This window comes from Pseudophryne corroboree, chromosome 7 (assembly GCF_028390025.1).
Source record: "Pseudophryne corroboree isolate aPseCor3 chromosome 7, aPseCor3.hap2, whole genome shotgun sequence".
NCBI lineage: Eukaryota > Metazoa > Chordata > Amphibia > Anura > Myobatrachidae > Pseudophryne > Pseudophryne corroboree.
The window spans coordinates 403,749,633-403,821,721 of record NC_086450.1 but is presented as its reverse complement, the minus strand read 5'-3'; the positions used below and the strand labels follow the sequence as shown (position 1 = coordinate 403,821,721).

At 47.3% G+C, this 72,089-nt stretch overlaps 1 long non-coding RNA gene across 1 annotated transcript; it reads left to right on the top strand.

The window, feature by feature from the left end:
• Positions 1-62,835: 62,835 nt before the first annotated feature.
• Positions 62,836-71,486, top strand: LOC134943787 (uncharacterized). Its single transcript, XR_010181754.1, has 3 exons — positions 62,836-62,915; positions 63,916-63,996; positions 71,410-71,486. It is a non-coding gene; the product is annotated as an uncharacterized LOC134943787 (long non-coding RNA).
• The last annotated feature ends 603 nt before the right edge of the window (positions 71,487-72,089 follow it).

The window sequence follows — 72,089 nt, the reverse complement described above, 5'->3', positions numbered from 1 at the left end:
CCTTTGTCCTCTGTAGACAAAGGTGTTGGAAAGGGGGAAGGGGACAGCTCGCCACCCCTAAATATTTGAGAGGCACCAGTCAGTGTACTGGGTCACAGGGCACAGTGCAGTTGCCATCTAGACTTACCATGGGAAGTGTCAGTATGGATGGAGATAATCTCCTTTCCGGCTGCTCCACCTTCTCCTTCCCCACAGTCTTTCTCTGCTCACCTTCAGGGCCCTCCTCCACCCTGTACCCAGCTCCATCCTCTATCTCTGTCAGGTAGGTGATGTGACAGGTGCTGCTGCTCCTGAATGGGCGACAATCAGCAATTTAGGGGTGCCAAAATTAAATTATATCATGACATCCCCAACCTAAGAACATTGTGGCACCCCCCCCCCCCCCCCACCCCTCCCCGGGTTGTGTCTGCAAATGTAAGATTCTAACTTCAATACAATTTTGTCACTACAATCAAATTTTGATTTCCATAAACATGTTTACGGTGCAATCGTCAGTTGAATTTCTGGTTCATACTTTGAGGTTTTGTGTTTGCTCTGTGCAGGGTAGGTTGTTTGCACGCACAGGTTATGGTTTCATGAATATTACTTTCTTCAAGTTTTTCAACAACCATATAACAATTACCTTTAATAAGAAAAAGTCTTTGAAATTCAATTTTAAATAAATGTTAAACATAAACACTCCTTTGTTTGAAGCTCACCATTGCAACTTGCAACAGTCTAAGAAAATGATGAAACAGGCTCAGACATGGTGAAACCTGTTTGACTATTTTGAATTTAGTTTACCTTTTCTAGTAGTCTAACAATTCTGACAAACTCTTGGCATGTAGAACCTGTTTTAGCATCTGTACACCAATTTCATGTCATCATCATTATCATCAAGCAGCCTGAAGTCCAGCTGCCTCAGCTAGTCACTGAGTCATGCACAAAGCTAACAACTGCAGGAAAGTGACACTACATAGAGTTGGAAGCGCGAGAGGGTTGGACAAACAGTCCTAAGTGTCTGGTATCTCAAGAAATGAAAACAATCCGCACAGGAAGCAAACTTCTCATTATGTCCTACTAGTATTAGAGACCTGTCATTTGCCAGGTCATGAGCTGTTGCGCTGGTATCTTCTCGGTCTCCACCCCCTTTCCATCTGCCTCCCCCTTTTTCCCTTTGTCTTTCTTTCTCCTGATCTCTCTCTGTTTTTCTCCCTTAACCCAGTTACGGGGGCTGGGGTAATGTTCCAGGTGCTGACAAGTTGTCACAGCCTCCATTTAACTCATTGCTTCATCGTGCTTGTGTCGGTTTCCTCTGGGTGCTCTCGTTTCCTCATACAATCCAAAAATATACTGGTAGGTTAATTGTCTCAAGACAAAAATTAACCTTAGTGTATATGTGTATGTCCATGAGGTATAGAATATAGATTGTAAGCTACACCGGGGCAGGGACTGATATGAATGGCTACATTTTCTCTGTAAAGCGCTGTGGAATATGTGTGCATTATAATAACTGGTAATAAATACAATTATAAATGTCCCTACTTTAACCTATACTAACGTCTAAGTTCCTGTAGGCCCACTCTACTTCCTGTGACTTCTGGTTCTAACTACTGGCTTTTAATTTCAGAGACCTCTGGCACTGACTGCTTGGTTTACTGTAGAGATGATCAGTGAACATTGGTGGGGAAGTCATTGCCGCAACTTGCCTTGTGATGACATGTACCTATTGATAGTTAAACCATTGTTTATTAAATCATTACTGCCTTATATTTCTTGCCTGCATTATTCTAACAGTCAGGTACGGGTTTTCTAAGTTGACCTTTGGTAGTTGGTAAGGGTCTAGATGGTGTCTAGATGGTGTGATGCAGGTGTAAGCTGACCACAATTCCAAACTCAGCCCACACTCGGCAGAGAGGCGAGGGTTCCCCAACGAGGCACAAACTGTGGGAGACAAAACTTATACAAAAGCAATTTAGACTTATTTATAGTAACCCAAAATTACTGGAATGAGTTACTGTTATAGAGTAATAGGTTTGGTTCAATAAACAATAAACACACAATAAATCACATAAAACAACAATAGCTATTACCATTTTTCTAAATAACTTATAAAAGGAAACATATTACTGATAACCCAGGTTACTGTGAATTCTTTATACACACGTTGGGGCCCTTAAAGTATATTTACAACTGAAGGTCAAATAGAAATGTTGCAGCACTGACATATAAAGTAAGAGCAGCATCTCACTATCCCACATAGGGGGTCATTACCACCGGATCGCAGCGTGCTTTCGCTCGCACAGCTGCGACCGGGTCACTACTGCGCATGCAGAAGTCACAGGCAAAAGCAGCTTTGTGCGATCAACTCGTAATCAGGCCCATAATTGTGTGTAATAATGAGTTCCTCTAACCAAATCTGAGGATCTAAATCAGGATGCGACTTCCCCTCCAAAGCGTAGGCACAGCAAACAATTGTACAGGACTCTCAGCTTTACTTTATATGTGGCACTACAAGTCCCAGACACTATTCTATTTTTTCTCTGCCTTTCTATCAGTTGCTTATCACTGTGCAATCTTGTGACCTCAGTTCTCCCCTCTCCTCAGCTAGAAACTGTCACTCCTCCAACTAATCTTTTTTATATAAACTTTGGAGCAGATTTAATAATGAGTGATATTTTTAATATCACTCATTACGAATGATAATTGGTGCTCCGGCCAATCAGTTCCTACAATGTGTTTGAAAAATGACAGTGAGGAGCTGATTGGGTGGAGCGGGTTCACTACGATCTGCCGGCGGCCGGCCTCCCGGCGACCAGCATACCGGCGCCGGGAGGCCGGCCGGCGGCTTACCGACAGTGTGGCGAGCGCAAATGAGCCCCTTGCGGGCTCGCTGCGCTCGCCACGCTACGTGCGCCACACTATTTTATTCTCCCTCCAGGGGGGTCGTGGACCCCCACGAGGGAGAATAAGTGTCGGTATGCCGGCTGTCGGGCTCCCGGCGCCGGTATGCTGGTCGCCGGGAGCCCGACCGCCGGCATACTGAAGACCACCCAGGTGGAGCACCATTTATCATTTGTAACGAGTGATAACAAGAATATTATTCGTTGTTAAATCTGCCCCCCATTATTTAAAATTTTCCCTGGCTTTAGACCGTTTCCAAATGGTCAAGATTTGTAACTGCAAAGACAAAATAAATGGAGAAAGAGGTGATATTACCCTGTGACATTTACCACCACTCTCCCTTTCATGGGATATTAAAGTAACCAGCAAACAGTTTAGTGCACATGTGCAGGTTTCTGGGTAAATGGTGCGGCAGCCATCTTCGCTGAGATTTTCCTACTGTGTATGCACCAAATCATACCTCCCAACATTAGAATCCTATGGAGAGGGACACCTGCGCGTGCGCCCACCCAAAAAGGGGTTGTGGCCTATTGGAAAGGGGCGTGGCTTGGCAGGAAGGCCCTCGATCGCAAGCCATGCCCCCGTTTTCATCACTGAGGGGGCATGGCCAGCGATCTGTGAGCCGCTGGCATGCCCCCTCTCTCTCTCTGTTTCCAGTGATTAGACTGTGCGCCTGCGCACGGTGTCTATTCTCCGTTGCACTCTCAGCAGTGACAGGAGCCTCCCAACTGGGCCCCCCCCCCCAGACACTGCAGCCCGCGGGTGGACAGCGGGACAGTCACACAAAAAAGGGACTGTCCAGCAAAAATCGGGACAGTTGGGAGGTATGACCGTATGCCAAGGAAAGTGGGCACCATGCCATTTTCCTTTTGATTTGTACAGCGCTGTTGCCACCAATGCAGGAATCAGGAGAGGTAAGTATTGAAGAGATTGGTGCAGGATGTGCGGTATGGGCTACTGCTCATAATGGTAATCAAATCACCCCCTAGTCATTTTAAGTATATGATAAAAGCTTCCACATACCAAACCGTGTTACTCCAGTCAAGTACTGGTAACCAGCATGCAGGAAGCTGAACAGCAGCCAGAACACTGTACGCTTGGAATACACTACCCTCACCACTTGATGCTAGCACGCATTCCTCCTCACATTACAGGGCTCTGCAGGAGGTACACTGTACTTGACAATATTTCCTGCACAAAGCTTTTCCCTGCTCTCTGCTTTGTCTTTTGTGTTTTACCGTTTTGCCTACTCTTAGGGGGTCATTCAGAGCCGATCGCACGCTGCCTGTTTTCGCAGCCGTGCAATCGGGTCTGAACAGCGCATGTGCGTGGGCAGCAATGCGCAGGTGCGTCGGTCGCCGGCGACACAGAGCGATGGAACTAATGAAGAAAGCGTTCGCACCGGCGAACGCAAGAAGATTAACAGGAAGAGGCCGTCCAGGGGGGGTCAACTCACCGTTTTCAGGGAGTGTCCAGGAAAACACAGGCGTGCCCAGCCGTTTCCAGGGAGGGTTCCTGACGTCAGCTTCTTCCACGATCATCGCAGCGGCTGAGTAAGTCCTGGGCTGTGCAGAAACTGCACAAACTTTTGGTGGGCAGCTGACTGCACAGCCGATCGCACCCCTGCACAGCCCTTACCCTCTCCCCTGTAGGCGGCGATTACCTGGTCGCAGCAGTGCAAAAAATAGCCTGCGTGCGACCAGGTCTGAATTAGGCCCTTTAAGTAGTGTTTTCACAGCATAAACCAGTGTACATACATTCATCCTATTAGTATGTGCCAGGTGCAATTGGATTTATCAGATGGTCAAAATGTTTAAACCTCTGCAAGATTTCTTAAGGCCCATACACACTGGGCGATATTGAGCTATTTTGAGCTCAAACTTGGTCAGCGTGACGGTGTATGGACAGGCGAGGAGCGCTGAGCACTGATGCGCGCTCCCGCATCATCGCTGGTCGCCGCCATCCGTTGGGCTGTTTGAACAACCGAGTGAAGCACTTTCCACAGTCTCCTACTGTGGAAAGTGCTTCACCCCCACGTGAACACCGCTGGCACAGGGAAAATAGCTCAGTGTGTATGCATATGCACTGAGCTATTTTCCTGCCAGCGATGTTCACGATCATCGCTCTGCATACACGCTGGGCAAAAACCTTTAGTTTATTTTTATTTTATTTTTTTTCTTCAATATTAATTTTTATTATTTTATGGGTAAACAAAGCAAAAGGGAGAGGGGTACAGAAAAGAAAGAGGAGGAGGGTTGAGGGGGGTACACAGACTGTTCAGCAAAAAACAAAATTACATAGAGGATGGTAAGGAGAACATTGTACAGGAAAACAACGTGAGGCTAAATCCAACCAACAGTAGATACATATTAAAATGATAACATATATTCCTAAGTGTCGTGAGGGGGTGTGGGGTCTGGTGAGTGGTTATTCCAATAGGTAGACCACGAATACCAGCAGAGCAGTGGGCAGGATGGGTTAGTGGTATAGGCCACTCCCGCTGTATCAAATTCGCAGTGCGACTGTACGGCCATCTCTGTCGCTAATATATGGGGAACCCCTGTGGAGCGCCATTGGCGAGCCATTAGTAGTTTGGTTGAGATAAGAATATGGCCTAAGATGTAACGATCGCCCGGTGATAAGCCACCATAATATATATGAAGGAAAGCCAGACGCGGGTGGAGGGTTACCGAAAGGCCCAGCACTAATTCTAAGAGGTGGAAGACAGAGGTCCACAACGGGGTAAGTACTGGGCAGTCCCAGAAGATATGCATTAAGGTACCGACCTTACCACAGTTACGCCAGCACATATTGGATGTGGAGGGATGCATCGCATGTAAGCGGGATGGGGTGAAATATAAGCGGTGGAGGAGTTTATATAATAGTTCTACATGTGATATACATTTAGATACTGTGTAGCAGGACCTGAAAACCATCTCCCATTCCTCCTCTGAGACTGAGCACCTAAGGTCCGCCTCCCATTTCACTTGGAAGGGGGCTTTCTGTGGTGGTTAGGAATTGACAATGTAGTTATACCATTTAGTAATGCCTCCCCTGACTTCCCCGGTATCCAGGAACATCTGAATAAGTTTGGGTAAGGAGGATAGGGTGTGGGGGGTTATTGAGACCCCATGGAGCCAATGTCTGAGTTGCAAATATTTATAAAATTCCCAGTGTGGCAACAGGAATTTTTCCTGAATCTGGGCAAAAGAGAGAAGAGTATTATTCACCATTATATCCTGTATAGACAGGATTCCCTTCAATATCCAAGAATCAAATCTCAAGTCTGAGATCAGGGAGGCTATGTCCGTCAGCGATAGAGCTGGGGTGGGGAGAGTTATGACGCTTCCACTTTGCACTACTTCCAACCAAGCCCTTCGTGCAGATTGGACAAAGAGAGATCTATTGGTTAATAGTTTGCCCTCCGACTTCGGGAGTAACAAAACATCAGTCAGAGGTAGCGGGGCAATCAGCCCTTGTTCGAGTCGGACCCACGATTTGTACGGAGGATGTAAATACCATGCCCCTATCTGCGCTAGTCGGCAAGCCAGTTGATAGGAATGCAAATCCGGATACGCTAGACCCCCTTCTCGCTTGGGTCGGATCATTGTTTTCCTGGCTAACCTCGGTTTCTTACCTTTCCAAACATAAGAGTTGAATATAGCATTCAATTTGGACAAAAGGTAGTTGGGTAGGAGGAAAGGGATGGCTCGAAATAGATACATGAGCCTGGGGAGGACCGTCATCTTCAGTGCAGCTATTCGTCCTAACCATGAGACATGATGCATCATCCAGTCCGAGACCAGAGCTGTAAATTTGCGCAGTAGGGGGTAATTAGCGGATATTAGATCGTCCAACTTCTGGGTGATGTGGATCCCCAGATATTTGAGGCTTCTATCCTGCCAGGAGTACGAGTAGGAAGCTTTCAGCGCGGATAAAAGGGGGGCGGAAAGTTAATAGGGAGTGCGTCCGTCTTGGTACTATTGAGTTTATAATAGGATACAGCTGAATATTCAGACAAGAGTGTGTGTAAAGCTCGCAGGGAGGTAGTAGGAGTAGTGAGTGTCAAAAGGACATCGTCCGCGAATAGACATATCTTATGAGAATGTCCCAGATATTCCACTCCTTTAATCAATGACGAAGATCGTATTTTCTCAGCCAGAGGCTCTATTGCCAGAGCAAATACTAGCGGGGATAGGGGGCACCCTTGGCGTGTGCCATTCGTGATCCTAAAAGAAGAGGAGAGGAGTCCATTCACACACACTCTTGCTGAGGGGTGGGAATATAAAGCCAAAATGGAGGAGAGAACCCTACCTGTAAGGTCAAACTTACAAAGAACCACCTGTAAGTACCCCCAGTGAAGGCGATCGAACGCCTTCTCCGCGTCTAGTGAAAGCAACAATAAAGGAGAATCAGATGAAGAAAAGGCGTCCAGCACATTTATTACCCGCCTAGTGTTATCGGGGGACTGCCTGCCGGGGACAAAGCCCACTTGATCACAATGGATGAGCGAGGGGAGCAGGGGGTTGAGCCTGTTGGCCACTAGCTTGGCATAGATTTTCAAATCAGTATTTAATAGAGCTATGGGGCGATAGTTAGGCATCATGGCGGGATTCTTCCCTGGCTTAGGGAAGGCGACTACACGAGCCTCCAACATTTCTACTGGGAAATTCCCGACGGAGGAAGCATGATTATAGACTCCGTCCAGGACAGGGATAAGAGTGTTTTTGAAGCATTTATAGAATTTATTTATAAATCCATCGGGACCTGGAGCTTTGTCCAATGGGAGTGAATCTATAGCTTGAGTAATTTCTATATGGGACCAAGGTTGATTTAAAGTCTGTAGAGTAGGCGGGTCTATGGAGGGGAGGTGAACATCTTTCAAAAAGGCCGCTATATCAGCTGGTGTGGGCTGCGGGACAGCTACGTCGTCTTTCAAATTATATAGGGAGGAGTAGTATGTGGCAAAGGAATTAGCAATATCTGCTGGGTCGGTTATCTTGATATTATTTAAATTGATAATAGATTTCACCCTCTCTTTAGCATTTTTCCTCCTCAGTTTGCGCGCAAGCATTCTACCTGCCCTGTCCCCCTGCGTATAAAACTTTTGCCGCAGTCGGAAAAGGTTTTTGTGGACCTCTGTTAGAGTCAATTTATTCATCTCATCCCTGACCCGAATCAGATCTCGATATATTTTCATATTAGAGGGGTTCAGCTTGAGTAGGGTGTCTAAATCTTTAAGGCGGACTTCGAGTTCTAACTGTTTTTCCCTGGAGGTCCTGCGAATATAAGCAGCCGTCTGGATAGCCGCTCCCCTAACTACCGCCTTAAGGGCACACCAATGCGTAAATATGGACGTGTCTGCTGGAACATTGGTTTCGATGTACAGGGAGAGGGCCTGTGTAATAGACCGGTGAGCATCTGCATTTGAGAGGAGATAGTTTCCAAGGCGCCATAAGGTAGGAGAGCACCGCACGTGGCGGGGATTCCAATGGACAGTGAGGGCAGAGTGATCGGACCATGATACTGGCAGGATAGAAGCCTTTGAAACCTGTTGGAGAGTCCACTTATCCGATAATGCTAAATCGATCCTAGAAAAAGAGCCATGTACCGGGGAGAAGAGCGAATAGTCCCAACAGGTCAGGTTTTTAGCTCTCCAGACATCGTAGAGGTCATACTCATGTAATATATTCCTAAAGGCATAGGAGCTATCTCGCTGCGAGCTCGCACTGGAGGAAGGTCGGGCTAAGGATTTATCTACCGCTGGGTCAGGGACCATGTTAAAATCCCCCAGCAATAACAAACCACCCGATAAGTGCATCTGGAGGAGTTTAAAAAATTTCCTAAAGAAAGGTATTTGTTTGGTATTGGGAGCATACAACGTGGCTATAGTGACCGGCCTGTCTTCCAGTTTACCTGTCAGGATAAGGTAAACTGACAGGTTGTCTGCAATTTGATGATCTAGAGAGAAGTCACATGTACTAGAAAATAATATAGCGACCCCAGACTTTTTCTTCAGGCCGTTGGACATATAACCTGTGGGGAATTTGTTATCTTTCAGGGAGGGAGGTGACAAAGACATGAAGTGGGTCTCCTGTAAGGCCACTATGTGCGCCTTACATTTTGCAAAATGGCGCAAGGCCAGTCGCCGTTTATTTGGTGAATTCAGCCCTTTCACATTTAAGGAGAGAACGTTAACCATTAGGCATAGCAGTGAAAAATGCGAAATTCAATCTACATACATATTCTATGTAACGGAACCCAAGAGGGAATTTGTGTACTAAAACTTGGAAAGGTAGGAAAGACAGGGAAGGTGGAAGAAGAAGTAAGAGAGGAAAACAGAGCGGGCACCACAGGGATGCCAAACAGGGTTGCCTAACTAGGCAACACATGGGGTCGGGGCGAGGTGCGGGGAGACATCCCCCCCCTCCACTCCTAGAACAATCAATATAGGAAAAAAAAAACGTCATCAAGGAGACCTAGGGTCTCCTCCCGGACAACTCCAGAATCCACACATATAACGTTAAAGGGAGCAAAGATATCCCGCTGAGGGAATGCAGGGCGAGCATTGGGCAACGAGGTTATAACAGGAATATTACAATGGAAGCATCCCAAGCTAAACTAATACCATACATATGCATAAATATAGATCTTGCTCCGTGACCATCCGAAGCATTGTCCGGGAGGGTACAATAAAGGCTTACATTAACGTAAAGAGAAACAGGGAGATCAAGACCGACTACAACATACAACCTGGGTGAGGCAATTAATCTCTAGAGTCATTTGCCGGCTATCGACCACTCCTGGGCCAATTTAAGGGTTGCAGGTGCCTTTTCAGATAAGTCCTCCCTCTTCCAGGAATCCAACAGTTTCAAACCAGCCTCCGGCGTGATTATCGCGTACATGACACCGTTACGTCTAACCAGTAATTTAGTCGGGAACCCCCATCGGTAAAGAATATCAGCTCTCTTTAGTGCCGTAGTCACCGGGTAGAACGAGCGTCTCATAGCTAGGGTAGCCGCTGAGAGATCTCCGTACCCTTGGACATCTTCCAAGGTCTTGGCCGGCAGATCCGGGTGCATAGCAGCCCGCAGGATTTGTTCCTTGACATGGAAGTAATGCATCCTCATCAAAGTGTCTCTCGGAGCGTCTTTCGGGGCTTTTCTAGCTTTCGGTAGACGGTGGATGCGGTCGATGAGAAAATCATCAATAGAGCTGGTAGGAAGGAGAGTCATGAAGAGGTCAGTCGTGAATTGTTTGAGCTCTGAGTTGGAGACCGTTTCTGGGATGGCACGAAGTTTTATATTGTTACGGCATGACCTGTTCTCAAGGTCACAGGTCTTCCATCTAAGGTCCGCGACCTTGGCTTGTAGCTCTTCAAGTTGATTAATCACCTCATTATGAGACTTCACCACCTCCTCACACTTATTCTCGAGGTGGTCCGTACGTTGGCCTATAGCGTCGACCGTCTGCTGGCAGCTTTGGAGCGCCGTCTTAACTTCCATCGTAGTATCATCTTTGAAAGAAGCCAGGAGTTGCCGCATAGAGCCGAGTGTGAAGGGTGTGTCATCATCCAGTTGAGAGAGTTTTGTTTGATTCACACGGGGAGTCATGGATACATCATCACAACCCTGGAATTGCTTGGATAGGGGATCCGACACAACAGGATTTTTCTGGCTCTGGGAGGTCAGAGATTGCTTGAAAAAAGCGACCGGGTGGACCGGGGTCGGGTCTTTTTGGCGTTTAGGCGGCATTATTCCAGAGGGTATCCCCCACCGCGGTAGTCATTGACAAGAGAAATCGGAAGTAGGAGGTTAAGTAAACCTATGTCGGCTTGATATATGTGCCCGAAACGGGATCACTGCATCAGGAGTGGGGGAGGGTTCCAGACATCACACCACTGGTTACATTAGTACGGCTCGGGCAGAGACGAATCTCCCCGTGGCACCCAGTTGCCGTGTGCAGCGCAGGGGAAAGCAGCCAATCAGATATGAAGGGTTAAGGGGAGCGCCTGAGGTTTCCCAACAATATGGCCAGGTGGGCTCTCTGTAAGGCTGTATAACATGCACCCGTGAGAGAACTGAGAGAGGTCTCATGTAGAGCTGTGCAGGGATGAAGGAACTGAGAAGCAGGGTAAATGTGCCTCCGTTTTGGCTGTGTGCCAGGAAGCAAGATGGCGCCGCCTGGTTCCTATGACAGGCTTCCGGGGCTACAGAAGTGAGTGCCCTCCGGATTCATTGGTAGTGTCAGCGGTGAGTATATTCAGAGCCCCGGGGTCCCCGTCATCTGCGTGTGGGGATCGGCGCTTGAGGCGGGCAGCGACGTTCACTGCGGGCGGAACGGGCGGCGCGGCCGCGGGCCCGTTCTCCCTCTCCGTCGAGCCTCTCAGTGGTGGTCGAGGTCAGCGGCAGGGGAGCCCGGCAGTGTGGTCGAGGCTGAGCCGGTAAAGGGACCGCTAAGAGGGGAGATAGCGTGAATCCCGTACCTCCGTTACGATTGAGGCCCCGCCGCATCACTTCCGGTCCGGACACGGCTCGGCTCCAGCCCCCGGCTTCTTCCAGGCAGGTAGGCCGCAACCCGCACGGGCACAGGGGGTACCCGCCGGCTCCGCAACCCACCCTACCTTAATCAGAGAGACCTCAAGGACCCAGTGGTGAGGATCCAAGGGCTAAATCAGGGGCCGAAAGGGTTTCAAAACCGTTCGAGTGCAGGAGCCCAGGCTCAGTACGTCCTCTTCTCTCCACATCCAGGCCACGCCCCTTTAGTTTAGTTTTTAAGCAATTCTCAATATATAGTAAGGATAATGAATGGCTACTGAGATAGTCAGTAAATATGCATGTGAAGTGGGCTTCCCAGGCAATACTTGACACGTATAGTCAGGGTCATATACAGGAGTTTGCAAGTGGTGCTGTTGGCCAGGGCACAGAGCCTAGGGGGCATCACCATTGCCACCTCACAGCACCTACATCTGGCTTGTAGGGTCCCTGGAATGACACCCTGCAGTATGTAGTGCTGCTGGAGAGGAGCATGGAGTGTCCACGGGATGCAACTTGTACTAAAGCTGCTCTGGGCAGTGCTGCACTTCCTGGTACCAGCGGCCCAGCCGCCTAGGGGTGATGATGTCACATGTTCAGGTGCGGGACTGGTACAGGGTGTGAAATTGCCCTGCTTCGACATTGCATATAGTAAGACTAAGGGCTATTTCACACCTGCCTGTGTTGACAGGACAGCAAAAAGCGGTCTGTTTTTTTGCCGTGTTTCTTTTTAAATTATGTATTGGAACACATGGGTGCTTTCAGACGGCGCGCCCACGGCACGGTCGCTGTGTTACAGCCGGCAATATCCACTGACAAGGACAGCTGCAGTGCTGTGACCGTGCCGTCACTGCAAGTCAGTGAAGCACATTCCGGGGTGTGAAAATGGCTGGAAGATGATTTTTTTGTCATTACCATTATTTTGTGCCACTTTCAAAAATGTGTTAAACACACCTATAACCTGCAAGCTTTCCAATAAAAACAGTACCACATATACTGTACCTCTCCCACTTTATTTAACCCATTATTCTATATTTTGCAGAAAATAACCTAAAAAATTTAACTATTGGCCAAATTATGTTAATTACTGTATAAAAAAAAAAGTGCCAAATTAATCACAGGGCCAAACACGGGATTTCTGGAGGGGTTTTCCAAATTTTTCAGTGGCATACAAGAAAAATAGGAATATACAATTTTCAACAGTTAACACCACAAAAGATCATCCAATTTGCAAAAGACAAGTTATTAGAATCACAAAGAAGAAGAATTAGAATCAGGATGAGAAACAATGGGAATCACAAAATTAACATAAAATCATTGCAATCAGGAAAGCAAATCAGACACTGTGTATTCCATTCTATTATGTGATCATCAGATGAATAACGACCATACGTTTCAGTAATCCTCAAGTATCTTCACAGGCAATTATCGTTGGAGATCTTGTTAAAGTCTGTTGTGCCAGTGTGTCAATGGGGGAAATCAGCACACATTACTGAGGGAATCCTAGCATTGAAAATGTCAATATAATTCAGGGCCTAATTCAGCATGGAACATTAATCTGAGAAATTGCAGTTGTCTGCGAGTAGAAAGGCGCCGCCCTGACAGAAAAAAAACCAACCCCTGCAAATTTGCTAATGCATCGCAGATCGCATCCATTTGCAGATACAAATGCAAATCCCGCAAATCATTCTGCAAGGCGATCTTGATAAATTCATACTTCATGGGTTGGTGATAATCGCTTGAAAATCAAACATTTGGAAACCCCCTCCAGAAATCCTGTGTTTGCCCCTGTGATTAATTTGGCACTTTTTATGTTTTCAATTAGCATAATTTGCCCAACAATGACATGACATTTTTAGGTTTATTTCTGCAAAATACAGAATAATGGGTTAAATAATGTGGGAGAGGTACAGTATATGGGGTACTGTTTTTATTGGAAGGGTATTTTCAAGCTATTTGACTCCTTTTAAAAGCCCCAAATACTTGTTTATGGCCACGAATAGCCTTTTATACAGTTATCCATTGTTAGGGGCTGATTTATCAATGAGTTTTATCATACACAATGGGGGTAATTCAAATGTTATCGCACCACCGATATTCAAATGCCTCCCAATATTGCGCCGATTACAATTGGGTTTAAGTGCGCAAAGCACCTAAACCCGACTAAAGTAATGGGCGCAAGCATGAAAAGACCCATTTGGGTGCCCAAGCGGATCTCTTTACGCGCATTACAGCTCGCTACCCTTGGGGATAGCGAGCTGAAATGCAAAGGGTAGCGAGCTGTAATGAACTTGTCGTGCCCGTCGGCAGCAACATTAAAATGGCAGCCGGCAGGCGCAATCGCGGGCGGGAGGAGGGGGGGGCATTTAAATCCGGCCCAATGAGTTTTAAAACTAATGTATGATAAATGGTGCTGCAGCCAATCAGCTTCCAACTGTTATTTTTTAAGCACACGTTGCGTATGATAAAACTCATTGAATAATCAGCCCCTTAGTTTGCACTTTTATGGGGTACAGGCTGATATCCCCATACTTATGTGGGTATTACGGTTACTCACCAGAATAACCGTGCAACTGCCGGGATAAGCCTTTTCCAATTGAATTGTGCATTAATCGGGGGTACGCATACCTCTGGTAAGCAAAGTTACCACACAATAAGCACACTAAGAAAACAAATTGAATTTGGCCCTCTTGACCCGTATATTGGGCCTCAGTGGAGTCACATGCCGGGTGCGGGGGGTGCAGCCCGCACCTGGGTGTATCCCTAAGAAGGGGTGACACCAAAGTGCCGGCACTTCTGCAGTGACAGGAGCCGAGTGCTGCAGTGTGATAATCTCCTGCAGCACTTGGTTTCTGTCACAGATAAGGAGCCGGCACAGCACGCTGCCTAGTCTCCGGGGGCAGCCAGCATCACTGCGGAAGCTGGACACGCCCCCGGAGCGAAGGAGAGGAGATTTTGCAAGGTCATTCCCATTTAAATTAGGCCACGTCCCCTTTTCGGACATCTGCGGCTCCGGTGGGGTGAGTTTGTGTGTGTGTGGGGTGTAATAATGCAGAGTGCGCTCCGGGTGTTGCCACACTCGGTGACGCCTTTGCTGGGCCAATTCATGTTTGTATGCAAACGTTATTGCAATTGCGATTCTCTAGGCTACAGAGCTGCTAATATTAGCAAGTGAAGGTGCCGGCCCGGAATGAAAAGAGACACCCACCGGACTCATCGCAAGCTCAATCACAATTGCGTACACATTAGCAGACTATACGCAATTACGGATAACATCGAAGCTAAGGGTTGGTCTATGGCTATGCAGACTGGCCACTGCAGTAGTGACTCAGACATACGTACGATCAGGCAGCCATCGGAAGATATACGCCCTGAAAATGGCCATGACATGTCAGCGTTTTCCCAAGCACTCCCCATAAACTCCCAGTTGACACCTCCAAATGGCCACTTCCTGTCAATCATTTTGCGACAATGTTCTCAGTGTGAGCTGGATTGCACGCCATTGTGTACAAACATGAATTAGGCCCATATATATCTAAACACACGTAGAAGTAAAACCTATGAGGAAAATGGGATTGAGATATGAACTTGTAACACTCCTGGGGTTGGCGGACCTTTTCCCCTGAAATGTAGTTCTCCGTACCTTGGGTGTAATTCCAAGTTGATCGCAGCAGGATTTTTGATAGCAATTGGGCAAAACCATGTGCACTGCAGGGGAGGCAGATATAACATGTGCAGAAAGAGTTAGATTTGGGTGGGTTATTTTATTTCTGTGCAGGGTAAATACTGGCTGCTTTATTTTTACACTGCAAATTAGATTGCAGATTGAACACACCCCACCCAAATCTAACTCTCTCTGCACATGTTATATCTGCCTCCCCTGCAGTGCACATGGTTTTGCCCAATTGCTAACAATAATCCTGCTGCGATCAACTTGGAATTACCCCCCTTGTGTCATAGTACCGTGCTCAGTGAGGTAGGAAAGATTAATACGAATCAGAAGTGAGTCAGCAATATGGCGCTGCTGGCTACGCTTTCTTAAAACAGTGGTTAGTTTGTACACGTGGTAGGATGTCAGTTTCAAACAGTTCTCACTCAGACCCAGGGGACGGAATATCAAACTTGCTGTTCCTGCTGTAATGGCTCCTCTCTCTCTCTCTCTCTCTCTCTCTCTCAAGATGCCATAGCGTCCGTGCCTATCACCAGGCCTGGCGGTGTCCGGTCCTCCGGCTGCGGTGTCTCAAAACCAGCTCTCAAGCAACACTCCGCTGCTCTCCTTAACAGCGCTGCTATCACCGCCCAGCGTCCTTCGGCTCTCTCCAGTTCACAACTCCCGCTCTGCTCCGCGTTCCTCCATCTGCCAGCACACACAACGCTCTCCAACTTCTTACCAGTGTTCTATGATTCTCCCAGCAGCCTCTCACCAATCAGTTTTCTCTCCTGAGGCCACGTGATCAGACTCAGGCCTGCAGTTAACTCCTCCTGCCCCAGCATTACTCCTGCTGCTGCGGAGCTATAACAAAAGTTGTTAAAGGGACACACACACCAAGTTCCGGGGTGCCACACTCTCAAATGAGTATAGAGAAGTGAATATGTTGCCCATAGCAACCAATCAGATTCTACTTATCATTTATCTAGCACCTTCTAGATGATAATAGCTAGAATGTGATTGGTTGCTATGGGCAACATCTCTACTTCTATAAATCCGCACCTTAGTAAATATACCCCAAAGTCTCTGATCATCCATGAATTCCCCATGAAACCTATGCTGGTGCCTTCCGATGTTTAATGGGTTTGACTCAGCTTTACATCAAAGACTTTTAATTTATAAGTTTATTGAATAGCGCTAGCTAAAATACTACAGTGCATCAGTCATTGCAGGATACTTAAACATGAGTAATATTACTTTTAGTAGCAAACCTGAAAGCTATTATCATTATGAGGGTTGCAGTAATTACAGGCTTTCTTAAAAAAATGAATTGCCTTCTATTGCAACCAGGCAATGTTTATTACATTCCCATAGTGCACTGGGGTGAGTGAAATTACAGCCTTCCCTTATGCAGTTCATTACATATAATGAATATGAGGAGAGCTGATGAAAATGTAACAATTGTTGTTACAAGTTCAGCAGCATTTTTCCAGAATACATTCAGGAGGTCCTGTCAGATATTAGAAAAAAGCCATATTAGAAAAATAGTCCCTCTAAGGGGCTAATTCAATTAGCTGTGGAAGCCGCCGGAACAGCTCCTGCAAGGTTCCACGTGTTACCTGCAAAATGCAGATTCTGCTTGCACCCTATGGAGGTGTGAACAGACTCTGCCTACCATAATGTGTGGAAAAATGTGCAACGATAATTGAATTTGCTCTGAGGGGTAAATGTATCAATTGTTTTTATGGGGGAGAAGATACCACTTAAGCACACATTATGTGCGCTAATACTGCTTCTCTCCCATGTATTACAGCGGCGATACAGGCTGAATGACAGGGCCACTATATAGGCGCCGCTATCTAAAGTGACTGTTCCGACACCGGCTGCGGACTGCATGTGAGATCTTGCGAGAGTAGCGAGATCTCGAGCACGCAAGGCTGGAGCGGGCTGGGGGGGAAAGACACAGCGCATCAGCACTAGGCTGATGTGATGTGGGGCACAGGCAGCGATCGCCGAAGGGGGGAGTTTTCACTCCCCTGCTTCATCATCCGAGATATTAATACATCTCAGCGCTGCTGCTTCCTGCTTCAGAAAAGAGGTGAACAGGAAGTGTTATACCATACTTACCGACAATCTGGCTGCCCCCTCCGGGAGGAGGCAGCCAGGTCGGAGCAGCGGGGGGGGTGGGGGGGTGGAGATGCGTCTTGATGACGCTTAGGGGCGGGATTGGGGGCAGTGGCGGATCTAGACTTAACTTTTAGGGGGGGGCGGTTTAAGAATTATAACTCCTCCCCCTAATCATAGCCCCTCCCACTTAGTAATACCCTTCCCGTTCGCTTCTAAAATTTCCTATTGTTGCCATTACTAATAAAATGTTGCCAGTTAGTGGAGAGAACCCTGCGCACTGGTGATACAGACTGGCGAATCGCCATTCCTTCCATCGGAGGTGGTAGAGGCTAAGACACTAGGGCAATTTAAATATGCATGGGATAGACATAAGGATATTCTTACAAAGAAATAAGGATCACATAAGGTTAGAGATAAAAATAATGTAAAAAAAATAAAAAGGGGCAGACTAGATGGGCCAAGTGGTTCTTATCTGCCGACAAATACTGTTTCAACAGCACACAGATTGAGCCGAAATTCACATTATAGCACACTGAATGAGCCGTAATTCACATTATAGCACACTGAATGAGCCGTAATTCACATTATAGCACACTGAATGAGCCGAAATTCACATTATAGCACAGTGAATGAGCCGAAATTCACATCGTAGCACACTGAATGAGCCGAAATTCACATCGTAGCACACTGAATGAGCTGAAATTCACATTGTAGCACACTGAATGAGCCGAAATTCACATTATAGCACACTGAATGAGCCAAAATTCACATTATAGCAAGCAGAATGAGCCAAAATTCACATTATAGCACGCTGAATGAGCCAAAATTCACAATATAGCAAGCAGAATGACCCAAAATTCACATTATAGAACGCTGAATGAGCCAAAATTCACAATATAGCAAGCAGAATGAGCCAAAATTCACATTATAGAACGCTGAATGAGCCAAAATTCACAATATAGCAAGCAGAATGAGCCAAAATTCACATTATAGCACGCTGAATGAGCCGAAATTCACATTATAGCAAGCAGAATGAGCCAAAATTCACATTATAGAACGCTGAATGAGCCAAAATGCACAATATAGCAAGCAGAATGAGCCAAAATTCACATTATAGAACGCTGAATGAGCCAAAATTCACAATATAGCAAGCAGAATGAGCCAAAATTCACATTATAGAACGCTGAATGAGCCAAAATTCACAATATAGCAAGCAGAATGAGCCAAAATTCACAATATAGCACACTGAATTAGGCAAAATAATGCAGGGACATAATGCAGGGAGAAGAGGGGGGAGAATTGGGACACAGGGGACACCCCCCCCCCCCCACCACCACCACCACAGACACACACACACACACACACACACGAGACACCTACTCATAGATGGCACACACTGGAGGCCGGGTCCCGCCGCGTTATTGGGAACTGGTGGAGAGCGGTGCAGCGCGGCGGGGGACGAGGAGAGAGAGAGCGTCCTAACACGCGTACAGGGGGGAGGGGGCGTGGTCAGAACAGAAGCTGCTGTACGCGCGTGAGGACGCTCTCTCTCTCCACGTCTCCCGCCGCGCTGCACCGCTCTCCACCAGTTCCCAATACCGCGGCGGGACCCGGCCTCCATCCCGGTGGCGGTATATCTAGGGGGGGCGTTCGCCCTAATCGCCCCCCGCTAAATCCGCCACTGATTGGGGGCGTGGCTGCACGATCACGTCATTGTGGCCCTGCCCCCTGTATAGCAATGCCGTTAATATTGACATTGCAAGGCAGGGGGCGGGGCCAGGATGACGCGAATCGCGTCATCTGACTCCCGGACCGCGCACTTTGAACTGCGCCGCCGTGGGTTATGTAGGTGATGCGGGTGGGTTGCGGGTGGTGGGCACTCGTCCGGGAGACTTGCCTTTTCTTCCGGGGGGCCGGGAGCGCCAACCGATTTTCGGGAGCCTCCCGGCCATTCCGGGAGAACAGGCAAGTATGTGTTATACCTGCACAATATTTTTTGGAGACACAGAGGGGTGAAAGAGGTCCCAAACCAGTATGTTGCCCAAGAGGTTTTAATAAGGTTTTGGCTGAACGTGGCCTTAAAGTTCTCCACATGCTTAGCTTCACTTACCTCCTGCCCTGCTTCCTTCCCTACATCATAGTTCAAGCTCTGTTTTATTGCTGGGTAATAATGAGTATGACGGATGTGGCTGGGCTACAAACAGAGGCCTAATTCAGACCTGATTGCTAGGGTGCGTTTTTTTGCATCCCTGCGATCAGGTAGTTGCCGCCCACAGGGGGAGGGGGAAATCGCTGTGCAGGTGTGCGATCGCATGTGCAGGAGAGCTGCACAAACAGAAGTTTGTGCAGTCTCTGCACAGCCCAGGACTTACTCTTCCAGTGCGATGATCGGGGCTGGAGCTGACGTCAGAAACCCTCCCTTCAAACGCTTTGTTCCTCCTGCGTTTTTCTGGACACTCCTCTAAAATGGTCAGTTGCTACCCACAAACGCCCTCTTCCTGTCAGTCACCTTGCGATCGAACGTGCGATCGCTTTTCTCGCACAATCCTGTCACTGCCCGGCGATCTCTGCCGCTGTGGACCGACGCGCCTGCACGTTGCGGTGCATACACATGCGCAGTTCAGACCTGATCGCAGGATGTATGAAACGCAGCCTAGCGATCAGGTCTGAATTAGGCCCATAGTCTGAACTAAAGCAAGTACACACTATGCAATTGTTGGGTCAAAATGGCAAACAGGCTGATTTTTCTGTCAGTGGAAGGTGCGGATATCTGCACTACACATTAAGCAATTTTTTTTTAAATTTCAGATTTTCTGCCACACCACATTGAATATATCATATGTCCATCTACAAAGACGTTGAGACAATCAGGATAAACCATTGGTAATAGGGGAAGATTATCGAGACTACTCCCACACTGGAACTTTTGGCTGTTTTGTAATTCATTTATCAGCGTATGGCCAAAGCGCTTATGTCTACAATTCGCCCCATTAATTATATTGTGTGTACCTAGCTTAAGGCTTGTCATTATTGATGTGTTATAAATACGAATGTTCCAATGTTCACCTTACAGCAGCTAGCATTGTTTCCTCGCAGGGCTGGTGCTCCAATTTGATTCTGGCGAACAGAATTTCTGTGCGGAGTTTTTATGTTCTCTACATGTCTGTCTAAGGGGGTCATTCCGACCCAATCTCACGTTGCAGTTTTTCACAGCGGTGCGATCGGGTCTGAACTGCGCATGAGCTGCGACCGCAATGCGCAGGCAAGTTGCTGCCCGGCGATGGGAAACGCCGGGCAGCGTGGGACCTTCCGAAGAAGGCGATCGTAAGGTGATTGACAGCAAGATGGCGTTTCTGGTTGTCAACTGACCGTTTTCTGGGAGTGGCGTGGAAAACGCAGGCCTGTCCAGGTGTTTGCAAGGCGGGTGTCTGACGTCAATTCCGGGACCTGACAGGCTGAAGTGATCGCAGCGGCTGAGTAAGTTCAGAGCTCCTCAGAAACTCCACAAAAACTTTTTGCACAGCTCTCCTGCACAAGCGATCACACACTTGCTTAGCTAAAATACACTCCCCCATAGGCGGCAACTATCTGATCGCACGGCTGCAAAAACTGCTACTGTGCGATCAACTCAGAATGACCCCCTATGTTTCTTCCAAGTGCTCTGGTTTTCTCCTACAGTACAAACACATACTTTACATCTGTAGTTCCCCAAATCTCTTAAATAACAGTACCCAAGAGCATGAGCGTCTTTTTCACACTGCACCACTAGGTCAAAAGTTTCTTGTTAAGAAATTCTGCAAACAATTATTAAAGTAGTAAATTGTGCATACCTGTCATCCTTAGGGTCAGGTATGTGGTGGTTGGCAGAGTAACGCTTCGGTTTGTCCACATATTTATGGGGCTAATTCAGACCTGATCGCTAGACTGCATTTTCGTACAGCGAGCGATCAGGTCTAAACTGCGCATGTGTATGCACCACAATGCGCAGGCACGCCGCACAGCGATGGGTTTGTGCGAAGGATCCGTTCGCACGGGCATTCACAAGGAGATTGACAGGAAGAAGGCATTTGTGGGTGTCAACTGACCAAGCGTTTGCAGCGAGGGTTCCTGACATCAATTCTGGTCCCGGACAGGCTGATGTGATCGCAGCGGCTGAGTAAGTCCTGGGCTGCGCAGAGACTGCACAAGATCTGTTTGTACAGCTCTGCTACACATGCGTGCGCACACTTGCAAAGCAAAAATACACTCCCCTAAGGGCGGCGACTATGCTAACGCAGGACTGCAAAAACACCTAGCAAGCGAACAGGTCTGAATTAGCCCCTATGATTGGCAGACATTAGCAATTGTTTTTCTTATTGCATTGACCGAAAATAATTGAATTTGGCCCTAGACCACCAACACCCATAGAACCTCAGTAAATGAAAAGTTTAGGGTTAAGCTTTAAAATGATTCCGATTTAAGATTTGGGTTAATCTTAAATGTGACAAGAATAAAGCATAGAGTAATTCTTGAACTGTAAATTTGCTATGAGCATGCAGCAGCAGGCCTGGCGACAGGGGGGTGGGAGGGGGGGTTGCAAAGGGTACAACAAAGGATGTCAACGATCCCTATTAACAGTGGACTGGACATAATATGCAATGTTCAGCCCTGTGGGTTGTGGTTGCGGCTGCCACCTCATGCATCATCGATTCCTGAAGATCCACCCCCCCCACCCCCCTTAGCAGTATGCAGTTTTGCCATTGTGGAATGTATTATACCATCTGCTAACCTGCCCACGGTGTGGGTTGTTCAGGGTACGAGTCCTGTAGAATTACTTGATGTTTTTATTTCATTTGTGTTTTTAAATAAAATTTGATCTGCACTATGGTGGTCATTCCGAGTTGTTCGCTCGTTGCCGTTTTTTGCAACGGAGCGATTAGGTGGAAAATGCACATGCGCATGGTACGCAGCGCGCATGCACTTAGTAATTTTACACAAAACTTTGGAGATTTACACAAGCTCGAGCAACGTTTTCTCATCGCTCTAGTGATCGTAGTGTGATTGACAGGAAGTGGGTGTTTCTGGGCGGAAACTGGCCGTTTTCAGGGAGTGTGCTAAAAAACGCAGGCGTGCCAGGTAAAAACGCAGGAGTGGCTGGAGAAACGGTGGACTGGCTGGCCGAACGCAGGGCTTGTTTGTGACGTCAAACCAGGAACTAAACAGACCGAGGTGATCGCAATCTAGTAGTAGGTCTGGAGCTACTCAGAAACTGCAAGGAATTATTTAGTAGCAGTTCTGCTAACCTTTCGTTCGCTATTCTGCTAAGCTAAGATACACTCCCAGAGGGCGGCGGCCTAGCGTTTGTAATGCTGCTAAAAGCAGCTGGCGAGCGAACAACTCGTAATGAGGCCCTATGAGCGCACCCTCTTCACTCTATATATATATATATATATATATATATATATACACACAGTTGTGCTCATAATTTTACATACCCTAGCAGAATTTGTGATTTTCTGGCCATTTGTCAGAGAATATGATTGATAACTCACAAACTTTTCTTTCACTCATGGTTAGTGGTTGGGTGAAGCCATTTATTGTCAAACAACTGTGTTTACTCTTTTTAAATCATAATGACAACAGAAACTACCCAAATGACCCTGATCAAAAGTTTACATACCCCAGTTCTTAATACCGTGTATTGCCCCCTTTAACATCAATGACAGCTTGAAGTCTTTTGTGGTAGTTGTGGATGAGGCTCTTTATTTTCTCAGATGGTAAAGCTGCCCATTCTTCTTGGCAAAAAGCCTCCAGTTCCTGTAAATTCTTGGGCTGTCTTGCATGAACTGCACATTTGAGATCTCCCCAGAGTGGCTCAATGATACTGAGGTCAGGAGACTGATATGGCCACTCCAGAACCTTCACTTTATTCTGCTGTAGCCAATGACAGGTTGACTTGGCCTTGTGTTTTGGATCATTGTCATGTTGGAACGTCCAAGTACGTCCCATGCGCAGCTACCAGGCTGATGAGTGCAAATTTTCCTCCAGTATTTTCTGATAACATGCTGCATTCATCTTGCCATCAATTTTGACCAAGTTTCCAGTGCCTTTGTAGCTCACACATCCCCAAAACATCAGCGATCCACCTCCGTGTTTCACAGTAGGAATGGTGTACCTTTCATCATAGGCCTTGTTGACTCCTCTCCAAATGTAACGTTTATGGTTGTGGCCAAAAAGTTAAATTTTGGTCTCATCACTCCAAATGACTTTGTCATGGCCGTAACTAGGGGGGGCTAGGGGGGCAAGTGGCCTGGGCGCCGGATTGGAGGGGGTGCCGTCATGATCATTTTATTTCCCCAAACACCCCTCATTATCTGCATCATCCCTTACAGCTCGTTATGCAGCCGCAGCAGCTAGTAGAGTCTGGAGCTTGTGCCAGCTGCTGCGTCTGCCTAACAAGCCGGGCACAAAGCATTGCTGTGATTAAACTGAAAATAAACTACAGCTCCCAGCAGCCCTTGCTGCAGGAGCTTTAGTTTAGTTTCACTTTCTTCTATGCAGTCACGCATTGTGCCTGCCCCGGCAGAGCTGGATAAAAAGGGGGCACAGGGAACAAGCTGACTCCCCAGCCTCCCCCCCAGCTGCCTTTAATCGTCACGGCAGTACTGAGCTGGAAAAGAAGAGTTAGCCGAAAGGGGGCGGGGCTACACGGCACTGTACTCAGTGCCAGTCCAGCAAGCAGCATGGGAGACAAAGAGCTCACTATGCAGCAGCAGAAGACTCTAAATAGTGAGTGTGACAAAGGGAAGGGGCACTGTATGTGTGTGTGACTACTATATATGTGTGTCTGTATGAATGTGAGCATGTGTGTGACTGTACATGAATATGTGTGTGTGTACATATATGTGTGCATGTATGTATTTTATATGTGTGCATGTATGTATACATGTGTGACTATGTATACAGGTGTGTGACTATATGTGAGTGAATGTATGCGTGCGTGTATGTGTTTAGGTATGGGACAGCATGTATGTGTACAGGTGTGTGATTTTACGTATATTTATCAATGTACGGGTTATCTCCTCTTTTTTTCTTTATCCGCAGCCCAAAAAAATGTCTAGCCACCCCATCACCCCCCCCCCCCCCTTTCCCATAAGAAGCCCTTTGTCCTTGTGGAGGTTTTTATATATATATATATATATATATATATACTGTATATATATATATATATATATATATATACATATATATATGTATAGATAGATATGTGTGTCACACGCCGGGGGGGGGGGGGGGGGGGGAATCGGGGGCGCCAACTTGCTGTCTTGCCCTGGGTTCCGAAGATCCTGGTTTCAGCCCTGACTTTGTTCCAGAAGTTTTGAGGCTTGTCTCTGTGCTGTTTGGAGTATTGTAAGCGGGATGCTTTGTGGCATTTGCGTAGTAATGGCTTTCTTCTAGCGACTTGACCATGCAGCCCATTTTTCTTCAAATGCCTCCTTATTGTGCATCTTGAAACAACCACACCACTTTTTTTCAGAGAGTCCTGTATTTCAGCTGAAGTTATTTGTGGATTTTTATTTGCATCCCGAACAATTTTCCTGGCAGTTGTGGCTGAAATTTTTGTTGGTCTACCTGACCGTGATTTGGTTTCCACAGAATCCCTCATTTTCCACTTCTTAATTAGAGTTTGAACACTGCTGATTGGCATTCTCAATTGCTTGGATATCTGTTTATATCCCTTTCCTGTTTTATACAGTTCAAATATCTTTCTCTGACGTCCTAGTGGATGCTGGGTACTCCGTAAGGACCATGGGGAATAGACGGGCTCCGCAGGAGACTGGGCACTCTAAAAGAAAGATTAGGTACTACCTGGTGTGCACTGGCTCCTCCCTCTATGCCCCTCCTCCAGACCCCAGTTAGAATCTGTGCCCGGCTCGAGCTGGTTGCACACTAGGTGCTCTCCTGAGCTTCTAGTAAAGAAAGTATTTGTTAGGTTTTTTATTTTCAGTGAGATCTGCTGGCAACAGACTCACTGCTACGAGGGACTTAGGGGAGAGAAGCGAACCTACCTGCTTGCAGCTAGCTTGGGCTTCTAGGCTACTGGACACCATTAGCTCCAGAGGGATCGAACACAGGCCCAGCCTCGGTCGTCCGGTCCCGGAGCCGCGCCACCGTCCCCCTTGCAGAGCCAGAAGCAAGAAGAACATCCTGGAAATTGGCGGCTGAAGACTCCGGTCTTCATTAAGGTAGCGCACAGCACTGCAGCTGTGCGCCATTGCTCCCTATGCACACCACATACTCCGGTCACTGATGGGTGCAGGGCGCTGGGGGGGGGGGGGGGGCGCCCTGGGCTGCAATTAGAGTACCTTACATGGCGAACAGCACATAATATAGTCTAATAAACTATATATGTGCGAAAATCCCCCGCCATATTATAAATAAAAGAGCGGGAGAAGTCCGCCGAGAAGGGGGCGGGGCTATCTCCCTCAGCACACTGGCGCCATTTCTTCTTCACAGCTCCGCTGGAAGACAGCTCCCCAGGCTCTCCCCTGCAGTTTCCAGGCTCAAAGGGTAAAAAAGAGAGGGGGGGCACTAAATTTAGGCGCAAACTGTATATGTAAAGCAGCTATAGGGAAAAATCACTTTGTGTTAGTGTAAATCCCTGATTATATAGCGCTGTGGTGTGTGCTGGCATACTCTCTCTCTGTCTCCCCAAAGGACTTTGTGGGGTCCTGTCCTCAGTCAGAGCATTCCCTGTGTGTGTGCGGTGTGTCGGTATGGCTGTGTCGACATGTTTGATGAGGAGGCTTACGTGGAGGCGGAGCAGGTGCCGATAAGTGTGATGTCACCCCCTGCGGGGTCGACACCAGAGTGGATGGATATGTGGAAGGTATTAACCGACAGTGTCAACTCCTTACATAAAAGGCTGGATAACGTAACAGCCGTGGGACAGCCGGCTTCTCAGCCCGTGCCTGCCCAGGCGTCTCAAAGACCATTAGGGGCTCACAAACGCCCGCTACCTCAGATGGCAGACACAGATGTCGACACGGAGTCTGACTCCAGTGTCGACGAGGATGAGACATATACACAATCCACAAGGGGCATCCGTTGCATGATTACGGCAATGAAAAATGTGTTACACATTTCTGACATTAACCCGGGTACCACTAAAAAGGGTATTATGTTTGGGGAGAAAAAGCAGCCAGTGTTTTTTCCCCCATCAGATGAGTTGAATTAAGTGTTTGAAGAAGCGTGGGGTTCCCCCGATAAGAAACTGGTAATTTCTAAAAAATTACTGATGGCGTACCCTTTCCCGCCAGAGGATAGGTCACGTTGGGAGATATCTCCTAGGGTGGATAAGGCGCTCACACGCTTGTCAAAAAAGGTGGCACTGCCGTCTCAGGATACGGCCGCCTTGAAGGAGCCTGCTGATAGAAAGCAGGAGGCTATCCTGAAGTCTGTATATACACACTCAGGTACTATACTGAGACCTGCAATTGCTTCAGCATGGATGTGTAGTGCTGCTGCAGCGTGGTCTGATACCCTGTCAGATAATATTGATACCCTCGACAGGGATACTATTTTGCTAACCATAGAGTATATTAAAGACGTCGTCTTATATATGAGGGATGCACAGAGGGATATTTGGCGGCTGGCATCTAGAATTAATGCAATGTCCATTTCTGCCAGGAGGGTATTATGGACCCGGCAGTGGACAGGTGATGCTGATTCTAAAAGGCACATGGAGGTTTTGCCTTATAAGGGTGAGGAATTGTTTGGGGATGGTCTCTCGGACCTCGTATCCACAGCAACAGCTGGGAAATCGACATTTTTACCTCAGGCTCCCTCACAACCTAAGAAAGCACCATACTATCAGGTACAGTCCTTTCGGCCTCAGAAAGGCAAGCGGATCAAAGGTGCTTCCTTTCTGCCCAGAGGCAGGGGGAGAGGGAAAAAGCTGCACCAGACAGCCAGTTCCCAGGAACAAAAATCCTCCCCTGCTTCTACTGAGTCCACCGCATGACGCTGGGGCTCCACAGACGGAGCCAGGTGCGGTGGGGGCGCATCTCCGGAACTTCAGCGACCAGTGGGTTCGCTCACAGGTGGATCTCTGGGTTCTACAAGTGGTATTTCAGGGATACAAGCTGGAATTCGAGGCGTCTCCCCCTCGCCGTTTCCTCAAATCAGCCTTGCCAACTACTCCCCAGGACAGGAGGTAGTACTGGCGGCAATTCACAAGCTGTACCTCCAGCAGGTGATAATAAAAGTTCCCCTCCTTCAACAGGGACGGGGTTACTATTCCACAATGTTTGTGGTACCGAAACCACACGGTTCGGTGAGACCCATTCTAAATTTGAAATCCTTAAACACTTATATAAGGAAGTTCGAGTTCAAAATGGAATCGCTCAGGGCGGTTATTGCAAGCCTGGAAGAGGGGGATTACATGGTATCACTGGACATCATGAATGCTTACCTACATGTCCCCATTTACCCACCTCACCAGGAGTACCTCAAGGTTGTGGTACAGAACTGCCATTACCAATTCCAGACGTTGCCGTTTGGTCTCTCCACGGCACCGAGGGTGTGTTCCAAGGTAATGGCCAAAATGATGATACTGCTTCGAAAGAAGGGAGTTATAATTATCCCGTACTTGGACGATCTCCTTATAAAGGCGAGGTCCAAGGAGCAGTCGTTGATCGGAGTAGCACTATCTCAGGAAGTGCTACAACAGTACGGCTGGATTCTGAATATCCCAAAGTCGCAGCTGGTTCCTACGACGCGTCTGCTGATCTTGGGCATGTTTCTGGACACAGAAAAGAAGAAGGTGTTTCTCCCGGAGGAGAAGGCCAAGGAGTTGTCATCTCTGGTCGGAGACCTCCTGAAACCAAAACAGGTGTCGGTGCATCATTGCACGCGAGTCCTGGAAAAGATGGTAGCTTCTTACGAAGCAATTCCCTTCGGCAGGTTCCATGCAAGGAACTTTCAGTGGGACCTGTTAGACAAGTGAGGATCGCATCTTCAGATGCATCGGCTGATCACCCTGTCCCCGAGGGCCAGGGTGTCTCTGCTGTCGTGGCTGCAGAGTGCTCATCTTCTTGAGGGCCGCAGATTCGGCATTCAGGACTGGGTCCTGGTGACCGCGGATGCAAGCCTCCGAGGTTGGGGAGCAGTCACTCAGGGAAGAAATTTCCAAGGACAATGGTCGAGTCAGGAGACTTCCCTACACATAAATATTCTGGACCTAAGGGCCATTTACAATGCCCTAAGGCAAGCAGAACCCTTGCTTCAAAACCAGCCGGTGCTGATTCAGTCAGACAACACCACGGCTGTCGCCCATGTAAACCGCCAAGGCGGCACAAGAAGCCACAAGGATTCTCCGATGGGTGGAGTATCACGTGCTAACACTGTCAGCAGTGTTCATTCCGGGTGTGGAAAACTAGGAAGCAGACTTCCTCACCAGGCACGACCTCCACCCGGGAGAGTGGGGACTTCATCCAGAAGTCTTCACGCAGATTGTGAACCGTTGGGAATGGCCACAGGTGGACATGATGGCGTCCCGCCTCAACAAAAAGCTAAAAAAGTATTGCGCCAGGTCAAGAGACCCTCAGGCGATAGCTGTGGACGCACTAGTGACAACGTGGGTGTACCAGTAGGTTTATGTGTTCCCTCCTCTTCCTCTCATACCCAAGGTACTGAGGATAGTAAGTAAGAGAGGAGTAAGAACTATACTCGTAGTTCCGGATTGGCCAAGAAGAACTTGGTACCCAGAAATACAAGAAATTATCTCGGAGGACCCATGGCCTCTGTCTCTCAGACAGGACCTGTTACTGCAGGGGCCCTGTCTGTTCCAAGACTTACCGCGGCTGCGTTTGAAGGCTTGGCGGTTGAACGCCGGATCCTAACAGAAAAGGGCGTTCCAGATGAAGTGATTCCATTCGCTGTTAAAGGCTGTTAAAGGCTGCCTGAAGTTCAGACGTTGTTAAGGGAGTGCTGCATATTCAGCCCCCTTTTGTGCCTCCAGTGGCACCTTGGGATCTCAACGTAGTGTTGGTTTTCCTAAAATCACATTGTTTTGAGCCACTTCAGAACGTGGAGTTGAAGTATCTCACGTGGAAAGTGGTCATATATATTTGGCCTTGGCTTCGGCTAGGCGTGTGTCAGAATTGGCGGCTTTGTCATGCGAAAGCCCTTATCTGATCTTCCATAGGGACAGGGCAGAATTGAGGATTCGTCCCCAATTTCTCCCTAAGGTGGTATCAGCGTTTCATTTGAACCAACCTTTTGTGGTGCCTGCGGCTACTCGGGACTTGGAGGCCTCCAAGTTGCTGGATGTAGTCCGGGCCCTGAAAATCTATGTTTCCAGGACGGCTAGAGTCAAAAATACTGACTCGCTGTTATCCTGCATGTACCCAACAAGCTGGGTGCTCCTGCTTCTAAGCAGACTATTGCTCGCTGGATCTGTAGCACGTTTCAACTTGCACATTCTGCGGCTGGATTGCCGCATCCTAAATCAGTAAAAGGCCATTCCACGAGGAAGGGGGCTCTTCTTGGGCGGCTGCCCAAGGGGTCTCGGCATTACAACTTTGCCGAGCTGCTACCTGGTCGGGGTCAAACACGTTTGCAAAATTCTACAAGTTTGATACCCTGGCTGAGGAGGACCTTGAGTTTGCTCATGCGGTGCTGCAGAGTCATCCGCACTCTCCCGCCCGTTTGGGAGCTTTGGTATAATCCCCATGGTCCTTACGGAGTACCCAGCATCCACTAGGACGTCAGAGAAAATAAGAATTTACTCACCGGTAATTCTATTTCTCGTAGTCCGTAGTGGATGCTGGGAGCCCGTCCCAAGTGCGGACTCTCTGCAATACGTGTATATAGTTATTGCTTAACTAAAGGGTTTTGTTATGAGCCATCTGTTAATGAGGCTCATTTGTTGTTCATACTGTTAACTGGGTATAGTTATCACAAGTTGTACGGTGTGATTGGTGTGGCTGGTATGAGTCTTACCCTGGATTCCAAATCCTTTCCTTGTAGTGTCAGCTCTTCCGGGCACAGTTTCCCTAACTGGGGTCTGGAGGAGGGGCATAGAGGGAGGAGCCAGTGCACACCAGATAGTACCTAATCTTTCTTTTAGAGTGCCCAGTCTCCTGCGGAGCCCGTCTATTCCCCATGGTCCTTACGGAGTACCCAGCATCCACTACGGACTACGAGAAATAGAATTACCGGTGAGTAAATTCTTATTTTTCCCGCAGATCCTGTGACAATTCTTTTGCTTTCCCCATGACTCAGAATCCAGACACGGCAGTGTAGCACTGGATGAAAGATGCAAGGGTCTTTCAGGAGTCCAGAAACTCACTGACCTTTTATACACACACACTGATTACAAGCAAACAGATCACAGGTGAGGATGGTTACCTTTAGTAGCCATTCAAACCCATTTGTGTCAACTTGTGTGCATGCTATCATATCAGGCCAAAATCTCCACGGTATGTAAACTTTTGATCAGGGTCATTTGGGTAGTTTCTGTTGTCATTATGATTTAAAAAGAGTAAACACAGTTGTTTGACAATAAATGGCTGCACCCAACTACTAACCATGAGTGAAAGAAAAGTTTGTGAGTTATCATTCATTTTCTCTGACAAATGGCCAGAAAATCCCAAATTCTGCTAGGGTATGTAAACTTATAAGCACAACTGCATGTGTTGTATTACTATTATTATGTAAAATATGTATATTTACAGTATATCATTATATGTTCTGCAAGAGAGCTATCCAATCTGAATCATAGCATTTACATTATAGTCAATAGCCATATTATATTGAAGTGTTTTAAAATTGATTGTTAAAGTGTTATTGCTAACGAAAATTCACAAAATATTTGCATTTCATAAGTGAAGCTCTGTTCCTGCCTAAAAGTTTAGGTAGCATGTAGCGGAAGTTGTCCGGCAGGGGACTTCCGGTACTCGAAGGGAACGTGGAAGCATTTATCTAACTGCTACAAGTACAGTGTTTTTATTGTATTACTAGAGTTAGGTAAGAGAGTGTGGCAAGCTGAATGCAAAGGTACGCAGCTATACACATTTTTGTACGCAAGTATACACGTGTCATAGTACAATAGTACGTGGACGCATATACAGCGATGCACGGGTACACGCGTGGACGCACAGAAGGCGGGAAACGTGAGTGCATATTTACGCAAGCAGAAGTTAGCTGCATAATAGAAATTGATTGTTAAGGTGGGATAAAACACATTTTAACAGGTAACTATCCAATTTTAAAGCAGATTACTATAATACTTTGTTTAAAGTGTAATACCTCTGGGGGGATGTTATCAATCACTGGTAAAATTATTATTTTTTTTCTGTACAGAAAATCTGAAAGTGTGGGTTGTTGAAAAGTAAGTGTGAGTGGATTGAACCCCGAAAATTGGGACCTCGTCGGTGAGACACTGAGTTAGCAGAGGCTCGGTGGCGTGGAGGTTAGCTACCTCACGTATTAATTGGTATTGAGGCACGTAGTGTGTATGTTTTTTTTAAAGGTAAAACGTGCGGAGGAGCGTGATATTTGGTGTTACGCTCCGGCTGTGGAGTGCAGCTTGTGAATTCAACTCCCGTGATCGTATCTATAAGCTGTGCGATTGGACCGCACGTGTGTGTGTGTGATACGTGGCGCAACGTGATACCATGTTGTCCCTTTAGTATCTACATGCTTCTGTATTTTATGAAAAGCTGTTCTGTACTTCATTATTTTCTGTAGTATATTATGCTATGTATCTGTTAAGCGCCTTGAGTCCTATTGTCCTTGAGAAAGAGCGCTATATAAATAAAATTATTATTATTATTTGCATAATTTCGCGCAATTGCGTCATCATACGCGCTGTATTAGCATACGCAGACGTGATTTGTGTAAGGAAAGGAATTTTTCGCTGACTGTCTCTCAGGAAATATTCCTGGTGGAACTTCATAGGAAGGCTTGGTGACGTTTCCCAAGCGGAATTCCTGTGGTAAGAAGCCAAAAAGATCAGGCTTTTAGCCTCCACTGAAAAAGGTGGGGTATTAATTTATTGCTGTTAATACTTCATACTTCCAGTGCTGAGGGGTCTGGTAGGGTCCTCACTGGGTACGCGGGGCGGCCACTACTGGAGTGGACCGTGGTACTGTCCAGTGGAGACAGAGCGGGTGAAAAGCGCTCAGAGGAACTTTTCACCGTTGTCTCGCATGGGCCATTTGGTGTTTGTGTTTAAAAAGTCCACAATGGGAGCCAAGTGGGCACGCGAGAGGCGTTCAGGAGCCAGGGTTCAGGCTGAGGATTAGAGGCCGAAAGGGTCCGCTCGTTATATTATGTGTAAGAAGTATGGTCCTTACATGGAGGCTTTTTGTAATGATTGAGTATGTATGAATGGTGGGATATCATTTCCAGTGATTGGTGGTTTTGATCCTGAGGTATTGCAGGTAGTATGTTTAACCAAAGTCATATAAGATAAGAACGAAAACATAATAACTGTTTGAACTCGTAGCATCAATGAGTAAGTAAAAAGAGAAAGCAAGTACACCGCCATATGTGGATGTGGAAGCAGTTACAGCCAGTATACAAACTATAGAAAATAATAAAAATATGAAAAATATGAATGTGGTGACTTCCGGTGGGCGGGGCATCCAGCATGGCCGCTTTTTACCCTTTGTCTGCACAGGGGCTCAAGTAATCTAATTCAATCCTTCTTTCTTTGCCCCCTTGGGAATATTTGCTTGGTGGGAGTGTGTACCCCTAATGCTGAGGAACAGATTGCTACCTTACTCACCCCTGTGGACCTATTTTTCACTGAAGTTAACCCGTTTTATGTAAACGGTGTGGATGGCTGCCTGCTTTTGGCGCGAAACCCGCCAGAGGAACCGTGGCGCTGATTGCCCTGCTCCCTTCCTCCCTTATACTACCTCGTACTGCTGCCCTTTCCATTTGGGTGGCTAGAGCAGGGAGCACCCCTTCCTACACCTTGGGAGGTGGCACCCCCGCTGTGACAGCCCGACTCGTGGCCCGCGGACTCCCGGAGCTGTTTGTTGGTGATCCGGACTGTCGGACGGGGGGCACTGCTGCTGGAGCACCGCCGCGGGGTGTACGGACCCTTATGGAGCTGCGACCCGCCGGGCAGGAGGGCCCTCCTGCACCCTGCCACCTCTCATCATCGGGGACCGGGACGCGGTGTCAGCTCTCCCCCTGCCGCACACCTGATCGGTCGCGACCCGGCTGGGGCTCCGTCTCTGTGCCGCCGGAGGTGCCTGCGGGGACCGCGATGGCTGTTTGCCTGCACCCGCACCCGCCGCTGACACCCGCTACGGCTGCTGCTTTGAGCCGCTGCCCTGACCCGCTGCCCACGTCTTCAAAGGAGGATATTGAAGCCGACGGGATTGTGGAGGTGCGGCGCTGCTGCACTTCCACCTTTACACAGCTTAACAACGTTCGTGGTGTCCCCCACCCCCTTTCTGTACCGGCTGAAGAGGGTCGCTGCTGTGTTTCGCTGCGGCCGACGCCTGAGAGCCTGGACTTTACCTGCTGGACGGACACCGACCTCTACACCGCACCGGGATCTGCTGCTATCAGCTTGTCGGGCGGGAGATATTGTTACAGCGCAGCATCTATCAACTCTCTGCTGACTAGTTCGGGACGCCTGGCTCAACCTGCCTTTGCCTGCTTCTCCTCCACAGCGCCTACCGAGTCAGCTGAGACCATTGAAACCCTTCCCTACATGTGCCGCTGAGGGAGACTGCTGTGACTAGCTCTGTGCCCATCCCTGCTGCTATCTAGAGAACCCTGAGGCTGCTCTTCTGGGACCTTCAGTGGCTGCAGGCTGCTGTGGGGATTGACCTTGTTGGGCGCTCTGCAATTCTATCAACGCTCCAGGTACTAACCCTGTTTGTCCCCCCTCCACTTTTTACTAACAACCCCTTTTTTTTCTCTCTCACTACCCCCTACTTGGTACCGTCCCCCCTCTTGTGTGCCCCTCTTCCCTCTCATACAATACACCCCCCTCCCTCCTGATAGCAGTTACCCTTACTTGATCCCCCTTTCCTCTGTCCTATTATATCAGCAATTGAAGCACTGCATGTGCGTGTGGGTATTCTCTCCTGGTGCATGGGACAGATTGGCCGCTGATCTGGACATTATCGGAACCTTATAGGGGTGTGTCCACGCTCCTTCTGGACTGGACTATTTCAGCTGCGGTGATCCCCCATCTATTCGTTTGCTGGGTCGGTGACTGCACCAGGGGGCGATACATTGCACCGGCGGGTGCTGCTCGTAGCCCACTCTCAGAGGAGGACTTTATATCTCATCTATCTGATAGCTGGGTTTGGACCCGGCTTGTGTTACACTGTTACAAGTCCTGATCATATCCTTCTCCCTGCTGGCCACCGTTTAACCCTACTTGTGCTGTTTGTTATTTTTCTCACACGGAAAAAATTAGATGTGACGTTTGTTATTTTTCTTATATCAAGGATTCTGTGTGACATATTTCATTATTATTCTTCTTGCTAAGAAATTTATGTGCCATTCATTATTTTTCTTGTTCTACGGATTTTGTGGGATATATTCTTCTTTTATTCTTCTCCCGCTGAAAAGTATGTGACGTTTGTTATTTTTACTCGATAACTTTATTCTGAATTGTTTGCTGTGTGGGATACTTTTCCTTTTTTTTTTTTCGCCCGCTGTGGCCTGTATGTGACGTTTGTTATTTTCATTCGATATTCTATTCTGTATTGCTTGACATTTTACATTTCTTTCAGGTATGGGTTTGCGCCCCAGTCGGGGTCTCCCATAGCTTGTTATCAGGGTCACCTCACGGGCTCCTTCACAGGTTATAGACTGTAGTGGATAACTGCAGTTTTCCTATTCCCTTGGTGGGAGGGTTGATCCAGTGTAATATGTTCTGAATAATTTGGTTTGGTTGCGCACGTCCGCTCGAGCTTTATATATATTTACTGCTGTTTTAGTGTTTTTGCCTGAACCTAAGGGATCACTGCCCATAAGTGACGCTGATTGTTCCACATCTCATTACCTGGGGTATGGACAAATACCTCGACAAAGCCATGCCCCCGAAACAATCCAACAATTCTTCTAAAGCGGGGAAGGGGAAGGACGCTTCCCCTAAGTAGGGACCGCCCTCCCCAGCTGAACATGGGTCGGAATCCTCTGGCTCCCCTAGTGATAAAACCTCTCCCCTGACAGCTAAAGAAATTTCAGACTTTCTTATGCCCTTACTTGATAAGCGATTTGATGACTTACAAGCCCGCTTGGAAACGGGCTTAGCTCGCATAGACTCCCATGCGATGCGTATTTCCGCGTTGGAAACGAGACTGAGCGACACTGAGGACTTGATCCAATCTTGTCGGGAGGGGGTATCAACCCAGGATAACTACATTCAACAACTGCAGGATAAAGTTGAGGACCTGGAAAATAGATCTCGTAGAAATAACCTCAGATTTACAGGTATTCCAGAGTCCTTGACGGGCCCGGCCCTTTCCTCCTATCTTAGTGTAGACCTCCCGACCTAACTGGGAATCATAGATGATATTGAAGTCCCATATATCGAAAGAGCCCATAGGCTGGGAGCGATGCAGGACGGGGCGCGGAAGCGTTCTCGACCAGTCATCGCTCGCTACCTGGACTATAGGGCCAAGGAACAAATTCCCAACAGAGATCGCCCTTACTGAGTACAAACAGGCCAGTTGCCTGCTTGAAACCTATTTGGCCACCCAGGCGAAACACTCCTTAGACTTTACAAAAAATAAATTTTATAGATGGGGCAATAAGGCAGATAGATTACTGGCGGTCATTTCTCGACCTCCCAAAAAACGACACATTATAACCGCTATACACCACCCCAGGTCCGGTTGTATTATCACCAAATCTCAGGAAATAGTGGAACAGTTCCAATCCTATTTTCAATCCTTGTTTAGTTCAGCACAAATAGATACTGATATACAATCACAGCTGCTCACAGATGAGGTACTGCCCCCTCTGACTCGTGACCAGAGAGAAGCCCTTGTGGGAAAAATAACGGCGGAGGAAATTAACACTGTTATCTCCAATTTACCTCATGGTAAATCTCCGGGTCCAGATGGCCTGTCGGGAGATTACTACCGCATGTTACAGGCCCACATTGTCCCTACCCTATTGGAATTGTTCCAAGCAATACATGAAAGGAGCTCCCCGTTTCCTTTCTTTAATGAAGCATTTATTACACTTATCCCCAAACCGGGTAGGGACACCAATTTTCTTTCCTCATACAGACCAATTAGTCTATTAAATGTTGACTACAAACTATTGGCCAAGCTAATGGCGATGCGGCTTCAGTCCATTCTCCCTGATATACTCACCACAACACAAATGGGTTTTGTAACTGGTAGACATGCGGTTAAAGCAATTCGCATGGCACTAGCGGCGGTGGCGGCGGCATCCCAATCTCCTTGTACAGACTCGAACATGCTTCTCAGCCTCGATGCCAATAAGGCCTTTGACATGGTCTTGTGGCCACATTTGTTTGCTGTATTAGAGAGACGAGGCTTTGATACAGGCTTTATTAACTATGTACGATACATCTACAACAATCCATCTGCCTCTTTATTAATTAATGGGATCAGGGGCCAACGGTTCCTTTTGGAAAGGGGTACCCGTCAAGGATGCCCTCTATCGCCGCTGCTATTTAATCTAGCCCTCGACCCACTGCTTAGGACACTGCAGGATTGGTCGGTTTTTCGGGGTATAAAAGTAGGTGGACAGGAAATTAAGCTATCTGCTTTCGCTGATTATATCCTTCTGTATATATCTGACCCTGAACACTCCCTTAACTTGATCTTAGACAAGATCCAACTATTTGGCGTAATTTCAGGTTTTAGTATCAATATGGACAAATCCAAAGCACTATTGTTGTATGGCAATATGACGTGTCCGGGATGGACCTCACACTTTCCCTTGCACTGGGTGTCCACCTACATTATATATTTGGGTATTATGGTGCCACACTATATGTCTGAACTATATAAAATCAACATAAGCAAGGCCATACACACTCTAACTGATGATATTAAGAGATGGGAACGCCTTCCACTGTCATATCTAGGCAGGGCTAACCTGCTAAAAATGGTGGCTATTCCGCGCATATTATATCCATTGCAGACACTTCCCATACTGCTGACTAAGCAGGACGTCCAAACGATCAACAAACTTCTCAGAACCTTTATATGGAAGGGAGGCCGGGCACGTATAGCTTTGCGTAAACTTGCTCAACCTAAGTCCAATGGAGGTATTAACTTTCCAGATGTAGTAGTCTATAATCACGCAGCACTTCTGAGACACTTGAGAGATTGGCTGCAAAATAGCTCTATATATACAAACACATCCCTCGAACAGAACTTTCTAGCAAATGTGGGTCTGACATGTTTTCTTCACCAACATGATTGGGAGATACCGGACCATGTTAAGTCTAACCCACTCTTGTGGTCTACCAGGAAAATGTGGCACATACTGTGCCACAATGCGAAATTGAATCAATACTACTCCTTGCATTTGCCCTTAATTAAAAACCCAGAGTTCCTGGACGGCATGGCTGCCCATCCCTTTACAACATGGAGGGAGGCTGGTATAGCATCGATTCGGTCATTGGTGGCTGTGGAGGACCACCGTTTGCTCACCTTCTCAGAGGTTTCAACGAGACATGCTGTAGTCGTTTCGTCTCCCCTTCCATTTTTGCAAACACAATTTTACATTAGGCATGTTCTTACACATTTTGCCGAGGAGGACTGGACTAACCCTCTAGATAGCCTCTTACTGCACCCTGTACCGAGTCACAAGGCCATATCCATACATTATACTTTTTTGAGGACAATATTAGATCACGCTACTGTGACAGGTGGCATATCCAAATGGTTGGCTTACTTTCCTGACCTGACCATACCAACAATGGAAAAAGCACTACTATATTTCCGAAAGGTCCTCCCGGCAAGCATGTACACTGAATTATTTCTCAATGTGTATCACAACACTTATCTATCCCCGTTACGACGCTACCATATGGGAACGTCGGAAACACACTCTTGCCCAAGATGCCACCAAAGTGAGGCTGACACATATCATTGTTTATGGGCATGTCCGATTGTACAATATTTTTGGCATCTCATTAGGAGATATGCGGAGGCTAATCTAATAACTTATGTGCCCTTTACCTCCGAATGGGCAGTCTTGGGTATCATTGATCCCACTCTTCGCATGCCATCGGAATGTAAAAAATTACTGATAGCACTTAGTGCAGCCGGGGGAAAAAACGATTCTACAAGGGTGGATAGATAGTACTCCACCACAGATACCATTATTTTTGAATAAACTACACCATATATTCAGGATGGATTGGGTGGAGGCTATTGTTGATAGAGGTAAACAAGTAGATAGGTTTTTCAGTCTCTGGGAATCTTACATCTCCACTTTACCCCTCACTACACGGCAACACATTCATAACAGCCTCAAGAACACCACGTGGTACTTAACTAGACTGGCTGCGCAGGACCAGCCTCTATCTTTGGTTTAGGAACGGGCGATTGTGGCGGCTCCCCCTTCTGGTTACGTCTATGATGTAAACTACCATCAGTGTACTGAAAGATTACTCAGTTATAATGTAACAGTCTTTATAGTTTGACGTATGTGAATTTGCTGTACAATCCGTAGCAACAATCCTTTTGCGTTATTGTATTTTACAATTTCTGTACATCTTTACTATGTAATGTAATATTAGTGATGTCTCAATAAAAAGTTTATTAAAAAAGAAAAAAGAAAAATATGAATGTAACCTATATATGTACTATTGAATGTCAAAGTTTTATTTAGGAGGAGAAGGTGACCAGGCTCTGGTTTCAGCCATATCTCATGCACTCAGAGGAGTAATATCCATCCGGTAAAAGAGAAGCTATAGCCTGCAGGGGAGGTGGCTGAGACCAGTGGAACTGGTAAATGTGGAGCCATTCAAATACATATATAGTAAGAAAGATCACAGGTAAATACTAATTCGGCAAATGGGAGTAACGAGATAATTACAACATTACTCTTTGACAAAACCTGCTGAAGTTACGATTGGTCCTCTATGATGCTAAACCCTTTTCTTTTCTGCTAGCAGCAGTGGCCCCTGACTAACTTAATTGACAGAGATTTTGTTATGTAAATTGAAATGTGAAATACATATATTGTACTCCCACTCAGGAAGTACAAGGTATGTTAGATACTCCTCAAAGACTAATGTTGCATTCCACTGTTCTAGATTCATGTCCATCACAGGTAGAGGAAATTATATCGCAGATACCGGGTTCCCTATGAACTTAGGATGGACAGGACACTGGATTGATGGCTGAGGTAGTCCCAGTATTGACACAACAAGCACAAGCTTTAAGGGGGGTAGACCAAGTAGTTAATCAATTCCCCGTAGTGCCCAATCCAGCTGTCATTTCAATAAAATCCTCTCCACCTCTACAAACTTTACTGTCACCAACCTCTATTTGTCATGATCTTGACTGTAGTTTTCATATTTGGTGACTTACCTCTGCCATCTCTGTCCTGGATCCTGCATCTTTCTGCTCACTGGGATAAACAGCTTGTCAATACCATGAGTTTCCTGAGTTCTCTGCCTGGAAGGTAATAGTTAACAAGCTCCACCTGTGGTGATCTTCTGTGTGAGTCTGAATTCAGCAATCTGAAGTTTAGGCCTAAAAGGCCAGCATCCTGTGTTTGCAGAAGTTCAGGCTTCAGTGTTCTCTCGGCCTGCTAGGCCTCGCTCCACTTCACAGCCTAGTCTAGAGTACTCACATGACAGTGACTGTTCACCTGACCCAGAGCTGTCCAATCCTGTGCCAGCCTGAGACTCTCTGAATCACCTGACACTGCTCACCAATCACCAAGGACCAGGAAGTATAAGTCTGAAGGCTGGAGTTGCAAACGCTGCCAGTTCCTCGTGTCACACACAGCTCTGTGTGAGCATTGAAGCTGAGCTCCCTAAAGGTAACCCTTGTACTTCAGTTCCTGTAAAAACTCTGTTCCTTTGTTACCCAGTTTGGATTACATTTGTGTTACCATTGATATCCAGTATTTCCACAAGTCTCATCTTAAAGGCACAGTTGTAGTGTTTCATCTTAAAGGCACAGTACAGTATTCCAAGTCTCAACTTAAAGGCACAGTACAGTATTCCAAGTCTCAACTTAAAGGCACAGTTGCAGTGTTTCATCTTAAAGACACAGTCGCAGTATTTCACAGTCTCAACTGAAAACCACAGCTGCAGTATTCTACCGTCATAGCCGCAGGGTTCTTCAGCCTCGTACTAGAGTTACAGCCACAGTCATCGTTCTACTTTCAGTTGTGTTTCCAGTTATATCCGGTACCAGCCCGCATTTCTGTTGCATCCCAGTCTCACCGGTAACTAGCCCGGTTATCAGACTCACCAGTAACCAGTCCGTCTTACTATCTTGCCAGTAACCTTGAGTACATAAGCACCTACTCCTTGACACTATATCCAGTACAGTCTCACCTAAACATTCAACATCCTGCTATCAAAGTCCCTGGTGATCCAGTGGTCAGGATACGGCTTCCTCTGCCGAGGCCCGGGTTCGATCCCCGGTCAGGGATTGCTCCTTCTTCTCACTGATTCCTACAGACCAGCCTAATATTCACATAGTCCTCCAGTTGCCCGCACAGACTTCACTAACACCGGATTCACAAAAACCACAGTGATGACACTATTCTGTTTTCTTCAGTTTCCTCTTCATCTTTGCATTCACAAAGGGGGTACAATACATGGATCCGATTCTCCCAAGGTTTCAAGTAACAGCCTGAGTATTTTCTTCCAAGCCCTACATGACTGTTTACAGTCCTTTCAGCCTGAGAATGGGTCGGTGCTGATACAATATGTTGATGACTTGTTGTTGTGCGCTGGTTCATTTGAGTCGTCCCTGACAGATACTAAATGGTTTCTGTTTCATCTCTTCCAGACAAGGACACAAGGTCTCAAAGGATAAACTGCAGTTGTTTGGGTCAAGGGTCAAATACTTAGCACGTAGTACTGGTACATGATTTGACAGTTCATACACCACATGCCGTATTGGTCCTTCAAATTTCTGCCCGAACTCGGTATGTCTCATCAGCACAAAAGGGAGCTGTCACGGATGACACCAGTATATTACTGCATGTGCCTCGTAATGTACAAAGGGTGGAGGATGAGAATACTGGTGAAGGGAAATTTTGTATAGACACTGATATGCATGATGGTATGGAATATCTGAATCAAACCTTTACCTCTAGACCAGACATAAATGACAGCCCGTTGCTGAACGCAGACCTGATATTTTTTTCTCCTCTAGAGATGTTTTTACTCTACATTGCAAACACACAACAGTTAAATTAAGATGCTAATTTGTGTTCCCTACAGGAAAAGGAGGTCTGGAAGGCGAAGGGGTATGGTCAGGGGTCCTCAGGACTCTGGAGAGATGGACAAGGTGAGCCAGAAGCCCCCAGGGCGTATCTCCCAAGCCTAGCTGAGGCGGCACATGGTCTGACTCACCTGGGGTAAGGAAGGTATGTGCGAATTTTTAAGAGCTTACTGGCGTGCACCATGGTTCTCTTCTCAATCAAGCAGCAAAGCAATGACCTGTCTTACTTGCATGAGGAAGAACATTTGGTAAGGTAGCACTGACAGAGCCATCCCATACTCCTCCTGCAGACGGACCTTTTCAGGTAATACAAATCGACTTCGTACGGTTAACACCCTGTATGAATTTAAAATATGTATTGGTGTGCACTGATGTTTTCTCTTACGTCCTAGAGGATGCTGGGGACTCCGTAAGGACCATGGGGTATAGACGGGCTCCGCAGGAGACATGGGCACTATAAGACTTTAGATGGGTGTGAACTGGCTCCTCCCTCTATGCCCCTCCTCCAGACCTCAGTTAGATCCTGTGCCCAGAGGAGACTGGGTACATTACAGGGGAGCTCTACTGAGTTTCTCTGAAAAGACTTTTGTTAGGTTTTTTATTTTCAGGGAGCACTGCTGGCAACAGGCTCCCTGCATCGTGGGACTGAGGGGAGAGAAGCAGACCTACTTTACTGATAGGCTCTGCTTCTTAGGCTACTGAACACCATTAGCTCCAGAGGGTCGGAACACAGGTGTCGTCCTCGCTGTTCGTCCCGGAGCCGCGCCACCATCCTCGTCACAGAGCCGGAAGATAGAAGCCCGGTGAGTATATGAAGTAAGAAGACTACCAAGGCGGCAGAAGACTTCAGTTCTTCAGAGAGGTACCTCGCAGCAGTCGCGCTGCGCGCCATTGCTCCCACACACACACAGGCACAGCAAGGGTGCAGGGCGCAGGGGGGGGGGCGCCCTGGGCAGCAATAATTACCTCAAATAACACTGGCACCATTGTTAGATACTGCGGAGGCAGTATATTATAAACCCCCCGCCAGTATAAAAAAATGAGCGGGACCGAAGCCCGCCGTCGAGGGGGCAGAGCTTGATCCTCCAGCACTAAACAGCGCCATTTTCTCCACAGCATGCTGCAGAGAAGCTGCTCCCGGACTCTCCCCTGCTGAACCAAGTAACAGGGGACAAAAAACGAGAGGGGGGGCCACATTTATGTGGCGCAAATCATATATACAAAAAAGCGCTGTATAGGCTGGGACTGTGTTTTCAGTGTTTCGTGGCGCTGGGTGTGTGCTGGCATACTCTCTCTCTGTCTCTCCAAAGGGCCTTATTGGGGGGCTGTCCCCATATTCATATATCCCAGTGTGTGTGGGGGTGTCAGTACGTGTGTGTCGATATGTCTGAAGCGGAAGGCTCGTCTAAGGAGGATGCAGAGCAGATGGTGGTGGTGTCTCTGTCGGCACAGCCGACACCTGATTGGTTGGACATGTGGAATGTGTTAAATGCTAATGTTACTTTATTACATAAGAGACTGGACAAAGCAGAGTCCAAGGACAAAGCAATGAGTCAATCCATGGCTTTGGCAGTGTCACAAGACCCTTCAGGGTCCTATAAACGTCCCTTTTCTCAGGTAGCAGACACTGATACCGACACAGATTCTGACTCCAGTGTCGACTATGATGATGCGAGGTTACACCCAAGAGTGGCCAAGAGTATTCAGTATATGATTATTGCAATAATGAGGGTCTGCATGTTTAAGGGGAAGAAACCTGAGGTAACGTTTCCCCCATCTCATGAGCTGAACGCTGTATTTGAAAAGGCTTGGGAAACTCCAGACAAGAGACTGCAGGTTCCCAAGAGAATTATTATGGCGTATCCTTTCCCCTCAAAGGACAGGTTATGGTGGGAATCCTCGCCCACGGTGGACAAGGCCTTGACGCGGTTATCCAAAAAGGTGGCGCTACCATCCCCAGACACGGCGGCCCTAAAGGATCCTGCGGATTGCAGGCAGGAAACTACCTTAAAATCAATTTACGCGCATACGGGAGCCCTACTCAGGCCTGCTGTAGCATCAGCATGGGTTGGTAGCGCAATTGCAGCGTGGGTTGATAACTTATCATCGTACATTGACACCTTAAATAAGGATAGCATTTTGTTGACCTTGGGTCACATTAAGGACGCAGCATTATATATGAGAGAGGCTGCGAGAGATATTGGACTGTTGGGTTCAAGAGCCAATGCCATGGCAGTTTCTGTTAGAAGGTCCATGTGGACCCGCCAATGGACAGGTGATGCTGATTAAAAAAGACATATGGAGGCTTTGCCTTACAAGGGTGAAGTTTTATTTGGGGAGGGCCTCGCGGACCTGGTTTCCACAGCTACAGCGGGTAAGTCTTCTTTTTTGCCTTATGTTCCCCCACAGCAAAAGAAAACACCTCAATACCAGATGCAGTCCTTTCGGTCGCATAAGTTCAGAAAGGGTCGGGGCTCTTCCTTCCTCGTCAGAGGTAAAGGTAGAGGAAAAAGAACACCAGCTACAGCTAGTTCCCAGGAACAAAAATCCTCCACGGCCTCTACAAAATCCACCGCATGACGCTGGGGCTCCGCTGTGGGAGTCCACACCGGTGGGGGCACGTCTTCGTCTCTTCAGCCAGGTCTGGGTTCAGTCGAATTTGGATCCTTGGGTGATCGAAATTGTATCCCAAGGCTACAAACTGGAGTTCAAAGATGTGCCTCCACACCGATTTTTCAAATCGGCCTTGCCAGCTTCTCCCCCAGAGAGGGAAACAGTTTCAGCTGCCATACAAAAACTGTGTCAACAGCAGGTGATTATCAAGGTTCCCCTAGGGCAACAGGGAAAAGGGTTTTATTCAACCCTGTTTGTGGTCCCGAAGCCGGATGGCTCGGTCAGACCAATTCTGAATCTAAAATCCCTAAACCTATATTTGAAGAGGTTCAAATTCAAGATGGAATCTCTCCGGGCAGTGATCTCCAGCCTGGAAGGGGGGGGATTTTATGGTGCCACTAGACATAAAGGATGCATACCTTCATGTCCCCAGTTATCCTCCTTATCAGGCGTACCTGAGATTCGCTGTACAGGATTGTCATTACCAGTTGCAGACGTTGCCGCTTGGGCTTTCCACGGCCCCGAGAATTTTCACAAAGGTGATGACGGAAATGATGGTGCTCCTGCGGAAGCAGGGGGTCACAATTATCCCATACTTGGACGATCTCCTGATAAAGGCAAGATCGATAGATCAGTTACTAAAGTGTCTCTCTCCCTGAGAGTACTACAGCAACACGGCTGGATTCTAAATCTACCGAAATCGCAGTTGGTTCCGACAACTCGGCTGTCATTTTTGGGCATGGTTCTGGACACGGAAAAAAAGAGGGTTTTTCTCCCAATGGAAAAAGCCCAGGAACTCCAGAACATGGTCAAGGACCTGCTGAAACCAAAAAGAGTGACAGTTCATCAATGCACTCGAGTATTGGGAAAGATGGTGGCGGCCTACGAGGCCATTACGTTCGGCAGGTTCCATGCAAGAACTTTTCAGTGGGACCTTCTGGACAAGTGGTCAGGGTCCCATCTACAGATGCATTGGAAGATAAGCCTGTCTCCCAGGGCCAGGGTCTCTCTCCTGTGGTGGCTCCAGAGTGCTCACCTTCTAGAGGGTCGCAGATTCGGCATTCAAGATTGGGTTCTTGTGACCACGGACGCGAGCCTCCGAGGATGGGGAGCAGTCACACAAGGAAATATGGTCAAGCCAGGAGGCTTGTCTACACATCAATGTGCTGGAATTAAGGGCCATATACAATGGCCTGCAATAGGTGGAGAATCTTCTTCGCAACCTACCCGTTCTGATCCAATCGGACAACGTCACAGCCGTAGCTCATGTAAACCGCCAGGGTGGGACAAGGAGCAGAGCAGCAATGGCAGAAGCCCCCAGGATTCTTCATTGGGTGGAAAATCATGTAAGTGCTTTGTCAGCGGTCTTCATTCCGGGAGTAGACAACTGGGAAGCAGACTCCGAAGGTTTATGTTATCTAGGAAGGACACTACCTGAAATAATAATCCTTGTTCAATGATGAAACAGGCCTAGCATACGATCCAGGAATGGAAACAATGTTCAGGGAGTGATAGGAATATATACCATGAAAATTTTATATGTTTCTTTCACGATTTGTTTGTGTTTTCTTCCTCTACCCAGCAAAACCTCTATCGAATCCGAACATCAGTGTGCAAAGATGTAGGTACATGTATGTATGCAGCGTTCGTTCAAGTCAGACATCATAGGCTATAGCACTGTCCCAGAACACTCTATAGGTTGAATGTCGTCCCACACCAAACCAGTGGTCCTGTGACCGCCGAGCGCATATAGAGGATGTCTCGTCCTCTTCCCTGTCTTCCCCAACTATAGTCAATGTCTGATTTCTGAAATGAATACATACGTGTGTCTAGGTCACCAATTATTGTTTGAAATATTTATTTGTAACTATGTTTAGTGTGACAGTTATGACAGTTATTGTCTACTGACAAAGGGTGGACTGTCGAAGTAAAAAATATTATATACACACAACATACAAACTCCAAACAGAGAGGACTCTGTTCGTGCGCATACATGCAGCGTGCACCGGATATATGGTAGCATACACAAATGCACAGAGAAGCGACACAGATATATTCAACACATATTTCATACGACACATAAATTACACATAGACAAAACATGTCAAGCACCAGACATTATAATGTATTTATATAATAGAGTGTAACATCAGATATATATGTATTATTGGAACGGAACTGTCACGATCCGGGTATCTGGACGCCATTACTTACCCTTCAGATGCCTTCTAAGGCTGGCTCAGCGTTCCAGGACCAGATCCCATCTGTCATACTGATGTCCACATTCCTGCCTCCTCTCCTGTCACTCTGAGACGCGGTCACCGCAACGCCTGTAACATCCGGAATGGCGTCTCCCGCGGCCTCCACCGCTGTTCCTGAGTTTCTGCATGCAGAGTGTCAGAGTGGTGATTACGTCAGCCGCGGCCTCCGCTGTGCCCGCGTGGTTAAATGTGCACTTATCAGTCTGGCGTCTCCTGTGGCCGGCGCCGCCATTACTGTTTTAATTCCCACATGGATTACAAACCAATCTTCCCTCCAAGTGTCTGCATGGGCGCAGCCATCTTGGATTCTGTCATCTGTTCATTTCCACCAATCTACTGTTTGCAATGTTAATCTGCATAATTGCCTAGCCAATCCCTTCCTTGCTGCAGGTATAAGTATTCTGTGCCTGAGCAAGGAAGGCGTCAGTGCTTTGGTTGTCAAACCTTGTTCCAGTTTGTCTCTCTCCTGTGGTTGTTTTCCAGGTTCCAGTTCCTATCTCCAAACCTCCACTAAAGAGACCCGCACCAGCATTCCACCTGCGGTGTAGCCTGACTCTCCTATCCATTTGGATTCATCTGCTTCCAGCTACAGATCCACCTGCTTACAGCAATCAGCTTCCAGCAGAGATCAGCTCTTCTTAAAGTGCCGGTACCCTTTTCTACAGATTATCATTTATCACCGGCATTATTATTTCACCGCTCTCAAACTCCAAACATCACTTCATATTTCATCGCTCTCAAGCTACATTTATCATTTAACTGGTTTCAGCCAGTATCCACTCCGTGCCAACATCAGTCTGGTTCCAGCCAGTACCCACAGCAGCCGTTTTATCCACAGCAGCCCAGCTTTTCCTGGAACACCAGCTGGTACGATCCTGGGCTATCTCCATTGCTACAGTCGGGCCTGGTAAGGACTTTCCAACTAGAAGATTATAAGAACTATCTCACACTACCAGAGCCCTGTGGCCCTTGCCATCCTGTAGAACCCAGGAACAGTATTTATCCTCTGCTGATTTTTATGTTTTCTTTTACTGCTGCTGTGTTACGGAGTTTGTCATAAATAAACATCATTGACTTTTACCCTGGTTGTCGTGTTCACGCCTTCGGGCATTTCTTCTACATGTTACTTACATGTCTAGGGGTCTGATACAACCTCCCAGGTTCCGTTACATCTCAGCCCCTACAACTGAGGCTGCCTCCCGTCAGTTCAGGCCCTCAGTTGTGACAGTAAGCACTGACCATATGAATCCAGCCGGAGACCAGGATCAAGCGGCCAGGCCGATGCAAGAACTGGCAGCCCGACTTGAACATCAGGAGGCTGCACAGGGCCACATCATCCGCTGTCTCCAGGATCTCTCTACTCGGCTGGATGGGATTCAGACAACCCTCCGTGGATCAGACGCGTCCGGTGCGTCAACCACAGTGACTCCAGATATGACCCCACCCACCTTACCCATTTCTGCTCCACGTCTTCATCTTCCAACGCCAGCAAAATTTGACGGATCTCCAAGATTCTGCAGGGGATTTCTCAACCAGTGTGAGATTCAGTTTGAGCTACAACCTGGCAATTTTCCCAGTGACCGTACAAAAATTGCCTACATTATCTCTCTTCTCAGTGACTCAGCCCTTGATTGGGCATCACCGTTATGGGAGAGGTCCGACACCCTGCTATCCTCCTACACTGCATTCGTGTCAACATTCAGGCGTATCTTCGACGAGCCAGGCCGGGTAACTTCAGCTTCATCTGAGATTCTCCGTTTACGCCAGGGATCACGTACTGTAGGACAATATCTTATACAGTTCCAGATCCTGGCATCCGAACTGGCATGGAACGACGAGGCCCTGTATGCTGCATTCTGGCATGGCTTATCTGAGCGTATTAAAGATGAGTTAGCTACCAGAGACTTACCTTCCAAGTTAGATGAGCTAATCTCACTCTGCACGAAAGTTGATTTACGTTTCAGAGAGAGAGCAACTGAGCGTGGAAGATCATCTGCTCCAAAATCTTCTGCTCCTCCTCCTCGCCAACTGTCACCATCTAAAGACGAGCCCATGCAAATTGGCCATTCCCGTTTAACTCCTGCTGAGCGCCGAAGACGTCTCTCTGAGTCTCTTTGTCTTTACTGTGCAGCTCCGTCTCACACCATCAATGCCTGTCCCGAACGTCCGGGAAAACTCCAAACCCTAGCTCGCCCAGGAGAGGGCCGGCTAGGAATAATGATCTCCTCTCCATCTCCTCATGATTGTAATCTCCCAGTGTCGCTCCAAATTGCTCAACGTTATCGGAACGTCATTGCCCTCCTTGATTCCGGAGCAGCTGGGAACTTTATTACCGAAGCCTATGTTAAAAGGTGGTCCCTACCCACCGAGAGACTTCCTTCGTCCATCTCCTTAACTGCCGTGGATGGCAGCAAGATTTTTGATGCAGTTATTTCCCTAAGGACTCTACCAGTTCGTCTGAGAGTGGGAGTTCTTCATTCCGAATTTATTTCTTTTTTTGTGATTCCAAGGGCCACACATCCTGTGGTCCTGGGCCTTCCATGGCTCCGTCTTCACAATCCATCTATTGATTGGACGACTACGCAGATTCTGGCATGGGGTCCCTCCTGTGCTGAGACATGTTTGTTTAAAGTATTGCCTGTCTGTTCTTCCTCCCCCAGGTCGTCTGATGTTCCACCTCCTCCATATCAAGATTTCACGGATGTGTTCAGTAAGGCTTCTGCTGATATCCTTCCTCCTCATAGAGAATGGGACTGCCCGATTGATCTCGTTCCAGGGAAGGTTCCACCTCGAGGCCGAACTTACCCGTTGTCTCTGCCTGAGACGCATTCTATGGAGGAATACATTAAAGAGAACCTAGCAAAAGGGTTCATTCGACCTTCCTCTTCTCCAGCCGGCGCAGGCTTCTTTTTCGTAAAGAAAAAAGATGGTGGTCTGCGGCCGTGCATTGACTACAGAGGTCTGAACGACATTACCATCAAGAACCGCTATCCACTACCCCTGATTACTGAGCTCTTTGATAGAGTTAGCGGAGCTACCATCTTCACAAAGCTGGACTTGAGAGGTGCATACAATCTCATCCGGATCCGTGAGGGTGACGAGTGGAAGACCGCCTTTAACACCCGTGACGGACATTATGAGTACCTCGTCATGCCCTTCGGATTGAGCAATGCTCCAGCTGTCTTCCAGCATTTTGTCAATGAGATCTTCAGAGACATTTTATACCGTCATGTCGTGGTCTATCTAGATGATATCCTCATTTTTGCCAACAATTTAGAGGAACATCGTTTTTGGGTAAAAGAGGTTCTGTCCCGTCTCCGTGTCAATCATCTCTATTGCAAATTAGAGAAATGCGTCTTTGAAGTCAAGTCCATTCCGTTTCTAGGTTACATTGTGTCCGGTTCCGGACTAGAGATGGATCCTGAGAAACTACAAGCAATCCAGAATTGGCCGATACCCTTAACCCTCAAAGGGGTCCAGAGGTTCTTAGGGTTCGCCAATTATTACAGAAAGTTTATACGAGACTTTTCCACCATTGTGGCGCCTATTACTGCTTTAACTAAGAAGGGTGCTAACCCGTCCAAGTGGTCTGAAGAAGCTACGCAAGCTTTTCATCTCTTAAAACAACGGTTCATCTCTGCACCAGTTCTGAAACAGCCCGACATCGACTTTCCTTTCATCTTAGAGGTGGATGCCTCCTCCGTTGGAGTAGGAGCGGTGTTATCTCAGAGGGCTAAAGATGGCCATTTACATCCTTGCAGTTTCTTCTCCCGGAAGTTCTCCCCAGCGGAGCGCAACTATGCCATTGGCGACCAGGAGTTGCTAGCCATCAAGCTCGCTCTAGAGGAGTGGAGATATCTGTTGGAGGGAGCTTCTCATTCAATCACCATACTTACAGACCACAAGAACCTTTTATATCTGAAAGGCGCACAATGTCTCAACCCTCGTCAGGCCAGATGGGCACTTTTCTTTTCCAGGTTCGACTTTAAACTCCAGTTCTGTCCGGGCTCTCAGAATCGCAAGGCCGATGCCCTTTCCCGCTCATGGGAGCAAGAAAATGAGTCAGAGTCTTCAGACAAGCATCCTATTATCAATCCGTTGGCATTCTCCACGGTAGGGATGGACTCTACGCCCCCACTAGGGAAAAGTTTTGTGAAGCCGGTACTGAGGAAGAAGCTCATGCATTGGGCCCATGCTTCCCGTTTTGCCGGACATACAGGTATCCAAAAAACCCTGGAGTTTATCTCTAGGTCCTATTGGTGGCCAACTCTGAGAAAGGACGTCATGGAGTTTATTGCATCTTGCCCAAAGTGTGCCCAACATAAAGTATCCCGCCAGTCGCCTGCGGGGCAACTGGTTCCACTATCCGTTCCCCGTCGACCATGGACCCATTTGTCGATGGATTTCATTACAGACTTACCCATGTGCAACAAGTTCAATACCATCTGGATGGTAGTTGACCGGTTCACCAAGATGGCACACTTCATTCCTCTCACCGGTCTTCCGTCAGCTTCCAAGTTGGCTCAAGTGTTCATACAAGAGATCTTCCGACTCCACGGTATGCCTGAAGAAATTATCTCAGATCGAGGAGTTCAATTCACAGCCAAATTCTGGCGAAGTTTATGTCAAGTCCTCCAAGTCAAACTAAAGTTTTCCACGGCTTACCATCCTCAGACCAATGGTCAAACTGAGAGGGTGAATCAGGACTTGGAGGCCTTCCTCCGCATCTATGTGTCTTCCTCTCAAGATGACTGGGTTCAATTACTTCCCTGGGCCGAGTTCTGTCATAACAATCAGTATCATTCCTTATCTTCTTCAACACCATTCTTCACCAACTTTGGATTCCACCCTAAAGTCCCTGAATTCCAACCGCTCCCAGCAACTTCTGTTCCAGCAGTGGATATCACCTTGCATCAGTTTGCAAACAACTGGAAGAGTGTACGAGCAGCTCTGCTCAAGGCATCGTTCAGGTATAAGAAGTTTGCGGACAAGAAGCGTAGAGCGGTTCCTGCTCTCAAGGTGGGTGATCGGGTATGGTTATCCACGAAGAATTTGAGGTTAAGAGTTCCCAGTATGAAGTTTGCACCTCGCTACATTGGTCCTTTCAAAATTGAGCAAGTCATCAATCCTGTTGCTTACAGACTTCAGTTACCTCCCTTCTTAAAAATACCCAGGACATTCCATGTTTCCCTGTTGAAACCACTGATCCTGAATCGGTTTCATTCCTCACTTCCTCCAACTCCGAAAGTCCAAACTCAACGAGGCGTTGAGTATGAAGTGGCCAAGATCCTGGACTCACGTCACCGTTACGGTCAACTACAGTATCTTATTGACTGGAAGGGTTACGGCCCTGAGGAACGCTCATGGACCAATGCTTCTGATGTCCATGCTCCTGCCTTGGTCCGGAGATTCCATTCCAAGTTTCCTCAAAAGCCAAAGAAGTGTCCTGGGGCCACTCCTAAAGGGGGGGGGGGTGCTGTCACGATCCGGGTATCTGGACGCCATTACTTACCCTTCAGATGCCTTCTAAGGCTGGCTCAGCGTTCCAGGACCAGATCCCATCTGTCATACTGATGTCCACATTCCTGCCTCCTCTCCTGTCACTCTGAGACGCGGTCACCGCAACGCCTGTAACATCCGGAATGGCGTCTCCCGCGGCCTCCGCCGCTGTTCCTGAGTTTCTGCATGCAGAGTGTCAGAGTGGTGATTACGTCAGCCGCGGCCTCCGCTGTGCCCGCGTGGTTAAATGTGCACTTATCAGTCTGGCGTCTCCTGTCTCCTGTGGCCGGCGCCGCCATTACTGTTTTAATTCCCACATGGATTACAAACCAATCTTCCCTTCAAGTGTCTGCATGGGCGCAGCCATCTTGGATTCTGTCATCTGTTCATTTCCACCAATCTACTGTTTGCAATGTTAATCTGCATAATTGCCTAGCCAATCCCTTCCTTGCTGCAGGTATAAGTATTCTGTGCCTGAGCAAGGAAGGCGTCAGTGCTTTGGTTGTCAAACCTTGTTCCAGTTTGTCTCTCTCCTGTGGTTGTTTTCCAGGTTCCAGTTCCTATCTCCAAACCTCCACTAAAGAGACCCGCACCAGCATTCCACCTGCGGTGTAGCCTGACTCTCCTATCCATTTGGATTCATCTGCTTCCAGCTACAGATCCACCTGCTTACAGCAATCAGCTTCCAGCAGAGATCAGCTCTTCTTAAAGTGCCGGTACCCTTTTCTACAGATTATCATTTATCACCGGCATTATTATTTCACCGCTCTCAAACTCCAAACATCACTTCATATTTCATCGCTCTCAAGCTACATTTATCATTTAACTGGTTTCAGCCAGTATCCACTCCATGCCAACATCAGTCTGGTTCCAGCCAGTACCCACAGCAGCCGTTGTATCCACAGCAGCCCAGCTTTTCCTGGAACACCAGCTGGTACGATCCTGGGCTATCTCCATTGCTACAGTCGGGCCTGGTAAGGACTTTCCAACTAGAAGATTATAAGAACTATCTCACACTACCAGAGCCCTGTGGCCCTTGCCATCCTGTAGAACCCAGGAACTGTATTTATTAGAGATGAGCGCCGGAAATTTTTCGGGTTTTGTGTTTTGGTTTTGGGTTCGGTTCCGCGGCCGTGTTTTGGGTTCGACCGCGTTTTGGCAAAACCTCACCGAATTTTTTTTGTCGGATTCGGGTGTGTTTTTGATTCGGGTGTTTTTTTCAAAAAACCCTAAAAAACAGCTTAAATCATAGAATTTGGGGGTAATTTTGATCCCAAAGTATTATTAACCTCAAAAAACATAATTTACACTCATTTTCAGCCTATTCTGAACACATCACACCTCACAATATTATTTTTAGTCCTAAAATTTGCACCGAGGTCGCTGTGTGAGTAAGATAAGCGACCCTAGTGGCCGACACAAACACCGGGCCCATCTAGGAGTGGCACTGCAGTGTCACGCAGGATGTCCCTTCCAAAAAACCCTCCCCAAACAGCACATGACGCAAAGAAAAAAAGAGGCGCAATGAGGTAGCTGACTGTGTGAGAAAGATAAGCGACCCTAGTGGCCGACACAAACACCGGGCCCATCTAGGAGTGGCACTGCAGTGTCACGCAGGATGTCCCTTCCAAAAAACCCTCCCCAAACAGCACATGACGCAAAGAAAAAAAGAGGCGCAATGAGGTAGCTGTGTGAGAAAGATAAGCGACCCTAGTGGCCGACACAAACACCGGGCCCATCTAGGAGTGGCACTGCAGTGTCACGCAGGATGTCCCTTCCAAAAAACCCTCCCTAAACAGCACATGACGCAAAGAAAAAAAGAGGCGCAATGAGGTAGCTGTGTGAGTAAGATTAGCGACCCTAGTGGCCGACACAAACACCGGGCCCATCTAGGAGTGGCACTGCAGTGTCACGCAGGATGGCCCTTCCAAAAAACCCTCCCCAAACAGCACATGACGCAAAGAAAAAAAGAGGCGCAATGAGGTAGCTGACTGTGTGAGTAAGATTAGCGACCCTAGTGGCCGACACAAACACCGGGCACATCTAGGAGTGGCACTGCAGTGTCACGCAGGATGTCCCTTCCAAAAAACCCTCCCCAAACAGCACATGACGCAAAGAAAAAAAGAGGCGCAATGAGGTAGCTGACTGTGTGAGAAAGATAAGCGACCCTAGTGGCCGACACAAACACCGGGCCCATCTAGGAGTGGCACTGCAGTGTCACGCAGGATGTCCCTTCCAAAAAACCCTCCCCAATCAGCACATGATGCAAAGAAAAAGAAAAGAAAAAAGAGGTGCAAGATGGAATTATCCTTGGGCCCTCCCACCCACCCTTATGTTGTATAAACAAAACAGGACATGCACACTTTAACCAACCCATCATTTCAGTGACAGGGTCTGCCACACGACTGTGACTGATATGACGGGTTGGTTTGGACCCCCCCCAAAAAAGAAGCAATTAATCTCTCCTTGCACAAACTGGCTCTACAGAGGCAAGATGTCCACCTCATCTTCACCCTCCGATATATCACCGTGTACATCCCCCTCCTCACAGATTATCAATTCGTCCCCACTGGAATCCACCATCTCAGCTCCCTGTGTACTTTGTGGAGGCAATTGCTGCTGGTCAATGTCTCCGCGGAGGAATTGATTATAATTCATTTTAATGAACATCATCTTCTCCACATTTTCTGGATGTAACCTCGTACGCCGATTGCTGACAAGGTGAGCGGCGGCACTAAACACTCTTTCGGAGTACACACTTGTGGGAGGGCAACTTAGGTAGAATAAAGCCAGTTTGTGCAAGGGCCTCCAAATTGCCTCTTTTTCCTGCCAGTATAAGTACGGACTGTGTGACGTGCCTACTTGGATGCGGTCACTCATATAATCCTCCACCATTCTATCAATGTTGAGAGAATCATATGCAGTGACAGTAGACGACATGTCCGTAATCGTTGTCAGGTCCTTCAGTCCGGACCAGATGTCAGCATCAGCAGTCGCTCCAGACTGCCCTGCATCACCGCCAGCGGGTGGGCTCGGAATTCTGAGCCTTTTCCTCGCACCCCCAGTTGCGGGAGAATGTGAAGGAGGAGATGTTGACAGGTCGCGTTCCGCTTGACTTGACAATTTTGTCACCAGCAGGTCTTTCAACCCCAGCAGACCTGTGTCTGCCGGAAAGAGAGATCCAAGGTAGGTTTTAAATCTAGGATCGAGCACGGTGGCCAAAATGTAGTGCTCTGATTTCAACAGATTGACCACCCGTGAATCCTTGTTAAGCGAATTAAGGGCTGCATCCACAAGTCCCACATGCCTAGCGGAATCGCTCCGTGTTAGCTCCTTCTTCAATGCCTCCAGCTTCTTCTGCAAAAGCCTGATGAGGGGAATGACCTGACTCAGGCTGGCAGTGTCTGAACTGACTTCACGTGTGGCAAGTTCAAAGGGCATCAGAACCTTGCACAACGTTGAAATCATTCTCCACTGCACTTGAGACAGGTGCATTCCATCTCCTATATCGTGCTCAATTGTATAGGCTTGAATGGCCTTTTGCTGCTCCTCCAACCTCTGAAGCATATAGAGGGTTGAATTCCACCTCGTTACCACTTCTTGCTTCAGATGATGGCAGGGCAGGTTCAGTAGTTTTTGGTGGTGCTCCAGTCTTCTGTACGTGGTGCCTGTACGCCGAAAGTGTCCCGCAATTTTTCTGGCCACCGACAGCATCTCTTGCACGCCCCTGTCGTTTTTTAAAAAATTCTGCACCACCAAATTCAAGGTATGTGCAAAACATGGGACGTGCTGGAATTTGCCCATATTTAATGCACACACAATATTGCTGGCGTTGTCCGATGCCACAAATCCACAGGAGAGTCCAATTGGGGTAAGCCATTCCGCGATGATCTTCCTCAATTGCCGTAAGAGGTTTTCAGCTGTGTGCGTATTCTGGAAAGCGGTGATACAAAGCGCAGAGGCGTCACCAGGTGTGGTGACACCCGGTGCGCACCCCTGATGTACTGCCGCGATCGCGGCAAAAAGGGGGCGTGGCCTTACAGCTAGGGGGCGTGGCTTTGCGGGGATACCGGGATCGTCACTCTGGGGGCGTGCCCAGCATCTCCGGAGATGCTGGGCTTCCCCCAGAGACGGTCTCTGTGTGCTGTCGGCTCCTCTGCTATGACAGGAGCCGGGTGCTGTAGCGGAATTTCACACTGCAGCACCTGGCTCCTGTCACTGCGGAGGAGCTGACATTTGGTGTCACCCCCTCCAGGTGTCACACCCGGGTGCGGGCCGCACCCCCCGCACCCGCCTTGTGACGCCACTGACAAAGCGTAGCCTGCCTAGGAAAGAGTTGGCGTTTGCGAGATGCTGCTACTGGTGCCGCCGCTGCTGTTCTTGCGGCGGGAGTCCATACATCTACCCAGTGGGCTGTCACAGTCATATAGTCCTGACCCTGCCCTGCTCCACTTGTCCACATGTCCGTGGTTAAGTGGACATTGGGTACAACTGCATTTTTTAGGACACTGGTGAGTCTTTTTCTGACGTCCGTGTACATTCTCGGTATCGCCTGCCTAGAGAAGTGGAACCTAGATGGTATTTGGTAACGGGGGCACACTGCCTCAATAAATTGTCTAGTTCCCTGTGAACTAACGGCGGATACCGGACGCACGTCTAACACCAACATAGTTGTCAAGGACTCAGTTATCCGCTTTGCAGTAGGATGACTGCTGTGATATTTCATCTTCCTCGCAAAGGACTGTTGAACAGTCAATTGCTTACTGGAAGTAGTACAAGTGGGCTTACGACTTCCCCTCTGGGATGACCATCGACTCCCAGCGGCAACAACAGCAGCGCCAGCAGCAGTAGGCGTTACACGCAAGGATGCATCGGAGGAATCCCAGGCAGGAGAGGACTCGTCAGACTTGCCAGTGACATGGCCTGCAGGACTATTGGCATTCCTGGGGAAGGAGGAAATTGACACTGAGGGAGTTGGTGGGGTGGTTTGCGTGAGCTTGGTTACAAGAGGAAGGGATTTACTGGTCAGTGGACTGCTTCCGCTGTCACCCAAAGTTTTTGAACTTGTCACTGACTTATTATGAATGCGCTGCAGGTGACGTATAAGGGAGGATGTTCCGAGGTGGTTAACGTCCTTACCCCTACTTATTACAGCTTGACAAAGGGAACACACGGCTTGACACCTGTTGTCAGCATTTCTGGTGAAATACCTCCACACCGAAGAGCTGATTTTTTTGGTATTTTCACCTGGCATGTCAACGGCCATATTCCTCCCACGGACAACAGGTGTCTCCCCGGATGCCTGACTTAAACAAACCACCTCACCATCAGAATCCTCCTGGTCAATTTCCTCCCCAGCGCCAGCAACACCCATATCCTCCTCATCCTGGTATACTTCAACACTGACATCTTCAATCTGACTATCAGGAACTGGACTGCGGGTGCTCCTTCCAGCACTTGCAGGGGGCATGCAAATAGTGGAAGGCGCATGCTCTTCACGTCCAGTGTTGGGAAGGTCAGGCATCGCAAACGACACAATTGGACTCTCCTTGTGGATTTGGGATTTCAAAGAACGCACAGTTCTTTGCGGTGCTTTTGCCAGCTTGAGTCTTTTCAGTTTTCTAGCGAGAGGCTGAGTGCTTCCATCCTCATGTGAAGCTGAACCACTAGCCATGAACATAGGCCAGGGCCTCAGCCGTTCCTTGCCACTCCGTGTGGTAAATGGCATATTGGCAAGTTTACGCTTCTCCTCCGACAATTTTATTTTAGGTTTTGGAGTCCTTTTTTTTCTGATATTTGGTGTTTTGGATTTGACATGCTCTGTACTATGACATTGGGCATCGGCCTTGGCAGACGACGTTGCTGGCATTTCATCGTCTCGGCCATGACTAGTGGCAGCAGCTTCAGCACGAGGTGGAAGTGGATCTTGATCTTTCCCTAATTTTGGAACCTCAACTTTTTTGTTCTCCATATTTTATAGGCAGAACTAAAAGGCACCTCAGGTAAACAATGGAGATGGATGGATTGGATACTAGTATACAATTATGGACGGACTGCCACGGTTAGGTGGTATAAAAAAACCACGGTTAGGTGGTATATATTATAATAATAATACAATTATGGATGGATGGACTGCCTGCCGACTGCCGACACAGAGGTAGCCACAGCCGTGAACTACCGCACTGTACACTGGTTGATAAAGAGATAGTAGTATACTCGTAACAACTAGTATGACACTATGACGACGGTATAAAGAAAGAAAAAAAAATACCACAGTTAGGTGGTATATATTATAATAATAATACAATTATGGATGGACGGACTGCCTGCCGACTGCCGACACAGAGGTAGCCACAGCCGTGAACTACCGCACTGTACACTGGTTGATAAAGAGATAGTAGTATACTCGTAACAACTAGTATGACACTATGACGACGGTATAAAGAATGAAAAAAAAACCACGGTTAGGTGGTATATATTATAATAATAATACAATTATGGATGGACGGACTGCCTGCCGACTGCCGACACAGAGGTAGCCACAGCCGTGAACTACCGCACTGTACACTGGTTGATAAAGAGATAGTAGTATACTCGTAACAACTAGTATGACACTATGACGACGGTATAAAGAATGAAAAAAAAACCACGGTTAGGTGGTATATATTATAATAATAATACAATTATGGATGGACGGACTGCCTGCCGACTGCCGACACAGAGGTAGCCACAGCCGTGAACTACCGCACTGTACACTGGTTGATAAAGAGATAGTAGTATACTCGTAACAACTAGTATGACACTATGACGGTATAAAGAATGAAAAAAAAACCACGGTTAGGTGGTATATATTATAATAATAATACAATTATGGATGGACGGACTGCCTGCCGACTGCCGACACAGAGGTAGCCACAGCCGTGAACTACCGCACTGTACACTGGTTGATAAAGAGATAGTAGTATACTCGTAACAACTAGTATGACACTATGACGACGGTATAAAGAAAGAAAAAAAAATACCACGGTTAGGTGGTATATATTGTAATACAATTATGGATGGACGGACTGCCTGCCGAGTTCCGACTGCCGACACAGAGGTAGCCACAGCCGTGAACTACCGCACTGTACTGTGTCTGCTGCTAATATAGACTGGTTGATAAAGAGATAGTATACAATACATACAACAATATACTACTATACTGGTGGTCAGGCACTGGTCACCACTAGTCACACTGGCAGTGGCACTCCTGCAGCAAAAGTGTGCACTGTTTAATTTTAAATTAATATAATATTATGTACTCCTGGGGGCTCCTGCTATAACAACCTGCAGTGCTCCCCAGTCTCCCCCACAATTATTATAAGCTTTGCCTTTTATACATTGATGTGCAGCACACTGGGCTGAGCTGAGTGCACACAGACTGAGTCACACTGTGTGACTGGCTGCTGCTGTGTATCGTTTTTTTTCAGGCAGAGAACGGATATAGCAGAGAACGGATATATTATATTAAAATAAATAAAAGTTAACTAACAACAACTGCACTGGTCACTGTGGTAAACTCTGTCTGACTCTGCACAATCTCTCTCTCTCTTCTAATCTAATTTCTAATGGAGAGGACGCCAGCCACGTCCTCTCCCTATCAATCTCAATGCACGTGTGAAAATGGCGGCGACGCGCGGCTCCTTATATAGAATCCGAGTCTCGCGAGAATCCGACAGCGTCATGATGACGTTCGGGCGCGCTCGGGTTAACCGAGCAAGGCGGGAGGATCCGAGTCTGCTCGGACCCGAGTCTGCTCGGACCCGTAAAAAAAACATGAAGTTCGTGCGGGTTCGGTTTCAGAGAAACCGAACCCGCTCATCTCTAGTATTTATCCTCTGCTGATTTTTATGTTTTCTTTTACTGCTGCTGTGTTACGGAGTTTGTCATAAATAAACATCATTGACTTTTACCCTGGTTGTCGTGTTCACGCCTTCGGGCATTTCTTCTACATGTTACTTACATGTCTAGGGGTCTGATACAACCTCCCAGGTTCCGTTACATCTCAGCCCCTACAACTGAGGCTGCCTCCCGTCAGTTCAGGCCCTCAGTTGTGACAGGAACAAGTTAATTATATCATGCTTAGTGTCAAAATGATCAGGAGAATGTGTGGATTAATTTGATAGCAATGGGTAAATTGTAGCACATTGCAACGATTAGTTATGACCAAATGTATGAATACAAAGGACTGTCTGAGACTTGAAACTGGCCTCACAGCATGACCCTGGGGGCAAACACATGTGTTTGCAACATAGGACAAAAGCCCTCACACTGTCATATGAGCCGTCGAGTTCTTTAGAGGTCTGGCCTCTGGACCAATGGAAGAAGATGAAACCCACTGATGTATACACCCATTATTTTACTGTATAAAAATAGGGACCCAGAAGCAGGCAGGGACACTGATACATTCTCATTCACTCTCACACACATTCTCACTCTCACACACACATTCTCATTCACACACACACACACACACACACACACACACACACACACACACACACCCTTATCAGAAGTCTCCTACCTGATGACTGGCTGCCTGATTCCAGTGAAACTAAGTGTATGTATATTGGCTGTAACTGATTCTTATGTAACTGCAACTGCTTCTTTATAACTGTAACTCTGTAACCATATTTATATATGTTATTTTGTATGCATAACTTTTTATATCAAATACATATATCTCTGAGCGTTGGACCTCAGTAATACCATGTGTGCGACTGCTTGCTTTCTCTTAAGGGATATAGGTGGTCATTCTGAGATGTTTGCTCGCTAGCTGCTTTTAGCAGCATTGCAAATGCTAGGACGCCGCCCTCTGGGAGTGTATCTTAGCATAGCAGAATAGCGAACGAAAGATTAGCAGAACTGCTAATAAATATTTCCTTGCAGTTTCTGAGTAGCTCCAGACCTACTCCTAGATTGCGATCACCTCAGTCCGTTTAGTTCCTGGTTTGACGTCACAAACACGCCCTGCGTTTGACCAGCCACTCCCCCGTTTCTCCAGCCACTCCTGCATTTTTACCTGGCACGCCTGTGTTTTTTAGCACACTTCCGGAAAACGCTCAGTTACCACCCAGAAACGCCCCTTTCCTGTCAATCACTCACCGATCAGCAGTGCGACTAAAAAGCGCCACACGAACAACAGCAAAACCACTAAGTTTTTAGTTAAATATCTAAGCGCATGCTCGCTGCGTACCATGCGCATTTAGCAACAAATCGCAGCATAGCGAAAATGGGCAATGAGCGAACAACTCGGAATGACCACCATAGTGCTGCAACGTTCAGCACACTTTTATCATATATGGTAATAAGATGCGCCTTGCGTCCGCAGTATATATTAACACTGGCATTTAAAATGTTTATTTAAAATAATTAGAAATTCCGCAACAGGGCCGAGCATCTTTGTTTGTGTACCACTGCAGAGTTCCTCCACGTCCGGCCCTGGCCTGCTGACTCCTCCTCTCACTAGTGTCCTGAGTCCTGACATGCGCAGTAAGCATGTCAAGATGCTGAGAGAAGGTGGGCTGGGCGCGGAGGAACTCTGCAGTGCTACACAGAGACGCTCGGCCCTGTTGCGGTCTGTGCTGGCGGGCCGGGTGTGACTGCGCGTGGCTGGACACATGACGACAGATACTGGGGGGGACTACTGGACACCTGATGGGGGATGCTGGGGGAACTGGACATATGATGAGGGATACTGGCCTGAAGAAGTTGGAGCATCGTTCGTGACGGTGTAACTCAGCTGTTGTGCGTATAAATGCATGGAATGTTACAAGAAAGGAGGAAGTATTACTTGTAAGTATATTTTTTACTTTATTTTGACTTTTATTTTAACAGTAATTATTGCCTACTTTTTATTCTATAATTCTATAGAACCTGTTGTTAATTTATTTGAATCCCACCACTGAGTTTAACATACATAGGCAAACTGCGCATGTGCAGTGGCCGCATCATGCTTGTGCAGTCATTCATATTGGCTGCGCATCCCCAAAGGATGCGTCTGCAAGATAATTGACTGTGGCGGGTGTTCGGTAGATGGCGATGCGGCATCAAGGGGGCATGCCATGCAAAACAGGTTTGTGTCGGGAGTGTTTTTGGGGCAGCTGTGTGATGTCACATGCAGCCGCTCCGAGAGAGAAAAATGGAGCTGGACCACCTGCCAGCACAGCCAGGCTGCGCAGGCAGTAGTCGACTTTTAATCGATGTGTCCGCAATTAAATTGTGGAGGCTGCACGGGGTGGCGCCACCAGGGCCGGATTAACAATGGGGCGGAGCTGCAGCTCCAGGCCCCCCTTTGAAAATATGCCCACAGGACCCCAAACCGACCTGCAGAAGTCCCAACCACCCCACGCACGGCCTATCTTAAACTCTGCGGGGTCTGACTTGTCACTTTGTCCTCATGATTGAATCCTCCTGTCTATGCTCCAGGAGTCTGGCCCGCATCCTATGCTCCGCCCCCGGTCCCGACTGTCGCTCCGCCCCTTCATCAGGCAACAGAACAGTTATGGCTCATTCAGATTCTGGCTGGGCTGCTGGTAAATCCTCTGTGTGTCCCACTCCCGGCCTGTAGCTCCGCCCACCATCATCGGGGGCGTAGCCAATGCAAGGTCAGCGGGTGACTGGTCAGGGACAAGCTGTATCCAGCACTCAGTACATCAGCTGCTGTGCTGCGCCCAATGGACTGTCCTGCTGCTGTAACGCTGAGGAGATTCCTAATCTGTGCAGGAACTCCTCTGCAGGGTCTGCTGTGATCCTGTTGGCTGAGTGACACATCACTCACAGTCACTCAGCCAATCCCCACTCGCACACACTGACTGCCCGGGCATGAGGCTGAAGGATGAAATTGCAGGCAGAAGTTCAACCTGAACGCACACGGAAAATGGTAAGTGTAGTGTCAGTGTGTCACACACTATTATGCAGTATGTGTTTAGTCTGTACAGGGTAATCACTTTTATAAGTGTGACCTCCCCCCTTCCTGACCTACAGTACAATTGCCTTATAACTCTGTCCTCTGGATGTAGCAGCCCCTCCTTTAATCCTCTCCCTGCAAGTTGCCTTTTCTGCAGTATGTATAGGCATATATACCATGCACACAAAGGGCCGGCCCAACACACATGCGAGGTACTGTACGCGGCCGCATAGAGGCTCTACAGTACGGTAGAGTCTTCAGCAGCCGATTGTAATGAACGCAGCCTGACGATCTTGTTGAATGACTCCGCCTTGGTCTATCCGTTGTGAAGACAGATATAAGTATAAATAGTAATAATACAATAGAATATACACCTCAATTGATTTTATTTATGACCCACTCTTTTACTGTATATTGAGTTCATTAACCAACCAACACAGTAATTTACATTCAATATAGTTTCAGAGAAAATAAACAATTACAACAGTACATTACATTCAATATAATGTCAGAGAAAATTCCCTTACTACCATTAACTCCAATAACTTATACATTTGCAAATATATTCCTCAGTTGGTGCACCGGTGCCGTTTCCCTTTCTTTACAATACCACCCTCAGTCCAATGTCTAGACCCCTTTTGTTGACCGTATGTTGATCCCTATCAGTTAAGTAGGAAGTCTTGGAGATGACCGTAGTTTTACAGAATCATAAACTAGGATAACAAGTCTAGGGTTTGTATCCGCTCTTTGGATTACACTCTTTAATCCGGGTCCCGCTCCGTCTGACAACTAAGGATTTTTTGCTCTATTCTAGGCAAGAGTCACTATAGAAGCACCACCCACTCCTGGATACTCGGGTGGTGGAGGGCCTCACTTTTACTTGTTGAAATGCATATAGTTAATAGAGACAATGTTAATGTTTTATTAGTATAATTGAGAATAAAGATGTACCTCCGTCTCTGTTTTATTTTAGGATGATCAGTACTTCGGAGTAGCGGCATACACTATCTCTCACAGTCTCAGTTCAGTTATCACTCCGCTATGGCCCATATAGGTAGGTAATTATGCAGTCTCGCTAATGAGCAACTAATAATTTATTTCCCTTCAGGTGTCCAGATCCTTCAGGTAAGTATATATGAGTAGTGTTCTTTCTATGGACTTATATCAATGTTACAGTTATACATTGGGGAGGTGCTTTAGCTGCTGCATCTCTGCTATGAGGCGTTGCTCTTTCACCATCCCCGCTGTGCCTCCTCTTGTAATATATTGCTTCAATCTGCTCAGAGGGCTATAGCAAACGTCACCCCGGGTCAGGGCCTCCTACAGGGTGGATCGGGGCGGTACTGGCAGTGTTTTATGAATGAATGCCGTACTTGCAGTACTATTAGCCGAGCCCTACTCCTTTTAGGCACCACCCCTCTATTATGTGTCAGCCTGTTACCATCTAGATAGGGCAGCCCGCAGTAATCAGTTCGTGCTCCCCCAGCTCCGAAGTCACGGAATGGTGAACTTGCCTCCGCAGTCAGTAGCTGGTGTCAGTGTCCGCAGAGAGTAGCCGCCTACGGTATCCAACGGGCGGCTGAGCGGCTGCGATCAGTAGCGGCTATCTTCCGTTACCGCTCCTGGCTGTAGTTTGCGATCACCGGCAATCCCCTGAAGCGGATAGTGTAGCGGCAATAACTCCCAGGTAATCAGCGGTTCGCATCTATCCGGGCTTCTCGGTGCGGGTACCGGAGGACGCTGGTGTCCCGTCTCTCGTCTCTTTTTTTCCGCTCCTCTCTCCCCCTCTGACGCACCTCCTCTCCTCCCCAGCCGACCCTCTCTCTCCTCGCGGCGTCCCCGCGTGTCTCCCCGGCCCTCGAGCCCCTCAACGACCTACTCCATTAGTAGTCTCCTCCAACCCCACATACATATATTATAAGCATTGGATATAATTACATGAATACAGTAGCTATAATAACAAAGTTTCACCTACTGTATATACTATTATACATTTTCATAAACATTTATAACCATTTATATTAAAACTTCTTACATCTCTCCCCCTGGTGACATGTGAACAGCATTGCTACACCTGCATGTCACCATCAGCATTCTTTAACATATTATCACACCCAAAATACGGCCATGGTGTCACCATAGTGTGGTGGACAACTCGGGGCTCAATACTAGGAGTCCCCAAACTATCATAAGTTAGTACCATGGGGGGCCTATGTGATCTTTTGGGTTGCACTCGCTGTGGCATAGGTAGTCCCATGTCTATGGGGTTTCTGACCCCGGTCTCCGAGTCTATCTCTGAATTGTCTTCTACGATATTTCCATACTCAATCTCATTTTCAATTTCTCTGTAATATTTTCCTTTCTCACAAAGGACTGGTCCTATGTCTATCCCTGAGTTCATTGTAGAATTAACTACCCCAGAGCCACTTTCTTCTTCATCCCACTCATGAGGACACGAAACGTAGGGGACATCACTATAAAAGTACCCTGACTCTTTATTATTATCAGTAGGGGTTACCTCAGCAACAGAATTTATGGTCTCGGTGGTGTTGTCCATCCCTTGATCTAGTGTCTTATCTTCTTGGCTCTTGTTTAACTCCACCCTTCTATCTGATGTAGAGTCAAACAAAATATCTTGTCGAATGGGTAATAAATGATGACGATGATACGTAACTACTGGACCATCCCCGTCCTCTGGTGCTAATTGATATACTGGGATGCCCGGCAATTGCTTGATCATCTTGAACGGAGTCTCTTTCCATCGATTAATTAACTTCTGACATCGAAGAGCCCCAAGACGTTTAACCAGTACCCTATCTCCGGGGAGCAAAACCTGTTCTTTTACCTTCTTATCGTAGTTGCGTTTATTCCTTTCGCCCTGTTTTATAGACGCTCTATGAGCAACATCATAAGCCTCTTTTAGCTCCTTCCTCAACCGCTGCACATATTGAGTTTGTGTAGTAGGGCGAGGGTGAGTGTTTCTAGTCCCGAGGCAAATATCTACTGGCAATCGTGCCTCCCGACCAAACATCAGTACATAGGGAGAGTATCCTGTGGCATCACTTACTGTACAGTTATAAGCATGAACTAGTTGACACACGTGTCGCTTCCATTGGACTTTGTCTTTTGCATTGAGAGTCCCTAGCATATCAAGGAGGGTTCTATTGAACCGTTCAGGTTGAGGGTCTCCCTGTGGGTGGTATGGTGAAGTTCTTGATTTTTTTATTCCACAACATATACATAGTTCTTTGATCAGTTTACTCTCGAAATCCCTTCCTTGATCGGTATGGATCCGAGCCGGCAACCCGTAATGCACAAAGAATTTTTCCCATAACGTTTTAGCGAAGGTTATTGCCTTCTGGTCAATTGTAACATACGCTTCAGCGTACCGTGTAAAATGATCGGTCACTACTATAATGTTGCTTTCTCTTCCGGAGAGCCCTTCTAAAGACAAGAAGTCTATACAGATTAACTCCAAGGGTCCCGAACTGTCCATATTCACTAATTTGGCAGATGGCGCAGGAAGGGATTTCCTCAATATGCAATTCCGACATTTCTTGCAATAAGCTTCGATGTCTCCTTTCATGAAGGGCCAGTATACTCTCTCGGCCACAAGATTTCGAGTCTTATCACATCCCAAATGTCCATGGTGTCATGTAGCGATAGTAATACCATAGGGATATATACTGTTGGAAGCACTAGTTGCTGCCGTAGATACCCAGAAGGGGTGTTAGTCTCTCGGTACAATATTCCCTGCTTGAAGGTTAGCTTCCTCCTTTGTCGCAGCAATGCTTGAGATTTGTTAGATAACGGAGGACTATTAATCATTCCCTGTTGAGTATTTAGAATCGTAATGACAGCTGCTAGATCTGGGTCTCGCCTCTGGGCCTCTCGAATTTGGTCATGAGACAAGATATCCAGTCCCCTCATTTCTGCCTGCGATATCCAACAGTACATGAATGGTAGAACAGTTCCTGACGCTCCCAGTGAACTTACTACCTCCTGTGGCTTACCCCGCATATTGATTATTTGATGACACAATCCTTGTACTGCAGGTGCAGGAACTTCTACCCACTTGTCATTACTACTTTCTGCAACCGGATTCGATAATCGAGAGAGAGCATCCGCATCGATATTACTAATCCCCGGACGGTATTTCAGTGTGAAGTGGTAGTTGGATAAAGCCGCCAGCCACCGATGCCCCGTGGCATCTAGTCTTGCCGTGGAATTTATATAAGTCAGCGGGTTGTTATCCGTATGTACTGTGAAATGTACTCCATAGAGATAGTCGTGGAATTTTTCTACCACAGCCCACTTTAACGCCAGAAACTCCAACTTGTGTACCGGATATTTCCTTTCACTGATTGACAATCCTCTGCTAACATAGGCTACCGGTCGTATCCGCCCTTGCTGCTGTTGATACAGAACTCCTCCCAATCCATCAAACGACGCATCTATGTGTAGCTCGTAAGGCAATTCGGGATTGGCATACGCAAGGACTGGAGAGTGGGTTAATCCATGCTTTAGCTGAAGAAAAGCATCCTCACATAGGCTGTTCCACTGATCTCCGAACTCCTCCTGTGTTTTGAAATACTCAGGCTTGTCTTTGATCGATCTAGACCCTCTTCCATATTTCACGGGCGGATAGCCTTTTGTCAACTCAGTGAGCGGTCGAGCTATACTGGAGTATTGTGGTACAAACTGGCGATAGTAGCCACAGAACCCTAAGAATGAACGTTCAGTAGTTCCTTCAAATTCTTTGGGCGTGGCCACTCCCGAACTGCTTCAGTCTTGTCTGGATCAGTCAGTCGATATTCCTTCCCGACTGACAATGTGTCCCAGATATTTGACCTTGGTCTGACAAAGTCTACATTTATCGACGGATAGTTTGAGACCTTTCTTCTGAAGCCTATCTAGTACTTTCATCAACCTGGCATTATGCTCCTCAAGAGTCCTCCCAAATACGATAATATCATCCAAGTAGACCAGAACCTCTCTGTAACACATATCCCCCACCGTTTGCTCCATTGTTCGTTGGAACGTCGCAGGGGCCCCTTTGACCCCTTGAGACATTTTGAGGAACTAAAAATACGATAGGACAGATGAAGGCTGTTTTGGCTCTATCCTCGGGCTTCATCGGTATCTGGTAGTACCCGCATCGCATGTCCAGGACGGAGAACCAATGGCTCCCTTGTAAACAGTCCAGCGATTCCTCTACCTTGGGCACCGTGTACTGGTCGGTAACCGTTCGATTATTTAGGGTACGGTAATCGATGCATAACCGTATGTCTCCATTTTTCTTCCGGGCCACTACGATGGGAGAGGCATAAGGACTCTCGGAATCGGCTATTACATGATTCTCCAGTAGTTTCTTTAAATGCTGTCGCACATCGTCAAAATCAGCTGGGGCTAGCCGGCGAGACGTCTCACGGAACGACGTGGTATCATTCAAATTAATCCGAAGTTCTACACCTACAGACGTTCCCAATTCCCACTCATCTATTGAAAAAACTTGTTGTCTAGTTTGCAGTTCTTCTATTAATTGGTCTTGCTCCCGTAAACTAATATCACTTCCTTAAAAAAAACACTTTCGAATTTTAGCGAGAAAGCGTTCCTCAGCTGTATCTTCCGACTCCGTCTCTTGTCTCGCAGAAGTAATATCATCCTTCAGGGTATTAGGATGAACCATGAACGACTTCACACTGGGATAGCAGTTAAGTTCGTGATCTTGGTCTAAACACCACTTTGCCAGTGTTTTAAATAAGTTGGAATTAGTCCCAACAATATTTGCAACCGTCTCTCTGTCTCCCGGGGGATCCGGGCACACCAGTGCCACTAAGGGTATAGGTTCGAAATGCTCTGCTAACAACGGAGGGAATTCAATGTAAGTCACCACATAGCCCAAATAGGGGTATTTTTGGTTGCTCAACCCCCAGATCGCTAGCCCATCTACTGGTAGTATAGGTATATCCGATAAATGTTTATGGACCAGCTCTCAAAGATTATGGATACCTGGGAACCGCTGTCTAATAGAACCTCACAGGCCTGTCCATTGATGAAAGCTTGTATCAACGGGGCCTTCCCCAGCATTCTGTCAGGGATGTTTTCTGGCCACTGGACACCCCCCATTGCACTCACTACTATTGTTGGGGAGTCGGTGCGGGGTTCACCAATGCCCCTTCGATGTTTTCCGGCGATCTTTCACTCTGATCTCCACGTGTACTAGAACTTCTTCCATAGTTCCCATTCTGAGGACACTCAAACGATCGGTGTCCCAATTGTCCACATCGATAATAAAGAATATAATTGCAATTGTCTTGTCTTCTGGAATATCCTCTACCCCTCCCGCGAGTGGCTGTCCCAGAAGTGCTACTCTGTAGTGTAATCAGTTGGTCCAGTTTTTTATTTTGTTCTTCCAGTAGCTTGTACAATTTCTCATTCTCTGTGGGTCCTTCTGGGGTAGGTAGCACAACCTTCACTTTTCTAAAGCTCTTCTCTCTATTTTCAATTTGAACCTCCTCTAACTTTACTTCCTTTATTAATGCACCTAAGGTTGGGGGTCGAGCCCCGACGACACTACACCACAGCCGTTGAGCAACCGGATTATTTGTCAAAGCCCCCCGCAGAATATACTTTAAATGTTTCTCATCAATTTCAGAGGCTTCAATCCCTCCTTTGTCCATCAATTTATATAGTATCTTATCTAGACGGTAGATATAATTAGTGAGGGTCTCAGCAGGCTCTTGGTAGGTCTGATTTAGTCTAGCCAAGAAATCCCCTACGTCTTCTAGGGTTCCAAAAGAATAATCCAGGGCGTTGAAATAGTCCTTCAAGGTGGCGCTAGGATTGCTTCTCCGTGTAGCGTGGATGATGCCCATGGCAGGACCCCCCAGGCTTTCCACAATCCTTTGCTTCTTTATGTGCTCCGGACACCTCCACTCTTCAGAGTGTTGCACAGCTGCCTCTCTCCAAGCGTCGTATCCTTCTTCTCCTGTGGGGACTGGTGTTATGCCAGAGAAAACTCTGAGCCTTCTATATCCTCCCTCATAGTGCCAGCATACAAAGTGGCTGACCATTTTATCCATTACTGCCTCCACTTGTGGCTCTACAGGTTCATGCGTAATCGTACTCGTAGTGGCTCTTGGCAGAGAACTATCCCCCGCGCTCTGATGGTTTCCCTCAACCCTCTCCATTCTATTATCATTAATGGCTACCTGGGCTTCTCCCTCGGTCTCTCCAATTTCACTAGGCCACATTATTTGCCATCTTCTGCCGGGTACCCCTTCCACTAATATTTTTGCAGGAATCAATGCGGAGTCCAGCTATTCCTGATTGGTTATCAATATGGCACATGTATCGCCATTGGCACTCTTCCACTTGTCAACTATGCAAGGATTTTTTATCCCACATAATCTCTGTACTTCTTTAATCACTTTGTCATCTGCGATGCCTTCAAAGTTGCCCACTATGCTTATACCTTGGCGAGGATCTACGCCTTGTTCTTGACACCAGGCATGGATGTCCTTCTCCAGTATGACTTCCATCACCGTCCAGAGGGCTAGTATATCTTAGGGATCTCAGCAGTGCCTCCAAATGTAGCCCTCCCTAGGACTGGGATGTTCCTCGAAAAAAGTCAGTGCCTCCACTCAAACCTTTATTTTACGATGTATGACCGTAGTTGTAGGGGAAGTTTGAGAAAACCCTGTAGTAAACTACGATTTCACTACTTCCTTATTGGTGAAGGGTGTGTCTTCAGCAGCCGATTGTAATGAGCACAGCCTGACGATCTTGTTGAATGACTCCGCCTTGGTCTATCCGTTGTGAAGACAGATATAAGTATAAATAGTAATAATACAATAGAATATACACCTCAATTGATTTTATTTATGACACACTCTTTTACTGTATATTGAGTTCATTAACCAACCAACACAGTAATTTACATTCAATATAGTTTCAGAGAGAATAAACAATTACAACAGTACATTACATTCAATATAATGTCAGAGGAAATTCCCTTACTACCATTAACTCCAATAACTTATATATTTGCAAATATATTCCTCAAATGGTGCACCGGTGCCGTTTCCCTTTCTTTACAATACCACCCTCAGTCCAATGTCTAGACCCCTTTTTTTGACCGTGAGTTGATCCCCATCAGTTAAGTAGGAAGTCTTGGAGATGACCGTAGTCTTACAGAATCATAAACTAGGATAACAAGTCTAGGGTTTGTATCCGCTCTTTGGATTACACTCTTTATCCGGGTCCCGTTCCGTCTGACAACTAAGGATTTTTTGCTCTATTCTAGGCAAGAGTCACTATAGAAGCACCACCCACTCCTGGATACTCGGGTGGTGGAGGGCCTCACTTTTACTTGTTGAAATGCATATAGTTAATAGAGACAATGTTAATGTTTTATTAGTATAATTGAGAATAAAGATGTACCTCCGTCTCTGTTTTATTTTAGGATGATCAGTACTTCGGAGTAGCGGCATACACTATCTCTCACAGTCTCAGTTCAGTCATCACTCCGCTATGGCCCATATAGGTAGGTAATTATGCAGTCTCGCTAATGAGCAACTAATCATTTATTTCCCTTCAGGTGTCCAGATCCTTCAGGTAAGTATATGTGAGTAGTGTTCTTTCTATGGACTTATATCAATGTTACAGTTATACATTGGGGAGGTGCTTTAGGTGCTGCATCTCTGCTATGAGGCGTTGCTCTTTCACCATCCCCACTGTGCCTCCTCTTGTAATATATTGCTTCAATCTGCTCAGAGGGCTATAGCAAACGTCACCCCGGGTCAGGTCCTCCTACAGGGTGGATCGGGGCGGTACTGGCAGTGTTTTATGAATGAATGCCGTACTTGCAGTACTATTAGCCGAGCCCTACTCCTTTTAGGCACCACCCCTCTATTATGTGTCAGCCTGTTACCTTCTAGATAGGGCAGCCCGCAGTAATCAGTTCGTGCTCCCCCAGCTCCGAAGTCACGGAATGGTGAGCTTGCCTCCGCAGTAAGTAGCTGGCGTCAGTGTCCGCAGAGAGTAGCCGCCTACGGTATCCAACGGTCGGCTGAGCGGCTGCGATCAGTAGCGGCTATCTTCCGTTACCGCTCCTGGCTGTAGTTTGCGATCACCGGCAATCCC